We start from the raw sequence: 72,089 nt of genomic DNA, 5'->3' as shown, positions 1-72,089 counted from the left end.
CTTTGTGTGAATGCCACTTGTTTAGTGTCTAATTACCATATATGTGAATTATGCAATGCCATCTTGTTGCAAGACATTATATATGTGAATTATGCAATGTTATCTTGTTGCAAGGCATTATGTATGTGAATTATGCAATGCCATGCTGTTTAGGCAAGCTTCATATATGTGAATTATATCATGCCGTCCTTTTTTTGTATTTCTCATTGCTTTTGTCAACAATGTTTGTATATTCAACTGCTCTTCCTGTGCATCAGCCATTTGAATTGGTGATGGAGAAATCTAGAGTGAAAACAAGGTCTTCAAAGTAGACAATGCTACCTGCTGAAGCAGATATCTTGCTGGTTACAGATAGCTCTTCAGAGGAGGATTCAGAGGCAGATGACCAGTCCTATTATCCCCCTGAGGTGTATGCTCAAACTTGGCAGGGTTATATTACTCATATAATGCATATGTTGTATTGCAATGCTTAGTTTTTACATCATATACACAATATTGAATGCCATCTCCTTAGTTGACACATCATACATGCGATTGCCCTCTGCTCACTTCCTTAGTATATAAATCATATAATTGAATTATGTCATGCCATGATGTTTACATAGACAGCATGTATCTGAATTATGGCATGCCAACCCATTTTCTAAAGACATAATATAGTTATATCATCTCATCCTGTTTACATAGTCATCATATTTTAAATTATGTCATTCTATCCATGAATTATATCATGCCATCATGTTTCCATCGACGGCATGTTTGTGATTTATGGCATGCCAACCACTTTAATAGACACATCGTATAGTTATATCATGTCATCTTGTTTACATAGTTTGAAGTATGTCATTCTATCCTGTTTAGTTAGCCATCATACATGTGAAATTGTGTCATGCTATCCTGTTTAATTAGCCATCATATATGTGAAATTATGTCTTGCTATTCTGTTTGCTTAGACAACATAAATGTGAATTATTTCATGCCCTGTTTTCTCCCCTGCTATCCATTGCACCTGCCTATCTTACAATGTCTGTACATTCAATTACTTTTCTTGTTTATCAGCCATTTCAATTGGAGGGATTGATGGCAGTATCTGTGGGAGTAAAAACACGGTCTTCAGAAAAGATCGTGCTACCTGTCGATGCAGATAGAACCACGGTTGTACTTGCCCAAGAACCAGCCCCACCACACATAACCCACACTCATGCAGATTGTACCCCTACCCAGTTGGACAGAGAACCAGCTACACCCCTTCTAACCCCAACCCCAGCAGATAGACACCCAGTTCCCGTTGACACAGCACCGTCTCCACCACAGAGCACCCAAACACGAGCAGTTAGTAAGGCAACTGTAGTGCCCAAATCACGAGGACCACCACTCTGAACCCGAAGTCAACGCTTAAAGCAGAAGAAGAATTGTTCTCAGGTTAGGTTCCGTAGCTATGGTTCATACTACTTTGCTCTTGCATCACTGTATTTACTGATACCAACTAATTTCAAATTTGAAGGATGCAATTGAAACTCCAATGGCGCAACAGGTATGTTTTAAACCTGTTTCTTCAACGTGTTTGGCTGTTTGCTGTTGTAACTTGCTCTATGTTGATTTCAGTTTCAATTGAATAAACAGTTATGTTCTCATGCCATGCACATTACAAGCGTTGTTATTGTTGTGTAGTTTCCCACACTTATATTCTGTCTATGCTGCTTTGTCATAAATAGATATGATTCGAACTGTATCTATCTTGATTTGGCAACATAAACTAGAATGATATAGACCATACAGTGACCATACAACATAGATATATGTTTGTTTCATGCTCTTATTCTGTCCACCTTACTACTGAACTGGTTTACCAAAATGAGTTTCATATACTACATAGTAAACCTGAGATGTGTTTGTTTGTTTCTCTTTTAGAACGCGGATAAAATATTGGAGAAGAGTACCCTGTTATGCAATGGTAAAGGAAGTAATGCATATAAGGTTCAAGATAGTGAGACATCCCTGTTGGTCTCCAAGAAAGCTGATAAAAACTATATTGAAGACACTCAGACAACCCCAAAGTCTTGTCTTGATGTAGTGTTCGAGTTACTGGCTACCACTGCTGGCACCAGCTCTTCGAACTCGTTGCCTGAATCAGTTCGGCTTCTTGAGTCTCAACTTCAAGTTGAAAGACATCGATCAGATGTTATGCGACAGGAAGCCGAAGGACTGAGGAAGTCCCTGCCGAATTCAGATGCATACTTTCTGGTGCAACAGCAAGCGCTGGAGGACTTAAGCGCCAAACAAGAGAAAGTTAATAAGCTTGCTAAGCATCTTGCCAGCATTATGGGTACCCAGGATATTGTTTCTTGAGCTCTTCTGAAGTGGTTTCAGTTCTGGACTTGTTTTGCTGCGGCGTTTATATGCTGCTGTGTTCCCTATATTTGCACTGGTGGCGAACTTTGATGCCCAGTGGATGTAATCTGTGTAATAGCCGTGATAGCCTAGTGTAAGTTGCTTGCTTATTTATTTCCTTGTTGTCTTGTTTATTTGTTTGCTTGTAGTCAGTGCAGTTCTTTTTCTGCGGTTTGCTAGTGGCTGCAATAACCTATTTTTTAAAACTAGGCCACAATAACCATGGGCTAATATTTACTATAGTGACACTGGGCCTCCTACGGGCCGTAGAAACAGTGGGCCTTCTATGGGCCGTATAAACAGTGGGCCTTCTACGGGCCGTAGAAACAGTGGGCCTTCTACGGGCCGTAGAAACAATGGGCCTTCTACGGGCCGTAGAAGCAATGGGCCTTCTACGGGTCGTATCATCAATGGGCCTTATACGGGTTGTATGATCGATTGGCCAAACATGGGCCAAACAGACCACATTCTGGCCGTAAACGGGCTAGAGTTGGAATCGTCCGTTCATGGGCCGACCATAACGGGCCATCGTTAATAGGCCGTATTTGATGACGCTATGAAAACGGCCCAACGTATTAACGGACCACAAACGGGCCGACTGTAACGACGGGCTGAATTTGGCCCACAGGCAGAAAATGACAGTAACGGGCCGTAAGTAAACGAATGCTGGAAAATAGCCCAAGAATAAATGGGCTGTGAGAAGGCCGAAAGATAACATGGGCCGGAAACGGCCCAACGAAATAACGGGTCGTTAATGGGTATAAAGTGATACACTGTTCATTACGGGCCAGTTTCACCACGGGCCATTAATGAGTGTAAAGTAATACACTGTTCATTACGGGCCAGTTTTAGCACTGGCCGTTAATAGGCCAAGAGTTACATAGGGCCTCATATGGGCCGAAAGACGTCATGGGCCATACATGGGCCAGAAGTGAAGACGGGCTGGAATCATATTGGATGGCCCAGATGACGCTACTGGGCCTAATTCGAATAGGGCGTAACGGGCCTTGGGTTAGCGGGCTATAAATGGGCTATATGCGAACAGGCCGTTAACAGGCTTTCCATGGGCCGGCCTGCCAGCTTTTGACCAAGTCAAACGGGCCGGCCTTTTCACAGGAATGGGCCACTGTTGGGTCGTGCCACGTGTCGACGTATCATAGGCGCCTTCTGTCCAATGAGTGGATGACATCTGTCCCAGCGATGAGCCGACACGTGTTTCCTCCAGCCAATGATGATTTTACACGTGGAAAATCCCCATTGGTCGGGGCTGTTAACGGGTTATCGGATCCAAAACCCGACCCGATAGCTTAACGGCGTTCCGTTACGGTGGATGCCACGTGTCGGTCACCCTTGACGAAAGCACTTCTGTGACGCGCGATTTATCGTCATGGAAGTGGACACTTCCGTGATGATAATTTTGGTAATGTCATGAAACACTTCTACGACAGCACAGGTATGACTATCTTGATTCTGTCATAAATTTGTCATGGATGTACATGCATGACAAAAAACGCGACCTACTGTGACAAACACGTATCATCACGGAAGTGTATTTTTTTTGTAGTGCTATACTTGTGGGTTATCATCGGTCTACGAGGGTACGTGGACACACTCTCCCGTCTCGTTGCTACGCATCTCCTAGATAGATCTTGTGTGATCGTAGGAATTTTTTTGAAATACTGCGTTCCCCCAACATCTTGTAGACCTTCTAAGGGCCTTAGTTTCTGGCACATTCTGTGCCTCAACTTCTGGCACTTCTTCTAAAATTTGTTGTTGCACCTCCCTTTCATACTCAACAACGGGTTCAGTCGGCTCCTAACGGACGGGTTCCGGGTCTACTCCCGTAGTTGTCATGGGCGGAGTTTCAATTGGTAGTGAGAAAATGGCTCCTGAATCATCGGATTAGGTGCATGCACCCTCTTCTCCTCAAGATCAATTTTCCAAGCTACCAAGCTCCCCCTCATCATTTCGTCCTCTAAGAAGACCGCATGTCTTGTTTCTAAAAACTTTGTATATCTGTCTGGGCAGTAGAAACGAAAACCCTTTGATCTGTCTGGATAGCCAATGAAGTGGCAACTCACTGTTTCGGGATCTAACTTTGCAATGTTTGGATTAAACATTTTGGCCTCAGCAGGGCACCCCCACACCCTGAAGTGTTGTAGGGAGGGCACTCTTCCTGTCCATAGCTCGTATGATGTTTTGGGCACTGGCTTGCTTGGTACTCTATTGAAAATGTGAATGGCGGTTTTAAGTGCCTCCATCCATAATCCCAATGGCAAGGTGGAGTAACTCATCATGCTGCGCACCATATCCATAAGTGTACGGTTGCGCCTTTCAGCTACTCCATTTTTCTCAGGCTCGTCCGGCATTGAATACTGGGCTACTATGCCAGTCTCCTGCAAGAACTTTGCAGAAGGTCCAGGGACTTGGCCATATGGAGTGTGCCAACCGTAGTACTCTCCCCCACAGTCGGATCTTACTATCTTTACTCTTTTATCATGTTGATTTTCAACTTCAGCTTTGAATATCTTAAATTTATCCAACGCTTCAGATCTTTCTTTGATTGGATAAATGTATCCATAACGAGTCATATCCATCCACACTTTTCGCCGAAAAATGGTCCACAAATGTCAGTGTGGATGATTTCTAGTGTTCCTGTGCTATGGATTGCACCCTTTTGATTTGTTTTATATACTTTCCTTTAATGCAATCTATGCATTGTTCTAAGTCTCAGAATTCTAATGGAGGAAAAATTTCACTTTTGACTAATCTTTATATTCTCCCCTTGGAAATATGGCCCAAGCGATAGTGCCATAATTTTGATGAGTCGAATGTTCTCTTTCTTTTCTTTTGTTCTTTATTCGACGCGGAAACATGTTCATTCACATTGCATACAGAATAAACTGTTTTCACGAAGTGATAACAAATAAAGTTCATCGTGTAGTAAAGCATCACCCACATAAGCATTATTTAACTATATGGCACACTTGCCATGTCCAAAATAACATTCATAATTATCTTTGTCCAAACAAGAAACACTAATTAAGTTTCTATGACATGATGGAACAAATAAAACATCTCTAAGTAGAAGATTGAATCCATCAGCTAACTCCAAGGAGATGTCACCGACAGCTTCAACTTATGCCTCAACTCCGTTTGCCACTTCAATGCGTCTTTTGCTTCTTTGCGTAGTCCGCGTCGAGTGGAATCCCTGTAAAGAATTTGCAACATGAACAGTTGCTCCTGAGTCAATCCACCAAGTAGATTTCGAAAACTGTGTATACAGGGATTCATTTACAAAGGAAACTATATTGTTACCTCTTTTTGCCATGATTGACTTTACCCAATCAGGGCAGTATTTCTTGTAATGCCCGGTCTTCTTACAGTGGAGACATGTATCTTTGTCCACTGGGAAAGGCTTCTCTTGATGCTGATAGGGAGCTTTACCATGTGGCTTTGAGGGGGAACTTTTGCTGTTTCGATTGTAATTCTTTTTCTTGTGATCCTTCACATAGTTGAGTGAACCACCATGTGAGGCTTTGAGTCTGTCCTCTTCTTGGACACACATTGTTATTGTCTTTTCAATGTCCCATGTTCCAGGTGACATATTGTAGTTTACAACAAAGGTTTCAAACTCCTTTGGCAGTGAAGCCATGACCAGGTGGACCAGGAGCTTTGGTTTGATCTCCAGATCCGCATCCATGGGCTTGAGCTTTGCTGCCATATTGCTCATCCTAAGGATGTGCTCTCTTATTCCATGACTACCACCTGTGTAGTTTTCTGTCACCAGTTGCTTTAACACCTGGGTGGCATATATCTTTGAAGAGTCAGTGAACTGGCTCTTTATCTTTGTAAGCAACTCCCCTGCGGAAGTGCACTCTACAATGGAGCCCACAATGGCGCTCTCAATTGTATTCTTTATAAATGCCATGCACTTTTTGTTTGCATTGACCCACTTTTGGTTTTCTATGGAGTATAACATCTCCACAGGAGCATAATCCCCCCTATTTTTATCCCACGCAGCATCATCATCAGTGGCCTCTCTGACTGGCTCTGTAGGCCTGACCGGCTATGGAGTGTCCACAACCCAGTCCAGCTCAGCACAGACAAATGCCAGTTCTACTTTCTTCCTCCACTCAGTGTAGTTGTCACCTTTGAGTGTCGGAACATCTTTTAGGTAACTCATCGAGTGGAAGCCTCCTGAAATCACAATTTAAGTGAGATCAGTATAACAATCATATGCATTAATCTAACGTTGGTCAAATTAAACATACAATTGTCTATGCAATTAAATCTATATTGCCGTTGGGAAAAATATTAGAAATAAATGCACCTTTAATTTCAGTAATAAAACATGATCGTGTTATTAACAATGTTGGTCATAAAAATAACATAATCATATTCATTTTAATAATCACTTTAACATGCTCTTAAAATACTTAATTCTATCTAAACTTTTATTTTCTTTGTAAAAGAGCACTATTAATTATTTACGTAGCGGAAAAACATGAATAAAAAATTCATGAACTTTTTGTTTTTTACAGAAGCTTTTCTTTGACCGAATAAAAAATCATGAACATTTCTTTTCTGATTTGTTTTATTTTCATTTTCAGAAACTTTTTTTGATTACTTTTCTATTTTCTAAACAAATTTTCGTTGGATTAAATTTGAATAGAATAACTATATAAAATTTTGCCCAAAATCTGGACAAATAACAAAAAGAAAAAACTGCATGCAGCTACAGCCTCGGCCTAACGCGCGAGGCAAAACCGGCCCACGGCGTGGCCTGCGCGGCGTGTCGCGCGAGCCGCCTCGACTCGGCCTGTGCCCGCGCGCGGCCTCTGCCTGATGCCTGGGCCCGTCCCACCGCCGCCGGCCTCTTCCAGTTTCGGCCCAAGAGGCCCGCGCCGGATTAGGTATTCTATCGAGGTCGCTCATCGCGATCCGACGGTCCTGCGCCATTTTCGGCTGAACAAAACGCCCGGCCGGCTGCGCGATGGAACCCTAGCCTCATTCTTTCTTCGATTCCTTTCCTCTGTTCGTCTCCTCCCCGCCGACGACAGAGAAGCAACGCCCCGGCCGCCGGCGACGGCGGCGAAAACCACCTGGCCGCGCCACGCCGCGGTCTCTTTCTCCTCCCCCTCCTAGCGCGCCACCTTTGACACACAGAGAGAGACACAACTGCGTCCTGCTCTGCTCCCCTTCGACAACGGTGGCGCTGTTGCCTCCCCTTCGCTGATGACGCGTTTCCCTTAGCGGAAGCGCGCCGCCGTCGAACGGCATGGCTGCTGTGCTTTTTGCCCCTTCCGGGGTAAGTTCTTCTTCTCGATCGCCTCGGTTTGCTGATGCGCGACGGGATCGAGAGGAACGACGCGGCCATGACGGCGGCGCTCTTTGCCGGCGGGCCCAAGGCCCTACTCCGGTGATTCACTTTGCCCTGTCTAGGTTTCTTGGGAGGGGAAAAACTTTCTGTGATTTCTTTCTACCGAAAAGACTAAACCCAATCTGGCTGATACCATTGATAGACCTCGTGGATCGGGTAGGTCAGATCGATCCGGTAGTCCTACCTTCTCCTTGTGTTGAAGAGCTCGAGCCGGTGTCGGCCATGGTGAAGTAGCGGCCGGTGATGGCAAAGAGATGGCGGGGGTGGTGTGCTTCCCGTGAGCACCACGCTAACCCTAGATCGGTAGGGAGTGTCGGTGGGGTTTGTGGCAGCGATTAACCTCGTAACTCGTGCCCCGGCCCCCACCTCTGTTTATATAGCGCGGGTCACAGGGGCCCACCAACCATGGTTTGGTTGGGCGCCCCCGATCAGGGCGCGATGCAAGGGCCTGTTCGACCCATTGGGCTCAAACGGGACAGAGATCAACCTAGCACCTTGTTGCCAGTTGAATTGTTCTAAGCATGGGCGCTCATTATATACACGACGGTGCACCGGGCTGGGTGCGCACGGGCTCACGTACGCATGGTTGTTCGATAGCTAGGTTGGTTCGGAGCATATTGCAATGTCTTTGAACTTTGGAAATGTGCCTGCTTGTGTGAATGAGTCTTGACAACCTATACATCTGGGAAAGAAAAGAAAATGCCGATCTCTGTTGGTATTGCAGCTATGTTCTGGATTATCTAGAGAATGATCTGAAAAAGGGTTTTCCCTCGCTTTTTAATACAAAGCAACAACACTGGTACAACAAAGAATGGGTGCTGGGACGGAAGCATCACAGTCACGCCCGGAAAAAACGAAAAAAAAATTGCAAAAGAAACAAATGCCGACAACAGCGGATTAACAAAAACGAAGAAGCCCCGCGACCGCTGCGCCCATCGGAGATCTCCCACCAAGCTCCTAGACTCCGAAGCGCCGGTACCAGTCAACACCTCCAAGACGGGACACGATGATGACAACGCTACTGCCAAGAGTTTCCCCCGGTACGCGGCGAGGGGAAAGGAAGGGTAGCCCCCGACGCCCTCCAGGAAGGTCCGGCGGCACCCTCAGGCGCCACCGCGCCGGTGTTGGACAGGCCGACAAGGATTTCTCCCGATCCAAGCCATCACCCAGGGCACTCCGGAGCACTCCACCATACCGCCCACCACCCTGCGCAAGCACGATCTTGAAGCCATCCACACTGTCTCACTACGGCACCACAAGGTGATGCCTGCATAGTGAAGAAGAAAACTCGAGACTCGGGCAACAGTACCGTCGGCCTGCGGGAGGGCATGACCTCCACCGTCAACGACGGTACCCGACTGGATGCGCCAGCAGGAGCAAACCAGGCCCATGGGCCCATAGGCCAGGCTAGGCTCTGAAATGCCCGTGAAGCTCCTGCCAGTGCGCTGCTGAGAGCATGCCGTGCCGCCCCGATTGCCCCCGGGGGCAGAGGGAAGGGGTTGCGCGCCGCCCCGGCCGCCCCCCGGGGAGGCGGCGCTAGGGCGTGGAAGGGGGAGGGAGTAGGGGGGAAGTCAATTATTATCTAGAGAATGATGCTTTGCTTTAGACGCAAAATGATATTTAACTTCTTTTTTTGGGAAAGGCATAACCCTTCTGCTCTGAATTGTATATACATATCTGAAGTAGTATATTCTTGAAAAAAAAGAAGATCTGGTATATGTGTACGGTTTTTTTAACCCAATATCGGTATTCATATGTGATGTAGGAGTATATAAGAAAGATAAATACATGAACCAAAATATAGTCGTAGTTTTTTTTTTTCAAGGCAAAACAGAGTTTTATTCCAAAGTGATTGTTACAAATTGCTAATACAAATTCCGAAGCACAGTCTAGGACATGACGCAACCAACAAACGGGGCTACCCTAGAACGACCAGGATTAGCTAGATTGTCAACTGGTCATATTTTGGATCCAGGATAACTTAACAGGAACAAGCTCACATAATGCTAGAAGATGTTTGATTTCACCCATCATGTGTCTGTACGCAGAACGATCAAGTGACTGATTTGTCAAAGTAGCAATAGCAGTTGCATTATCAGATTGTACCATCACCGTAGCATATGAACGTTGGATATATATAGATAATCGGGCTTGCTAAAACTCATTCGACTGAGATTTAACCAAGTCTCAGTCTACTGCTTAGCCATTAGATTTTGCGTGGAGATTTGAGCTGGACTTAGCACCGTCCAACAGACCTTGCAACATTTTGTCTCATTGGTTGCAATATGTTTTCCTACCGGTTGCAGCATTCGTCTCGCTGGTTGTAGTATGTCATTTCACTGGACACAACATATGCCCTCGTTGATTGTAGCATGTCGTCCCACCGATTGCAACATCCACCGTTCATGGTTGCAGCATTTAGTCACAATGGTTGTAGCGTCTGTTGGCGTTGCTTGTAACACTGCTTGCAACATTTTTCATCGCTAATTGCAGCATCTAGCCGTGTTGATCGTAACACCACAGCTACACTGACGCCACTCGACTCTGAGTTCTAGCCACACCCATAGATAATCCCTCCATGATGGCAGTGAGCTCAACCTCCAATGCGTTGTTGCAATTAAAAAAGAATTTGTACGCAGCAAAGATAACTTTTTCATTTTGAGCCCTTTGGGACCACACCTGCACCGGCTTCACATGTTTTCTTCGAAAAGGAACAATCAATAGATAGAGCTACTCATTCATGAGGCGGAGGGGGGGGGGGGGGGGGAGGGGGGGGGGCAAGCTTGTTGATGCTGCACTAGTTCAAATGGCGCTCTAGGTGGGTGCGACCCAACAGGTTTTTTGCCCTTCATAATTTCATCAGTACCATGCTTGTCAATCTGGTCCAACAAAGACATGTAGCTGCACAAAAAATCCATGAAAACCATTTTGCTGTTTATGGCCGTTTTTTGTGTGTGTAGCGTATAAACTATTGTATCGAACGAGAATTTATGGATACATAACGAACATTCATGTGTACATGCAGATTAATTTTTGAAATTTTTGAGTGTCATTCTCAAATTATCCATCTAAATTTCGAGCTATGTTTTCTTTAGAATGATATGCAACTTTATTCAAACTCGGCAAACATTACATGTACAATGCTTCATATGATAGATCCAAGAAACTACGAGTAGGATGTTTTGGTGCCCAAACTCATCTGCACCCTGTTAGAAAACAATTCATAAAAAATTCAAAAAATTCCAAAACAAAATTTGTGAGGTAGACAACTTGATGCGTGAGGCCTGCTCCAAATTTCAAGTCACTTGGACGTCTGAGCAGCTCTCAGCAGAAAAGAAAAATCAGACCAAAACAGTACATGAACAGTAAACATTTTTACAGGCCCCTAATTTGTCTTTTTTTGCTAAGAGCTCGTTAGATGTCCAAATGATTTGAAAATTTGAGCGAACCTCACGCATCAAATTGTCTACCGCAAAAAAAAATTGGATTTTTTTTAGTATTTGTTTTGATCTTTTTCGTCAGCGGGGGTGCAGATGAGCTCGGGTGCAGAGATGGATTTTCCAAGAAACTACTACCTAGTAACCCCTACACAATCAAATCATAGTAGCGACACTGTCACTCGTACACCTGCACGAACTTGTCTACATTCATGGGTCTCAAAAACCCTCTTGAAGGATGGAAAGCCATGTGGGCGTTGAATGTAGTTGGGCTCGAGATGATCCATAGAGATGCATGTCCTCGAATCATAGGATCTTCCTCAGATTGTCAAAAACAACTCCAAAGTTTTGAAGTGTGTGTTACCAAGGTTGGTGGAGTGCTTGCACACCAGGACACCATCCGCCCACCTGCATTACGAGCCGTCCATTTTGGTGCATCAAATGAAAGTGGTAATTACATTTGTGTAGCCCCATCTTCCACTTAACAACCTCACTTGTGCATCATGGGTTTGATGTTGGAAGGTTATGGTTGACCAATGCTGAAAGCATATGCTTAGGATGAAAGCAAGATGGCGACAAAGGTGATTGCAAACCAAATAATAAGTTTGACCGAAAAACCACACAGTAAGCTGTTGATGGTTCCATAATTGTTAGGTAACGATGGATTAGACAACTAGCAGCAACCCATCAAAGGCAGGTGTCAGAGGTAAGGGGCCTTTTAGACCTAGTGGTTAGAGTGAACAAAGATGGAGGAGACCATGGCGCATCGAGGGGCCGCAAGAGCGAGGCAACGACGGGTATAGGGCAACACTACAAGGGGTTCAAGGCTTGGAGTATTTATGTTGCACCAGAGATAACATAATGAATATATGCATATGCATGCACAAGTGAAAAAAAGATTTTTCGAAATGTTTGTGGGGCCATGACCGCCTCACCAGATCCGCCCATGAAGCGAGGAGCGGAAAGAGGAGACCACAAGTGCAGTAATTATTTGTGATTACTGAAATTTACGAAAATTCTGAAGGACATAATTTTCTAGCCAGCTCTACCTTGCGCGCGCGCGGGGGGGAGGGGGGTGCCATCGTCGCCGTCAGATCCCTTCATATTTTTCTGGAAACTTTTTTTAGGGGTTTCTGGAAACTTTATTACAATGATTGTTTTTTTACGAGCTTCAAAACGGCCCGCCTGATTTCAGGCCAGTTTTGGACAACCAAACGGGCCAGTACAATGACAAGGCCCACAGAGGCCCAGTTACGCGTGGATCCTCTGCTTCTTCACAACCCGATCTGAAAAACCCTAGACCCAGGGGCTACCGCTCCCTGAAAACTCTGCGCGCCAAATGCTCGAACACCTTCCCGCCAAAGCCACGCCCGCACATTCACAATAGATCCACGCTCTCCGTGTCCGCGCCTGATTCAGAGAAAGAGCCCGCGAGAAAGAGATAGGAGAGAGAGAGAGAGAGAGAGAGGGAGAGGGAGAGCAAGAGAAGGAGGAAGAGGCGAAGCCATGGACGACGCGCCCGCCGACGCCGCCGGATCCGGCCGCCGCACGCGCACCCGGGGCACCGAGGCGGTGGCGCGCTCCGCGGCGCTGGAGCGCCTCCGCGCCATCCGCGGCGGCGGCGCCCGCTCCGCCGCCGCCGTCCAGGTGCGGATGGAGGACCCGATCTACGACACCGTCGCCGAGGAGGACTACGCCGCCCTCGTCGCCCGCCGCCGCGAGGACGCCGGCGCCTTCATCATCGACGACGACGGCCTCGGCTACGTCGACGACGGCCGCGAGGAGGACTGGACCCACCGCGCCCTCCCGTCCTCCTCCGACGAGGGATCTGGCGGCGAGGATGGCGCCCCCCGCAAGCGGAAGCAGCCGCGCCCTCCCCAGGCGAAGCGTCCGCCCCAGCAGTCCGCTGCGGCGGCGTCCCTCTCCGCCGCCGCCGCGATGATGGGCAAGCAGCGCCTCTCCTCCATGTTCACCTCCTCCGTGTTTAAGAAGCCGGGCAGCGACCGCACCAAGGGCTCGTCGCTGGCCGCGGACAGCATCGTGGACGACGTCATCGCCGAGTTCGCCCCCGACGAGAACGACCGCGAGGAGCGCCGTCGTCGCGTTGGCAGGGTCTCTGCCCCGACACCGACACCTGCTCCAGTTGCCCAAATTAAGGCAATTCAAGCAGCCGTACATGCTGAAATGGAGGTTAGATCGGATAATGGGTTCGAGCCTGATGTGGTTTCAGACCATGGAAACGATATGGAGGTGGAATTACAGCCAGAGGTGGAATTGAAGCCTGATGTGGAAATGCAACCCAAATTAGAAGCAGCTCCAGGTTCTAGTACTGAATTGGTTGATGAGAATAAGAGCTCGGAGGAACTGAAGCAGGAGGCTAATGGGGAGCTGAAGATAGAGAAGGTGCACCGTTTAAATGCTAAAATTAAGGCAGAGGGCACCAGGAATGGGGATATGTTGAGTGCAACAGCAGGTTGGATGAAGATATGTGGGGAGGGGGAGAATGCAGGAGGCGAGGGAGAGGTGTCTGTTAATGGTAACACTGATGTGGATGAAAGCTCGGAGTTTGAGCTGAAGGATGGAGCACTGCCGTTCTATGTGCTGGATGCATATGAGGAGCCCTTCGATATTAATTCAGGCACAGTCTATTTGTTTGGAAAGGTAAATATCATTTGTACTAGGTTTCTATTGAAGTATTGTGGTGAATAATCCCTATAAGAGACATGTTTAGTTGCCGGCATCTGTTAAAGTGCTTTGTTTTGTTCACACAATATTTCACCAGCACCAAACTAAGTGATTCTTTAGCTTAGTGGGATAGCTGATTTATATAAATTATGTGGTGCTTTATGTATTTTAGTATCTGAATGAATGGATGTATTCCATAGAGGCACTGATCATTACTTCCATAAAGTAGTCAATATTTTTTTGAAGCTCCATATATTTGCCATGGTCAAGTATGTCAGAAATAGGTATCAACTTTGTTGAATAGTTACATGTTCGATTGGATCATCAGCTATTACATGTTTGCAGCTCTAGGTTATACACCACACTTTTTTGACCACCTGCTTTTCTTTCTAGGTCGTAATAGGCAAGCGGTTCCATAGTTGTTGTGTTGTTGTAAAAAATATGCAAAGGTGCATATATGCAATCCCAAGCAGTTCGGTATTCCCAAGGGACACAATATCAAGGATAGAGAAGAACTCCACAAGTTCTGATGCTTCGCTATCACTTCGAGCAACTTTACATGTGAGAGATTGATTATTTTCATACTAAGCTTAATGCTCATTGCAACATATTAATCTTATATGCACACTACATATCTTTTTCCCAGGAGTTGTCATCTGGACTAAAGAGTGAAGTAGCTGAGAAGTTGTCTGACCTCAATGTTTCAAATTTTGTGATGACTCCAGTCAAGGTTTGTAGGTGGAACCATCCTGTAACTTCAACCCCTGTAATATCCTTGTCTATGCTAATTGTTCATATTTGGCATGCCTTAGAGGAACTATGCATTTGAGAGGACTGATGTACCAATCGGTGAGCAGTATGTCCTGAAAATCAATTACCCATACAAGGTATGTTTCTTGAACAATGGATCTTCTGTTTCATATTTTATTTTTTCCTTATATCATATGCATTTTCGTAGGATCCTGCGGTACCAGCCGACCTCAGAGGTGACCATTTCCATGCGTTACTTGGGACAAACAATAGGTATGAACCATAAAATGTGGGACCCATGCTGTACACAACAATTCCAGTGCGGTACTCCGTGCCAAATCCTTTCCTCACACACAGTAACCATTGTACCTTTTCAGTGCACTTGAACTGTTTCTCATCAAAAGGAAGATCAAGGGTCCTTCATGGCTATCGATTTCTAAATTTGTGGCATGTCCATCTACTCAGCGGGTATAGCCTTGACTTCATGCTGTCCTCTCATTCCAGCCTGTGTTTTATATCCAAGTTATTTGATACTCTTATGGCTCCTGCCTAAATTCTTTGTTGCATTATATTGGTGCTGATGGTTTTTGGCATTTCCACAGGTCAGCTGGTGTAAATTTGAAGTTACAGTCGACTCCCCAAAAGACATTTCTGTTTTGATGACAAGTAACACACTGGAAGTCCCCCCAGTTGTAGTTGCGGCTGTTAATCTTAAAACTATCATAAATGAGAAACACAACGTGCATGAGATTGTGTCAGCATCAGTCATATGTTGTCACCAAGTAAAAGTAAGCATGCTAATCTGGGGTCGAAGTATTTTATTCTAGTTTTTGTTTGTACATAATAAAGCAGTTTAGGTATCAGGTAAATGATTATCCTTTTCTTCTGGACAAGATTTTCTAGAAAAGCTGACATACTTTGGCATGATGTATCAAGCAATTGAACCTTCCATGTCTCTGAAAATATGAAGCAGTTCTTTTTTAGACAAACTGATGCACTTCGGGTTTATCTGAAACAATTATCGAGTTTACATATTTGCGAGATTATTTTATAAGCCAGAGACACTTTCTACCAAATAAATGTTGTTTGCCTTTTGGGGTCATTTCAGATTGATACTCCAATGCGTTCTGAAGATTGGCAGAAACGGGGAACTATCAGCCATTTTACTGTTATGCGCAAGCTTGAAGGCAGCATATTTCCTATAGGCCTCACCAAAGAAGCTTCTGATAGGAACCAGAAGGCTGGTAGCAACGTGCTGGCACTAGAGAGCAGGTGGGTACTGTTGTTGCGTATGCATTTTACATGTTACTTTGAACAAATCCAAGTTCTCATCTTTGCATTTATTAATCTTTTTTATTCCATTTTCAGTGAACGTGCTTTGTTAAATCGCTTGATGATTGAGCTTAGTAAACTTGATTGTGATGTACTTGTGGGGCACAACATTTCGGGATTCGACCTGGATGTCCTTCTGCACCGTGCTCAGGTTTTTATTATTATATTTCTGGTTAATTTTAGTACCTCTATGGAACCTGTACTAGTAGCTCCATGTTCTCCTTGAAGTAGATGGAAAGGGTTCTGTTGATGTTTTAATTTCAATGTTCTGGACGAAGTGGTCAGCAACACGTTAGAGAACTTACACTATGATTTTACTAATGTCTAATCATGTTTTAATTCAATCAAATAAGGAATATACCTCTGCCCTTTTTCTGCTAGACCTGCAAAGTACCAAGCAGCATGTGGTCCAAAATTGGCCGCCTTAGAAGATCAGTAATGCCCAGGCTTACCAAAGGAAACACACTATATGGTTCTGGGGCAAGTCCAGGAATTATGTCCTGTATTGCTGGCCGTCTCCTCTGTGATACCTACTTATGCTCTCGTGATCTTCTGCGGGAGGTACCCAGCATTTTAATTGTTTGGTGCAATCTTAAAGCCAAACTCAACAACTCTAACCTATATGTTTTACACAGGTGAGTTATTCTCTGACACAACTTGCAGAGACTCAATTGAAAAAAGACAGAAGAGAGGTTTCGCCACATGATATACCTCCAATGTTCCAATCAGCGGGAACACTTCTAAAGCTGGTGTGGTTTCTTTGAATTCAAAAATCATGTTTACTTCTTTCAAGAGAATGCCATGTCTTAAGAATTATGAACTGAAGCAAACTTTACCAATTTATCATCCTCATCTAGGTTGAGTATGGTGAGACTGATGCATGGCTTTCTTTGGAGCTCATGTTCCACTTGAGTGTTCTCCCGCTTACACGCCAACTGACAAATATTAGTGGTAATCTGTGGGGAAAAACTCTCCAGGTATACCATCATTATTTTTATGCAAAGTATACATCTGCAAAAATGCAGTCTCCTTTGGAAAAGAGACAGAAAACAATGTTATGTTGACATGATCTTTCACATGAAATGGACGCAGGGTGCTAGAGCTCAGAGGGTAGAATATCTACTGTTGCATTCATTCCATGCAAAAAAATTCATTATACCAGATAAGTTTGCTGCACGCAATAAGGAGCTGAACTCTGCAAAACGAAAGCTTAATGCTGATACCGAAGGTGGAAATGCTGCTGATGGTGCTGCTGATCCTTCCATTGATGATGAGGTGCATCATGGTGATCAAGGTAAAGCAAGAAAAGGCCCTTCATATGCTGGTGGCTTGGTTTTGGAGCCTAAAAAAGGTCTCTACGACAAGTATATTCTACTTCTGGACTTCAACAGTCTTTATCCTTCAATAATTCAGGTGAGTCGTTATTTTTCACAGATTCTGTAAGTTCTGGCTTATTCTCCATGAGTCGACTGTTAAGCGACACCCTTGATATATATTCACTGTTTCTTTTGTTCTCTTCGCTCAGGAATTCAATATCTGCTTCACCACTGTTGAGCGTTCTTCTGATGGCAATCTCCCTAACCTGCCAACTTCAAAGGCTAGTGGTGTTTTACCTGAGGTACTTACGTACATATATGCTTTATTCGGATATGGAGTTTTTCTTTACTTGGGGGAATGAGAAACACCCTTTTGCAAATTTTTGAGCCGCTAGCAGGGTAACAACATACTAACATGCCATAGGTGGGATACCCTATGGGTAGCACCCATATTGCTTTGGAACTTTGCCACCAAGAATATAACCAATAAAAAGTTTGCTTTCAGCTCATTTTTCTGAGTAACTTGTTATTAATATTCAGAGTTGTAGTTACAGAAATAAAATATGCTATTCCTGCTTGGCCACCACACCTGTTCATGCTTTTGGTTTGGACATTGGAATTTTGTAAACTTGTTCAGTGTGATTCTAGCTTACAATCTACTTGCTCCATTCCTAAATATATGACGTTTTGGTATTTGAAATTGAACTACCAAAACGTCACAGGACCAAGGGAGTACTATATTTCTTAACTATATCCAGTCTTTGTAACTAAGCTGGACCAAAATTGTACTCCCCCCAGCCACCAATTTTAAATGCTGTGAGAATTGACAAACCTTGGTTTTGGTATAGACCACTGAGACATATATTCTTCTGTTCATTTTGTTGTACAAGTAATACATGATCAACACCCAATATTTCTAATATATTAGTGCTCCAGCAAGTTCTGCAATCAAACTCATTGGCTTCTTTATGGATGCCAGTGATCAGCCGCTATACAGAAGGCTTACTTGGACTATACTTTAGACGTGATTCCTTGTTCTGTCTTTACTTTTCTTTGCACTTCAGTTATTGATTGAAATGCGGCTTATCGTCAGGGCATAATTTTGTTCTAACATGTGTTTGCAATCATGGCTAACAACACAGTTGCTGAAGAGCTTGGTGGAGAGGAGAAGAATGGTTAAATCATGGCTCAAAACCGCCTCTGGTCTCAAAAGGCAGCAGTTTGATATTCAACAGCAAGCTTTGAAGCTTACCGCAAACAGGTAAAGAATACTGTTGCAAACTAAATTCTTAAGTGTACTCTTCTTCCGGCATCCATAAAGAAGTCTAGTATAGTCGATGGGCTCTAAGTAGAGTCCAAGTAAGCCTTTTGTGTTTGTAATTCCTTTTGCATTTATCCAGTATGGTCGACCGGCTCTAACTTATCCTTTTAACCTTATGTCCCAGTATGTACGGTTGCTTGGGATTTTCTAATTCTAGGTTTTTTGCAAAGCCACTTGCCGAGCTTATTACCCTACAAGTGAGAACATACTTTCTCTCCTTCAGAAGTAGATTGACAAATATGTACAACTAAATTTGTTGTGACTGATATATGCTATGATGCCCCTGCAGGGTAGAGAGATCTTGCAAAACACTGTTGATCTGGTTCAGAATAATTTAAACTTGGAGGTATGTATATTACTAACTTATGTTTATAAATCAGTGGTAAATAACCTTTCTAAGATATCCAAAGAACCTTGTTTATAAGATGCTTGAACTCCAACTTTCTTTACGAATAAATTGGCCATATTGATATTTCTTTTCATTGTATTGGACAGGTTATTTATGGTGACACTGACTCCATAATGATATATACTGGACTGGATGACATCTCCAAGGCAAAAGCAATTGCTGGAAAGGTCATTCAGGAGGTAGTATTCTGATATTGAAGTCTCAGCCTTGGATATTAAACTATGATCTATGAGCAGCACAAAAACATCATCTTTCCACAATTGTTTATGCAGGTGAACAAGAAGTACCGTTGTCTGGAGATCGATCTTGATGGTGTATACAAAAGGATGTTGCTTCTCAAAAAGAAGAAATATGCTGCCATTAAAGTGGCACTAGATGGTAGTTTACGAGAGGTGTGTGTGTGCTTATTCCAACTTCATATTTATCTTGGAAAACTAGGCGAGGTATTCTAACATGCTTGATACAGAACATTGAGCGCAAGGGACTCGATATGGTCAGGCGTGATTGGAGTATGCTGTCAAAAGAAATTGGTGATTTTTGCCTGAATCAAATCTTGTCTGGAGGGTAAGTATTTTAGTCGTCATTAATTTTGCTTGAGATGTTCCCTTTCATCTCATCCATGTTAAAACTGTTTCTACAGGACATGTGATGATGTTATTGAGTCAATACATAACTCTCTCGTCCAGGTGAGTAGCCTACAATATATTCTTCATCTCTTAAGTTTTCCTTTTCCATATTTTCTGAGAGGCATTAATTTTGGTTGCTACCGCTCCACACTTCAGTTTTGATTGTACAGGCATTAGTACTATATTTGTTAGTGTAATACGATTGACTGAATATGAGTATTGTTGCAGGTCCAAGCACAGATGAAAAGTGGTCAAATAGAGCTTGAAAAATATATCATCACAAAGAGTCTAACGAAAGCGCCAGAAGATTATCCAGATGCTAAAAACCAGCCTCATGTCCAGGTAATATTTACCTGTTTCATTTCTTTTGGTCAGTTGTGAGATAAATGGGAAACTGATGAGCTGAGCTGAGTGCTGTTTTCCTTTGGTTGTGTTGGGTTTTTCAGGTTGCTTTAAGACTGAAGCAAAATGGTTTCTCTGGATGCTCTGCAGGTGATACTGTTCCATATATTATCTGCTCGCAACAGGTATTGCAATGATGCGTTTTTTTTGGTTATCTTTATTATTTGTTCCATATATTATTTTCTCGCAGCAGGTATCCCTAAGTACTATTTGTTAACCTCTGCTTTGATACAATGATAACTCATTAAGGGAACATAATTATTTGTTTGTTTGAAATGATTGTAATTTTAAAAAGGAAACCTTGCGGCAGAATGTTTTGGAAATATCTGTTTTTAGCTTCTTTTTTTGAAGTACTCTTACCAGACCTTAAAATTTACTTGACTATTAAGAGGCAAATCTAACTTTGTTTGACTATTCCAAACAGGATTCAGATAATACACATTCTGGGGGAATTGCTCAAAGAGCTAGACATCCGGATGAGTTAAAACGAGACCCTAACAAGTGGATGATTGACATCGAGTACTATTTGTCACAGCAGGTCCTCCCTTGCACATAAGAAAACATATAGTTCTTGTATGCCAGATTTGTCTGTACTGTATTTTTTATTCTAAATTGCTTTTACAGATTCATCCTGTCGTTTCTCGTCTGTGTGCTTCCATTGAGGGTACTAGCCCTGCCCGACTAGCTGAATGTCTTGGACTTGACTCATCGAAGGTGTGCATCCACTCTTAATTATTGGTTAGCTATCTAATTTGTATATTTTTCATATGTTCTTAACCCTTCTAAATCCTTGGAATTAGTTCCAATCAAGATCAATCGGGTCTAGCAACGAGGATACGTCTACCATGCTCTTATCTGTAATTGATGATGAAGACGAGAGGTAAACATATAATATACTTATTTCGCTTTGATTCCTGCTGTTCGTAACTTCCAACTAAAAATAACATGAGTAATACTTGCAGATATCGTGGCTGTGAGCCACTGCGTTTATCATGCCCAAGCTGTACCAATACCTTCGAGTGCCCCGCTGTGTCCAGTCTGATTGCTAGTTTATCAGATCCAAATGAAGGAAAAGATGCTACTGTGAATTTCTGGCGTCGGATGCGGTGCCCAAGATGTCCAGATGATACTGATGAGTGCAGAGTTTCTCCTGCTGTGCTTGCCAACCAGGTTAATACCACTTAATGTAATATATGATCTAGCATTCAGATTGCTGAACTGAAATTGATTTTTTCCATGCCAGATAAAAAGACAGGCTGATAATTTCATCAATCGGTATTACAAAGGTTTACTGATGGTAAGTATAGTTTCCACTTCTGATTGATATTTCACATTCTCTTGTCCTTGGGTGCCTGTCTACATGTAATGAACCTTTTCTTTTGACATTTCTTTCCAGTGCGATGACGAGGGTTGCAAATATTCAACTCACATTGTGAACCTTAGAGTGATGGGGGATTCTGAGAGAGGAACCATCTGCCCGAACTATCCACAATGCAACGGCCGTTTAGTAAGACAGGTTTGTTGATACGGGCTTAAGTTTATGAGTGCTTATTTGTTCTTTGATTTGATGGCTACTAATACCGATTCTGTGTGCTGACAGTACACAGAGGCAGATCTATACAGGCAATTGTCCTACTTTTGCTATGTACTTGATGCAACCCGGTGTCTTGATAAGGTTAGATATAATAACCCAATTGCTGGTTTTTTCTTTTCCCTTTGTTAGTGCCATAGTTGATGTAAAGATTTTTTGATGCAGTTGGACCAGAAGATGCGGCTTCCTTTCGAGAAAGAGTTTGCAGTATTAAACCAAACAATAAGCTCGGCATTTCTGGAGATTCAGAGAATCCGAGACAGATGTGCTTTTGGATGGGTTCAATTGACAGATCTAGCAGTGTCAATCTGATGAGCTAGTGTTCGCCGTAATCTCAAGCAGTGCTGATCTGAGCATGGGCCGTGGGATATTTTGTTGTTGAAACTAGATCTGTTGTTGAAGGTGAAAGGAACTGGAAACCAGATGGTGACCTTGGCCACTAGCCGCTGGGTTTCCTGGCCTGCAAAGGATAGAGTTGCCCACATCATGTTGCATTTAAATACAAATGTTCTAACCAGTCATTTCAGAGACCCTAGATTTTCATGTGTATATTGTACTACTGCTGTAAATATGTTGCATCCATCAATCCCATGGTTTTGTAGTGACATACTTTGAATACTAAATTTGTCATCAGTCAGTTTTTATCATCTTAAATTTATCACAATCCATATGCTTATTTACTGATTCTCATGTCTTTAAACAAGGTTTATTCTGTTTTAGTAACTAAAAGGAACACAAGGTTTTGTTTCAGTGTATCAGATACTCCCTTCGTCTCAAAATAAGTTTCTCAACTTTGTACTAGCTCTAGTACAAATTTGCACTAAGCTTGAGACACTTATTTTGGGACGGAGGGAGTAGATTACTAATGCTCTGATGGATGGAATCCTTTTTTTTTTGCGAGGCTGATGGATGGAATCCTTGACAAAGAGCATGTTGTTCCAGTGTTTGTTTTATTTTTATATATCTGCCAGATATCTCACTTGTAGTCCTTATCAAATGGAAGACTGTCTGAATCAGTTATTTGCATAATCTGCACACATACGGACATACATTAGGGTTCTTGTCCTGTGAACTCCAGGCTGTGGCAGTGTGAACCACAAGAACTAGCCTGGTATATGTCAGATGCTGCATAGTAAACCCTAACCCAGCTAAGTGTTGAAATCTTTCCAAACCAAGATGCTTTAGCAGCAAGAGGTTATCATCGAAAACTGACCTTTATTCTCATTTGAATTACTCATTATCATGTTATTTTTGGAAGTTTTAGGAGATTAGCCTATTGCCACCAGCTAGTGTTTTTTTTGCAGGCAAACTTGGGGAGCTTTATTGAACAAAGCTGCTGATCAGGAAACTGGGGTAGTGTCTAGTCAATTCTAACTTGCATCTAATGTGCAATGCTTCGCACAAAGGTGAGCCAGAAAATTAGCATTGCACATGTTGAAAGATGAAGTAAACTTAGGTATGAGCTCTCCTATTTCATCTAAAAAAGGTGCTATCACCGAATGTGACAACTGCCGAGAGTGCTAGAGATTAACTAACTACACGCAGTCGGACTCTCTAATCACATGATTGAATCCTTGAAGACTTGCAAGATAAACGCCATCATGAAAGGACAATTGTCTCCATAATCAAAGGATTAGACACTTCGAGGTATGACTTGCTCTAAGCAGCGATGAAGGTAGTGGCGGATGGAGTGATGCCGTGAGCTCCTCCCTTGCTAGACTCAGAGCAAATGGTTTCATTGGTTGTGGTTTTGACAATACCATCTTTAGGCGGCCGCCACCCATGACCTAATAGAATTTTAGCTTGATAGCGAGGCAATTCAAGTAGAGCGAGAGATTTCCTCGTCCTTATGATAGATATCACAGGATTGATCTCCTCACGGTCATGCATCCATCGATTCCATGAGTGCCAGATCGACCACATCACCTTGACAATCTTCGGTCGATCTGCATCAGTTATAAGTGGGTCACATAAAATGTCGCGTGTCCAAGTAGTAGGGTGAAGGCGCGACATGCGGAAATCCAACCATGACTGCGCTTCATCTGAGAATATGCGAGCATGGGAGCAATGAATGAGAGCGTGCATGAGGTCCTCCTCCATTGCATGACAAATGTTGCATCTACTTAGCTCCTTGATGTGTTTGTATTTCAGCGTATCTTCACCAGATAGAGTGCTCCTAACAACGCGCCACCAGAAAACTCAAACTTTTGTCACCACTTTCAATTGCCATAGGGTAGCCCACATCAGTTTATAGCCAACCCTTCATGTAGAGCCGATCGCTCTTTGTGAATCATAAGAGCATGATAGGAAGATTTCAAGAGTATACCCCTGATGTCCCAAAGGCCCAAGCCAATGAATCATCACCACCTCTGGTGCGCAACGGGATATTAAGGATGGCATTAACATCCGGTGGATAAAAACATCCCACATACAATTGTATGTATCGATGAGCTCGGTTACCAACTGCAACGTTGTGCCTCCCAGTTTTAGAAATGGCTTCATCGACAAGGTGCCTGGGATCCACTTGTCATCTAAAAAAGAGATGGCAGATCCATCTCCAACTTGTTTTATCAAGCCATTATTAAGAGCGTCCCTTCCGGCCACATCGTCCGCCAAGTAGCCGATGAGGATTTTGGTGCGCTAGCGTGCAGGAAATCAGTGTCCGAGAAGTATCTGGCCTTTAAAACTCTCGCACAAAAGGAATTTGGATTGCTCTTAAATCTCCATTCGTGCTTTCCCAAGAGTGCTAGATTAAACATATGCAAATATCGAAAGCCCATTCCACCTTTAACTTTTGGGGTAGGTAGCGAGCTCGAGGATATCCAGTGCACGGATCTTTTGTCCAAAGAACTGCTCCACCAATATTTTTGCCATACAAGAGGAAAAGCCTTTGCAGCCTTTTCTTGTGAGAAGGAAATATCTCATGCTATATGTAGGAATAGCCTGTATAACTTATTTGAGCAAAATATCCCTTCCCGCACATGCTACCTTCCTTTCAGGTCAATCCTGGATTTTGCTTCTGATTCTATTCCCTAGGTGATCGAAAGTACCATTTGTAATTCTCCCCACCCCTATGGGAGACCCAAGTATTTCTCGATGAAAGCCTCCACAACAATACTAGTGTATGTTTCGCTTGCAACCAGGTATTTTAGTGAGAGTTTGGACTGAAATAAACATCACTTTTCTCCTTATTAACCTGCTTCCCTGAGGATAAATAAGAATGACCTCGCTTAGCTGTTCTGCACTTTACACATTCTCCTTGATGAAAATTAAGCTGTCATTGATGGGGCAGCAGATAGTAAACAACATGCAAGTGCAAGAAAGTAAAGGGGTAGAGTTTAGAAGATTAAACGCAATGAAGACATGGTGATTTTTGGTGTGGTTTCGATAGGTGGTGGTTTTTTACAATGACGTTGATAGAGACTTCAACCCACGGAGGGCAGCGGCTGCACGAGCCCACGAAGGGCTCCATCCATGAAGGGTCCACGAAAGCAACCTTGTCTATGCCATCATGGCTTCCACCCACGAAGGACTAGCCCCACTCAGGGTAGATCTTTATGAAGTAGGCGATCTCCTTGCCCTTACAAACTCCTTGGTTCAACTCCACAAGATTTGGAGGCTCCCAAGTCACATCTAACAAATCTAGAAGACATCACTCTCCAAAAGGTAATAGGTGTTGTTGTTGATGATGAACTCCTTGATCTTGTGCTTCAAAAGATAGTCTCCTCAACACTCAATCACTCTCTCACAGATTTGGCATGGTAGTACGAGAAGGATTGGAGTGGAATCACCTTGATTTCAAGACAAGTGTGGGTGGTTCTCTGATAACCCACAAGTATAGGGGATCGCAACAGTTTTCGAGGCTAGAGTATTCAACGCAAATTTATTGATTCGACACACGTGGAGCCAAAGAATATTCTCAAGTATTAGCAGTTGAGTTGTCAATTCAACCACACCTGAAAGATTTAATATCTGCAGCAAAGTATTTAGTAGCAAAGTTGTATGGAAGTAACGATAACGGTGGCAAAAGTAACAGTGGCAGTTTTTGTAGCAATCGTATTAGTGGCAACGGAAAAGTAACTAAGCAAAGATCAATATGTGAAAAGCTCGTAGGCAATGGATCAATGATGATAATTATGTCGGATGCGATTCCTCATGTAACAGTTATAACATAGGGTGACACAGAACTAGCTCCAGTTCATCAATGTAATGTAGGCATGTATTCTGAATATAGTCATACGTGCTTATGGAAAAGAACTTGCATGACATCTTTTGTCCTACCCTCCCGTGGCAGCGGGGTCCTATTGGAAACTAAGGGATATTAAGGCCTCCTTTTAATAGAGTACCGGACCAAAGCATTAACACTTAGTGAATACATGAACTCCTCAAACTACGGTCATCACCGGGAGTGGTCCCGATTATTGTCACTTCGGGGTTGCCGGATCATAACATATAGTAGGTGACTATTGACTTGCAAGATAGGATCAAGAACTCACATATATTCATGAAAACATAATAGGTTCAGATCTGAAATCATGGCACTCGGGCCCTAGTGGCAAGCATTAAGCATAGCAAAGTCATAACAACATCAATCTTAGAACATAATGGATACTAGGGATCAAACCCTAACAAAACTAACTCGATTACATGGTAAATCTCATCCAACCCATCACCGTCCAGCAAGCCTACGATGAGATTACTCACGCACGACAGTGAGCATCATGAAATTGGTGATGGAGGATGGTTGACGATGACGACGGCGATGGATTCCCCTCTCCGGAGCCCCGAACGGACTCCAGATCAGCCCTCCCGAGGAAGATTAGGGCTTGGCGGCGGCTCCGTATCGTAAAACGCGATGAATCCTTCTCTTTGATTTTTTTCTCCCTGAAAGTGAATATATGGAGTGGGAGTTGAGGTCGGTGGAGTCTCAGGGGGGCCACGAGGCAGGGGGCGCGCCCCGAGGGGTCGGTGTGCCCTGCACCCTCGTGGACAGGGTGTGGGCCCCCTGATGCTAATTCTTTCGCCAGCATTTTTTATTATTTCCAAAACGTGTCTCAGTGGATTTTCAGGTCATTCTGAGAACTTCTATTTCTGCACAAAAATAACACCATGGCAATTCTGCTGAAAACAACGTCAGTTCGGGTTAGTTCCATTCAAATCATGCAAGTTAGAGTCCAAAACAAGGGCAAAAGTGTTTGTAAAAGTAGATATGTTGGAGACGTATCAACTCCCCCAAGCTTAAACCTTTGCTTGTCCTCAAGCAATTCAGTTGACAAACTGAAAGTGATAAAGAAAAACTTTTACAAACTCTGTTTGATCTTGTTGTTGCAAATATGTAAAGCCAGCATTCAAGTTTTTGGCAAAGATTATGAACTAACCATATTCACAATAACATTTAGGTCTCATGTTTACTCATATCAATGGCATAATCAGCTAGCGAGCAATAATAATAAATCTCGGATGACAACACTTTCTCAAAACAATCATAATATGATATAACAAGATGGTATCTCGCTAGCCCTTTCTGAGACCGCAAAACATAAATGCACAGAACCTCTGAAGATCAAGGACTGAACTAGACATTGTAATTCATGGTAAAAGAGATCCAGTCATAGTCATACTCAATGTAAATTAATAGTAATGCATGCAAATGACAGCGGTGCTCTCCAAACTGGAGCTTTTTAATAAGAGGATGATGACTCAACATAAAAGTAAATAGATAGGCCCTTCGCAGAGGAAAGCAGGGATTTGTAGAGGTGCCAGAGCTCGAGTTTTGAAATAGAGATAAATAATATTTTGAGTGGCATACTTTTATTGTCAACATAACAACCAAGAGATCTCGATATCTTCCATGCTACACACATTATAGGCGGTTTCCAAACAGAATAGTAAAGTTTATACTCCCCCACCACCAACAAGCATCAATCCATGGATTGCCCGAAACAACGGGTGCCTCCAACTAACAACAGTCCTGGGGGAGTTTTGTTTGCAATTATTTTGATTTGAGCATGGGACTAGGCATCCCGGTTACCGGCCATTTTCTCGTGAATGATGAGCGAAGTCCACTCATCGTGAGAATAACCCACCTAGCATGGAAGATATAGACATCCCTAGTTGATACATGAGCTATTCGAGCATACAAAACAGAATTTCATTTGAAGGTTTAGAGTTTGGCACATACAAATTTACTTGGAACGGCAGGTAGATACCGCATATAGGAAGGTATGATGGACTCATATGGAATAACTTTGGGGTTTATTGAAGTGGATGCACAAGCAGTATTCCCGCTTAGTACAAGTGAAGGCTAGAAAGAGACTGGGAAACGACCAACTAGAGAGCGACAACAATCATGAACATGCATTAAAATTAATAAACAATGAGCGCAAGCATGAGTAGGATATAAATCACCATGAACATAAATATCATGGAGGCTATGTTGATTTTGTTTCAACTACATGCGTGAACATGTGCCAAGTCAAGTCACTCGAATCATTCAAAGGAGGATACCTGTTGGGGAACGTAGTAATTTCAAAAAAATTCCTACGCACACGCAAGATCATGGTGATGCATAGCAACGAGAGGGGAGAGTGTGTCCACGTACCCTCGTAGACCGAAAGCGGAAGCGTTAGCACAACGCGGTTGATGTAGTCGTACGTCTTCATGATCCAACCGATCCAAGTACCGAACGCACGACACCTCCGAGTTCAGCACACGTTCAGCTCGATGACGTCCCGCGAGCTCCGATCCGGCAAAGCTTCGCCGGAGAGTTTCGTCAGCACAACGGCGTGATGACGGTGATGATGATGCTACCGACGCAGGGCTTCGCCTAAGCACCGCTACGATCTGATCAAGGTGGATTATGGTGGAGGGGGGCACCGCACACGGCTGGGAGAGATCAACATATCAACTTGTGTGTCTAGAGGTGCCCCCTGCCCCGTATATAAAGGAGCAAGGGGGAGGCCGGCCGGCCCCAGTAGGGCGCGCCAGGAGGAGGAGTCCTCCTCGTAGGAGTAGGACTCCCCTCTTTCCTACTCCTACTAGGAGGGGGAAAGGAAGGAGGAGAGGGAGAAGGAAAGGGGGGCGCCGCCCCCCCTCTCCTAGTCCAATTTTGACCAGAGGGGGAGGGGCGCGCGGCCTGCCCTAGGCCAGCCCTCTCTCTCCACTAAGGCCCATAAGGCCCACTATTTCTCCGGGGGGGGGGGGTCCGGTAACCCTCCGGCACTCCGGTTTTCTCCGAAACCACCCGGAACACTTCCGGTGTCCGAATATAGTCGTCCAATATATCAATCTTTACTTCTCGACCATTTCGAGACTCCTCGTCATGTCCGTGATCATATCCGGGACTCCGAACTACGTTCGGTACATCAAAACACAAAAACTCATAATACCGATCGTCATCGAACTTTAAGCGTGCGGACCCTACGGGTTCGAGAACTATGTAGACATGACCGAGACACGTCTCCGGCCAATAACCAATAGCGGAACCTGGATGCTCATATTGGCTCCCACATATTCTACAAAGATCTTTATCGGTCAAACCGCATAACAACATACGTTGTTCCCTTTGTCATCGGTATGTTACTTGCCCGAGATTCAATCGTCGGTATCTCAATACCTAGCTCAATCTCGTCACCGGCAAGTCTCTTTACTCGTTACGTAATGCATCATCCCTCAACTAACTCATTAGTCACATTGCTTGCAAGGCTTATGGTGATGTGCATTACCGAGAGGGCCCAGAGATACCTCTCCGACAATCGAGTGACAAATCCTAATCTTGATTTATGCCAACTCAACAAGTACCATCGGAGACACCTGTAGAGCACCTTTATAATCACCCAGTTACGTTGTGACGTTTGGTAGCACACAAAGTGTTCCTCCGGTAATCGGGAGTTGCATAATCTCATAGTCATAGGAACATGTATAAGTCATGAAGAAAGCAATAGCAGCAAACTAAACGATCATGTGCTAAGCTAACAGAATGGGTCAAGTCAATCACATCATTCTCCTAATGATGTGATCCCGTTAATCAAATGACAACTCATGTCTATGGTTTAGGAAACTCAACCATCTTTGATTAACGAGCTAGTCAAGTAGAGGCATACTAGTGACACTATGTTTGTCTATGTATTCACACATGTATTATGTTTCCCGGTTAATACAATTCTAGCATGAATAATAAACATTTATCATGATATAAGGAAATAAATAATAACTTTATTATTGCCTCTAGGGCATATTTCCTTCAGTCTCCCACTTGCACTAGAGTTAATAATCTAGATTACACAGTAATGATTCTAACACCCATGGAGTTTTGGTGCTGATCATGTTTTGCTCGTGGAAGAGGCTTAGTCAATGGGTCTGCAACATTCAGATCCGTATGTATCTTGCAAATCTCTATGTCTCCCACCGGGACTTGATCCCAAATGGAATTGAAGCATCTCTTGATGTGCTTGGCTCTCTTGTGAAATCTGGATTCCTTTGCCAAGGCAATTGCACCAGTATTGTCACAAAAGATTTTCATTGGTCCTACACTAGGTATGACACCTAGATCGGATATGAACTCCTTCATCCAGACTCCTTCATTTGCTGTTTCCGAAGCAGCTATGTACTCCGCTTCACAGGTACATCCCGCCAACTGACAGCTCCACCGTTCAATGTAAACACGTATCCGGTTTGCGATTTAGAATCGTCCGGATCAGTGTCAAAGCTTGCATCGACGTAACCATTTACGACTAGCTCTTTGTCACCTCCATAAACGAGAAACATATCCTTAGTCCTTTTCAGGTATTTCAGGATGTTCTTGACCGCTGTCCAGTGATCCACTCCTGGATTACTTTGGTACCTCCCTGCTAAGCTAATAGCAAGGCACACATCAGGTCTGGTACACAGCATTGCATACATGATAGAGCCTATGGCTGAAGCATAAGGAACATCTTTCATTTTCTCTCTATCTTCTGCAGTGGTCGGGCATTGAGTCTGACTCCATTTCACACCTTGTAACACAGGCAAGAACCCTTTCTTTGCTTGATCCATTTTGAACTTTTTCAAAACTTTGTCAAGGTATGTGCTTTGTGAAAGTTCTATCAAGCGTCTTGATCTATCTCTATAGATGTTGATGCCCAATATGTAAGCAGCTTCATCGAGGTCTTTCATTGAAAAAGTCTTATTTAAGTATTCTTTTATGCTATCCAGAAATTCTATATCATTTCCAATTAGCAATATGTCATCCACATATAATATCAGAAATGCTACAGAGCTCCCACTCACTCTCTTGTAAATACAGGCTTCTCCAAAAGTTTGTATAAATCCATATGCTTTGATCACACTATCAAAATGTTTATTCCAACTCCGAGAGGCTTGCACCAGTCCATAAATGGATCGCTGGAGCTTGGACACTTTGTTAGCTCCCTTTGGATCTACAAAACCTTCCGGTTGCATCATATACAACTCTTCTTCTAGAAATTCATTCAGTAATGCAGTTTTGACATCCATTTGCCAAATTTCATAATCATAAAATGCGGCAATTGCTAACATGATTCGGACAGACTTAAGCATCGCTACGGGTGAGAAAGTCTCATCGTAATCAACCCCTTGAACTTGTCGAAAACCTTTCGCAACAAGTCGAGCTTTGTAGACAGTAACATTACCGTCAGCGTCAGTCTTCTTCTTGAAGATCCATTTATTATCTATGGCTTGCCGATCATCGGGCAAGTCAACCAAAGTCCACACTTTGTTCTCATACATGGATCCCATCTCAGATTTCATGGCCTCAAGCCATTTTGCGGAATCTGGGCTCACCATCGCTTCTTCATAGTTTGTAAGTTCGCCTTGGTCAAGTAACATGACCTCCAGAATAGGATTACCATACCACTCTGGTGCGGATCTTACTCTGGTTGACCTACGAGGTTCGGTAGTAACTTGATCTGAAGTTACATGATCATCATCATTAGCTTCCTCACTAATTGGTGTAGGAGTCACAGGAACAGATTTCTCTGATGAACTACTTTCCAATAAGGGAGCAGGTACAATTACCTCATCAAGTTCTACTTTCCTCCCACTCACTTCTTTCGAGAGAAACTCCTTCTCTAGAAAGGATCCATTCTTAGCAACGAATGTCTTGCCTTCGGATCTGTGATAGTAGGTGTACCCAACAGTTTCCTTTGGGTATCCTATGAAGACACATTTCTCCGATTTGGGTTCGAGCTTATCAGGTTGAAGCTTTTTCACATAAGCATCGCAGCCCCAAACTTTAAGAAACGACAACTTTGGTTTCTTGCCAAACCACAGTTCATAAGGCGTCGTCTCAACGCATTTCGATGGTGCCCTATTTAACGTGAATGCAGCCGTCTCTAAAGCATAACCCCAAAACGATAGCGGTAAATCAGTAAGAGACATCATAGATCACACCATATCTAGTAAAGTACGATTACGATGTTCGGACACACCATTACGTTGTGGTGTTCCGGGTGGCGTGAGTTGCGAAACTATTCCGCATTGTTTCAAATGTAGACCAAACTCGTAACTCAAATATTCTCCTCCACGATCAAATCGTAGAAATTTTATTTTCTTGTTACGATGATTTTCCACTTCACTCTAAAATTCTTTGAACTTTTCAAATGTTTCAGACTTATGTTTCATTAAGTAGATATACCCATATCTTCTTAAATCATCTGTGAAGGTGAGAAAATAACGATACCCGCCGCGAGCCTCAATATTCATTGGACCACATACATGAGTATGTATGATTTCCAACAAATCTGTTGCTCGCTCCATTGTTCTGGAGAACGGCGTTTTAGTCATCTTGCTCATGAGGCATGGTTCGCAAGTACCAAGTGATTCATAATCAAGTGATTCCAAAAGTCCATCAGTATGGAGTTTCTTCATGTGCTTTACACCAATATGACCCAAACGGCAGTGCCACTAATAAGTTGCACTATCATTATCAACTCTGCATCTTTTGGCTTCAACATTATGAATATATGTATCACTACTATCGAGATTCATCACAAATAGACCACTCTTCAAGGGTGCATGACCATAAAAGATATTACTCATATAAATAGAACAACCATTATTCTCAGATTTAAATGAATAACCGTCTCGCATCAAACAAGGTCCAGATATAATGTTCATGCTTAACGTTGGCACCAAATAACAATTATTTAGGTCTAAAACTAATCCCGAAGGTAGATGTAGAGGTAGCGTGCCGACGGAAATCACATCGACTTTGGAACCATTTCCCACGCGCATCGTCACCTCGTCCTTAGCCAGTCTTCGCTTAATCCGTAGTCCCTGTTTCGAGTTGCAAATATTAGCAACAGAACCAGTATCAAATACCCAGGTGCTACTGCGAGCTCTAGTAAGGTACACATCAATAACATGTATATCACATATACCTTTGTTCACCTTGCCATCCTTCTTATCCGCCAAATACTTGGGGCAGTTCCGCTTCCAGTGACCAGTCTGTTCGTAGTAGAAGCACTCAGTCTCAGGCTTAGGTCCAGACTTGGGTTTCTTCTCTTGAGCAGCAACTTGCTTGCTATTCTTCTTGAAGTTCCCCTTCTTCTTCCCTTTTCCCTTTTTCTTGAAACTGGTGGTCTTGTTGACCATCAATACTTGATGCTCCTTCTTGATTTCTACCTCCGCAGCTTTTAGCATTGCGAAGAGCTCGGGAATTGCCTTATCCATCCCTTGCATATTATAGTTCATCACGAAGCTCTTGTAGCTTGGTGGCAGTGATTGAAGAATTCTCTCAATGACACTATCATCCAGAAGATTAACTCCCAGTTGAATCAAGTGATTGTTATACCCAGACATTTTGAGTATATGTTCACTGACAGAACTATTCTCCTCCATTTTGCAGCTGTAGAACTTATTGGAGACTTCATATCTCTCAATTCGGGCATTTGCTTGAAATATAAGCTTCAACTCCTTGAACATCTCATATGCTCCATGACGTTCAAAACGTCGTTGAAGCCCCGGTTCTAAGCCGTAAAGCATGGCACACTGAACTATCGAGTAGTCATCAGCTTTGCTCTGCAGGACGTTCTTAACGCCGTCAGTTGCATCTGCAGTAGGCCTGGCACCTAGCGGTGCTTTCAGGACGTAATTCTTCTGTGCAGCAATGAGGATAATCCTCAAGTTACGGACCCAGTCCGTGTAATTGCTACCATCATATTTCAACTTTGCTTTCTCAAGGAACGCATTAAAATTCAACGGAACAACAGCACGGGCCATCTATCTACAACAACATAGACAAGCAAAATACTATCAGGTACTAAGTTCATGACAAATTTAAGTTCAATTAATCATATTACGTAAGAACTCCCACTTAGATAGACATCCCTCTGATCATCTAAGTGATCACGTGATCCATATCAACTAAACCATAACCGATCATCACGTGGAATGGAGTAGTTTTCAATGGTGAACATCACTATGTTGATCATATCTACTATATGATTCACGCTCGACCTTTCGGTCTCAATGTTCCGAGGCCATATCTGCATATGCTAGGCTCGTCAAGTTTAACCCGAGTATTCTGCGTGTGTAAAACTGTCTTACACCCGTTGTAGATGAACGTTGAGCTTATCACACCCGATCATCACGTGGTGTCTCGGCACGGCGAACTTTGGCAACGGTGCATACTCAGGGAGAACACTTTTACCTTGAAATTTAGTGAGAGATCATCTTATAATGCTACCGTCAAACAAAGCAGAATAAGATGCATAAAGGATAAACATCACATGCAATCAATATAAGTGATATGATATGGCCATCATCATCTTGTGCCTTTGATCTCCATCTCCAAAGCACCATCATGATCACCATCGTCACTGGCGCGACACCTTGATCACCATCGTTGTCGTCTCGCCAACTATTGCTTCTACGACTATCGCTACCGCTTAGTGATAAAGTAAAGCAATTACAGGGCGATTGCATTGCATACAATAAAGCGATAACCATATGGCTCCTGCCAGTTGCCGATAACTCTGTTACAAAACATGATCATCTCATACAATAAATATAGCATCATGTCTTGACCATATCACATCACAACATGCCCTGCAAAAACAAGTTAGACGTCCTCTACTTTGTTGTTGCAAGTTTTACGTGGCTGCTACGGGCTGAGCAAGAACCGTTCTTACCTACGCATCAAAACCACAACGATAGTTCGTCAAGTTAGTGCTGTTTTAACCTTCTCAAGGACCGGGCGTAGCCACACTCGGTTCAACTAAAGTTGGAGAAACTGACACCCGCCAGCCACCTATGTGCAAAGCACGTCGGTAGAACCAGTCTCGCGTAAGCGTATGCGTAATGTCGGTCCGGTCCGCTTCATCCAACAATATCGCTGAACCAAAGTATGACATGCTGGTAAGCAGTATCACTTGTATCGCCCACAACTCACTTGTGTTCTACTCGTGCATATAACATCTACGCATAAACCTGGCCCGGATGCCACTGTTGGGGAACATAGTAATTTCAAAAAAATTCCTACGCACACGCAAGATCATGGTGATGCATAGCAACGAGAGGGGAGAGTGTGTCCACGTACCCTCGTAGACCGAAAGCGGAAGCGTTAGCACAACGCGGTTGATGTAGTCGTACGTCTTCACGATCCAACCGATCCAAGTACCGAACGCACGGCACCTCCGAGTTCAGCACACGTTCAGCTCGATGACGTCCCGCGAGCTCTGATCCAGCAAAGCTTCGCCGGAGAGTTTCGTCAGCATGATGGCGTGATGACGGTGATGATGATGCTACCGACGCAGGGCTTCGCCTAAGCACGGCTACGATATGATCGAGGTGGATTATGGTGGAGGGGGCACCGCACACGGCTGGGAGAGATCAACAGATCAACTTGTGTGTCTAGAGGTGCCCCCTGCCCCCGTATATAAAGGAGCAACGGGGGAGGCCGGCCGGCCCCTGTAGGGCGTGCCAGGAGGAGGAGTCCTCCTCCTAGTAGGAGTAGGACTCCCCTCTATCCTACTCCTACTAGGAGGGGGAAGGAAGGGGGAGAGGGAGAAGGAATGGGGGGCGCCGCCCCCCTCTCCTAGTCCAATTTGAACCAGAGGGGGAGGGGCGCGCGGCCAGCCCTAGGCCAACCCTCTCTCTCTCTCTCTCCACTAAGGCCCATAAGGCCCACTATTTCTCCGGGGGGGGGGGTTCCGGTAACCCTCCGGCACTCCGGTTTTCTCCGAAACAAGCCGGAACACTTCCGGTGTCCGAATATAGTCGTCCAATATATCAATCTTTACTTCTCGACCATTTCGAGACTCCTCGTCATGTCCGTGATCATATCCAGGACTCCGAACTACCTTCGGTACATCAAAACACAAAAACTCATAATACCGATCGTCACCGAACTTTAAGCGTGCGGACCCTACGGGTTCGAGAACTATGTAGACATGGCCGAGACACGTCTCCGGCCAATAACCAATAGCGGAACCTGGATGCTCATATTGGCTCCCACATATTCTACAAAGATCTTTATCGGTCAAACCGCATAACAACATACGTTGTTTCCTTTGTCATCGGTATGTTACTTGCCCGAGATTCGATCGTCGATATCTCAATACCTAGCTCAATCTCGTTACCGGCAAGTCTCTTTACTCGTTACGTAATGCATCATCCCTCAACTAACTCATTAGTCATATTGCTTGCAAGGCTTATTGTGATGTGCATTACCGAGAGGGCCCAGAGATACCTCTCCGACAATCGGAGTGACAAATCCTAATCTTGATTTATGCCAACTCAACAAGTACCATCGGAGACACCTGTAGAGCACCTTTATAATCACCCAGTTACGTTGTGACGTTTGGTAGCACACAAAGTGTTCCTCCGGTAATCGGGAGTTGCATAATCTCATAGTCAAAGGAACATGTATAAGTCATGAAGAAAGCAATAGCAGTAAACTAAATGATCATGTGCTAAGCTAACAAAATGGGTCAAGTCAATCACATCATTCTCCTAATGATGTGATCCAGTTAATCAAATGACAACTCATGTCTATGGTTTAGGAAACTCAACCATCTTTGATTAGCGAGCTAGTCAAGTAGAGGCATACTAGTGACACTATGTTTGTCTATGTATTCACACATGTATTATGTTTCCCGGTTAATACAATTCTAGCATGAATAATAAACATTTATCATGATATAAGGAAATAAATAATAACTTTATTATTGCCTCTAGGGCATATTTCCTTCAATACCACCCTATCATACCACATCACAACTATTTAATAGCATGTTGGCACGCAAGGTAAACCATTATAAACTCCTAGCAAATTAAGCATGGCATGAGCAACTATAATCTCTAATTGTCATTGCAAACATGTTTCATTCATAATAGGCTGAATCAGGAACGATGAACTAATCATATTTACAAAAAAAAGATAGGTCGAGTTCATACCAGCTTCTCTCATCTCATTCAGTCCATCATGTATCGTCATTGTTGCCTTTCACTTGCACGACCGAACGGTGTGGATAATAATAATAGTGCACGTGCATTGGACTAAGTTGGAATCTGCAAGCATTTAATACAAGGGAGAATACAAGGTAATATGGGCTCTTGGTTAAATCAACAATAATGCATATGAGAGCCACTCAACATTTTCATCATGGTCTTCTCCTCTCGAACCCCAAAGAAAAAAAATAAAACTATTTACACGGGAAAGCTCCCAACAAGCAAAAGAAGAACGAGAAATCTTTTTGGGTTTTCTTTTAATTACTACTACTACATGCATGGAAAGTAAACTAGCTAAAAGCTACAACTATTTTTTTTGTTTTTCTTAAGGTTTTTCAGACACAGAAGAAGAAGGCTTAGAAAAGAAAATAAGCTAGCATGGATAGTACAATGAAAAAGTATGAACATCGACAACTAGAATGAGTGTGTGAACATGAATGTAATGTCGGTGAGAAATACGTACTCCCCCAAGCTCAGGCTTTTGGCCTAAGTTGGTCTATGCCCACGGATCGAAGCTACTCTCTCCGGTGTACAGAGGAGTGTCCTCGGGGTGCCACTAGTTGGCGATCTCCTCCGGATCCCACTGATAAACAGACTGTCGATAAGGGTCAAGTGGTGGCTCATGCTCAGGCTCTGGAACTTGTGTCAGCCTCCAGTATGCATAAATGGACTCCGGCAAGATGAGGTACGTGCCTGAAAGTATGTTAAACAAAGAAGGTGCAGGCAAGGTAATAGTCAACAGTGAGTTTTATCAAATATCAAATTATACTTAAGCATCTTCTTCTTATTTTTAACGATAAAATCATGTGCTACCATACTCTTATAATCTAGAAAAACAGGGGGCATCAACTTTTCCTCTTTCTCATAATGCCTAATAGGTATCTCAAAGTGTTCAGCAAGGCGTGAAGCAAAGATGCCTCCGAAGATGGGGCCCTTTGTACGGTTCAGACTTAATCGTTTAGCAATAATAGCACCTAAGCTGAAAGTTGTATCACGAAACAAAGCATGGCGCAAAATGACAATATCAGGAGCACTAAGATTTCCACTGTTCCCGCGACCAATTAAGCATCTACTAACAAATATTGCAAAATAACGTAGAACAGGAAAATGTATACTAGTAATTCTCGCATCAGAAACTTTCCTCGTTTCCCCTACAACAATTCTATCAATAAATGCATCCACATCACTACGGTGTGGTTCCTCGATGCTGCCCACAAAGGGTATCTTGCAGACTCGACAAAAATCATGGAGTGACATCTCCTTAACCTCATCATATAAGTGAAACTCCACTGAAGGTGGTGATTTCTTAGCATGGAAATAAAAATTTGCATGAAAATATTAGTGAGTAGGAGATACTGTTCGCGCTGGTCGTGGAGGAAGTCGGTGAGGCCTGCATTCTCAGCCAAGTAATAAAAGTCATCATAAATTCCGCCGGCTCTCAAGAACTCATCACAAGGCCATTCGCACGGCCGAACCTCCGCAGTGCGAGGGAGATTATATTTGGGCGTTTTATTCTCTTCATTTTGCTTATCCTTCAAGCTTCGGCTCGAAGAACCTCTCAACAATCTCTTCAACATTTTCTCCCTTTGAAAATTTCTGAAATTTTTAGTGACTCAAAAAAATAAAAGTGAACCAAACTCAACAAGATTGATAGCAACTACTCACACAAGTGCCTAGAGGCTATATCATGCATTAATACTATTTTGGACCATATAAATTTGACATGCAAGCTTAAGAACAGGGTCACCTTAGCAGCAAAAATTTGCAATAATTAAAGCACTAGAACAAAAACTAATTGGACCATTGAAGGAGTCACATACCGAAGAACAATCCCCCAAAACAGTTTTGTGAATGAAGCTTTGAGCAAGGAGATCGAAAATGGCAGCAAGATGAGCTAGAACACGGGTTTGAGCTATGGGAGGATTTTTTTCTGGAGGAAGACGAAGTGAGTGGGTGCAGGAATAAGTGGAGGGGGTCCACGTGTGTGACGCCCCCGATTTGACCGTACACTAATCATGCACGCAAATGTGTACGATCACGATCAGGGACTCACGGGAAGATATCACAACACAACTCTACAACATAAATAAGTCATACAAGCATTATAATACAAGCCAGGGGCCTCGAGGGCTCGAATACAAGTGCTCGATCATAGACGAGTCAGCGGAAGCAACAATATCTGAGTACAGACATAAGTTAAACAAGTTCGCCTTAAGAAGGCTAGCTCAATAGTAGCAACGATCGAAAAGGCAAGGCCTCCTGCTTGGGACCTCCTAACTACTCCTGGTCGTCGTCAGCGGCCTGCACGTAGTAGTAGGCACCTCCAGTGTCGTAGGTGTCGTCGTCGACGGTGGCGTCTGGCTCCTGGACTCCAATATCTGGTTGCGACAATCAGATAGATAGGAAGGGGGAAAAGAGGGAGAGAAGCAACCGTGAGTACTCATCCAAAGTACTCGCAAGCAAGGAGCTACACTACATATGCATGGGTATATGTGTAAAGGGGCATATCAGTGGTCTGAACTGCAGAATGCCAGAATAAAAGGGGGATAGCTAGTCCTGTCGAAGACTACGCTTCTGGACATCTCCATCTTGCAGCATGTAGAAGAGAGTAGATTGAAGTCCTCCAAGTAGCATCGCATAGCATAATCCTACCCGGCAAATCCCCTCCTCGTCGCCCTGTTAGAGAGCGATCACCGGGTTGTATCTGGCACTTGGAAGGGTGTATTTTATTCAGTATCCGGTTCTAGTTGTCATAAGCTCAAGGTACAACTCCGGGTCGTCCTTTTACCGAGGGACACGACTATTCGAATAGATAAACTTCCCTGCAGGGGTGCACCACATAACCCAACACGCTCGATCCCAATTGGCCGGACACACTTTCCTGGGTCATGCCCGGCCTCGTAAGATCAACACGTCGCAGCCCCACCTAGGCTCAACAGAGAGGTCAGCACGCCGGTCTAAACCTATGCGCGCAGGGGTCTGGGCCCATCGCCCTAAGCACACCTGCACGTTGCGAACGCGGCCGCGAGCAGACCTAGCAACCCACACGATCACGGCGGTTACGTCAAAGCGGTCCAACACGGCGCGCGCCACTCAGTCGCTGACGTCAAAAGAGCTTCGGCTGATACCACGACGTCGGGATACCCATAACTACTCCCACGTAGATGGTTAGTGCGTATAGACCAAATGGCCAGACTCAGATCAAATACCAAGATCTCGTTAAGCGTGTTAAGTATTCGCGAACGCCGACCAGGGCCAGGCCCACCTCTCACCTAGGCGGTCTCAACCTGCCCTGTCGCTTCGCCACAAAGATCCACTTGCGGGTACTCCTACGAGCCGACCCGACTTTAGTCATCTCAGGTGTCATGTATATAATATATAAGTATATGCCCGTGTCCACCGCCCAGGTGATCACGGCCCGATAGTATAGCACAGCAGACGGACAAGAATGTAGGGCCACTGATGGAAAACTAGCATCCTATACTAAGCAGTAGGGTAGCAGGTAAGGGAAACAACTGTAGCAACAATGACAGGCTATGCAACAGAATAGGATTAACCGAAAGCAGTAACATGCTACACTACTCTAATGCAAGCAGTATAGAGGAGAGTAGGCGATATCTGGTGATCAAGGGGGGGCTTGCCTGGTTGCTCTGGCAAGTAGGAGGGGTCGTCGACTCCGTAGTCGAACTGGGCAGCAGCAGTGTCGGTCTCGTAGTCTACCGGAGAGAAGAGGGGGAAGAAACAGTAAATACAATGCAAACACAAGCATGACGATGCGTGACATGACAGTGAGCGGTGCTAGGGGTGTCCTAACGCGACAGTAGGTGGTACCGGTGAAGGGGGGGGGAACATCCGGGAAAGTATTCCCGATGTTTTGCGTTTTCGGACAGAAGGACCGGAGGGGGAAAGTTGCGAGTTCGATAGGTTAGGGAGGTGTGGTGGACGCACGGACTGCGTATCCGGATTCGTCTCGTCGTTCTGAGCAACTTTCATATAGAAAACATTTTCATCCGAGTTACGGTTTAAAAGATATGAATTTTCAAAGTTTATTTGAATTTCTGGAATTATTTAATTAACAGAAAAAGGGATATGACGTCAGCATGACGTATGAGTGACGTCAGCGGTCAACAGTCCGGGTTGACTGGTCAAACTGACAAGGGGGACCCACCTGTCATAGACAGTGGGTTAACAGAGGATTAAACTAATTAGTTTTTAGTTAATTAACTACTGGGCCCACCTGTCAGTGAGAGATTAATTAAACTAATTATTTTTATTTATAAAACATTTTCTTTTTCTTTTTCTTTTTTAATTTTTGCGGCGGGGCCCGCATGTCAGTGACTGGGCCTGCCCAGTCAGCAGTTGACTGGGTCAACCCAGTCAACTGGGGCCCGTGGGGGCCACTGGCAGTGACCCAGGGGGTGGCCCCAGGTGTGCCACGTCGGCGGCCGGCGCCGGCGCAACTCCGGCGACCAAAACCGCGGCGGTCCCTCGCCGGAGTTGGCCGGAATTGCGCTACGGGGCTCGGGGAGGAACGGGGCTAGGCCCATTCGAAAGAACTCGCAGCGCCGCATCCAGGGGTGGCCGGGGCTTCGCCGGACTCGGCCGGAATCGGCGGAGGTGGCGGCGCGCACGGGTGCCCGACGGAAACAGGGCTACGGCAGGCGGTCGAGCAAGCGGAGGGGCTGGGGAGCTTCTACGTGCGGTGGGGAGCGCTGTGAGCTTGAGCCCGTGACCATTTGGTCACCGGAGACCCGCCGGCGGCGAGCTCCGCGGCGCGGCGTTCGGGCGCGCGTGGGGGAAAAGCTAGGGAGCGTGGGCGAGCTAGCGGAGTGGGGGAGGAGGTAGAGGAGCTCACCGCGTGGCGCAAGAAAGGCCCGTGGGTGCTTAGGAGCAGCAGGTCGGCGCCGGGGAAGAAGGGGGTCGCCGGCGTCCGAGGTTGAAGGCGAGCTCGGGGAGGCCGTTGCGGTGGCTCCGAGCTTCGACGGAGAGGCGGAGGGGGTGTAGTCGAGGGCGGCGACGTCGTACGACACGGCGGGGTGGCGAGTGGGGCACGGTGGCCGCGAGAACGACGGGAACGGCGGCGAGCGCGTCGGGCGTGGGGAAGAGGGGAGCGGCGCGGATCCGGGGGAGAGGCGCAGAGGCCGAGGGAGTGAGCGGGGTGAGTGGGAGAGAGGCCCGAGGGAGTGGGGGCCGCTGGCGCCCTTATCCTCTCGCGGGGTTCACCGCCGGCGAGGTGGTGCGGCGGCAGCGCGCCCCTGTTCCGACCGGGTCGGGGGAACAGGGAAGGGGCGAGGGAGGAGGTGGGCTGGGCCGGGGGCGCGGGGGTGCGGCCCAGTTTGGGCCGGGGGGGTTCGGTGCAGATGGGCCACGGGTCCAGTGGGGGGGGAAGGCCTGCTCCCTTTTTTTTCCTTTTCTCTGACTGTTTCTGTTTTCTGTTTTCTTTTTATTTGTTTATTTCCTTTTCTGTTTTATTTCATTTAAAGTATTTAGGCATTTTATAAAAAGGAGTTTTCTCCACCATAATTGCCAGTGTATTATTTAGCACCCACAGAACATTTTTGTTTGAGTTTTTGAAAACTTTTATTTTTCACTTTAATTATATTTGAAGTTTGAACTAGGAGTTTGACAGGGGTGTGGTTCAAATGTGATCATGCCCTGTTTAGCAACATGATTAGCTTAATCACAGGGGGTTACTGTAGCATGATTCTCAGGGTGTTACAACGTGTGGCCCACGAGGCAGGGGGCGCCCCAGGGGGGTGGGCGCACCCTGTGCCCACGTGGCCAGATGGTGGGGCCCCCTGGTGTGTTCTCAGTGCCAGATATTCTTAAATATTCTACAAAAAATCATATTTCATTTTCGGGACGTTTGGAGAACTTTTTATTTTCGGGGTATTTTTTTACTGCAAGGATAATTCAGAAAACAGACAGAAAATACTATTTTTGCTTTATTTAATCTAAATAACAGAAAATAAAAGGAGGGTACAGAGAGTTGTGCTTTCTAACTTCATCCATCTCATGCTCATCAAAAGGAATCCACTAACAAGGTTGATCAAGTCTTGTTAACAAACTCTTTCCGAATCGCATGAAACCGGAGAATTTTTGAATAACACGTTTTTCCAATAGAATTGATACCGTGGACTTGAGGTTGTTTCCTCGGAAAGTGTACCGTATGCTCATTACCATTAACATGAAAAGTGACATTGCCTTTGTTGCAATCAATAACGGCCCCTGCGGTATTCAAAAAGGGTCTACCAAGGATAATCGACATACTATCGTCCTCGGGAATATCAAGAATAACAAAGTGCGTTAAAATAGTAACGTTCGCAACCACAACAGGCACATCCTCACAAATACCAATAGGTATAGCAGTTGATTTATCGGCCATTTGCAAAGATATTTCAGTAGGTGTCAACTTATTCAAATCAAGTCTACGATATAAAGAGAGAGGCATAACACTAACACCGGCTCCAAGATCACATAAAACAGTTTTAACATAGTTTCTTTTAATGAAGCATGGTATAGTTGGTACTCCTGGATCTCCTAGTTTCTTAGATATTCCACCTTTAAAAGTATAATTGGCAAGCATGGTGGAAATTTCAGCTTCCGGTATCTTTCTTTTGTTTGTAACAATATCTTTCATGTATTTAGCATAATGATTCATTTTAAGCATATCAGTCAAACGCATACGCAAAAAGATAGGTCTAATCATTTCAGCAAAGCGCTCAGAATCCTCATCATCCTTTTTATTGGATGGTTTAGGAGGAAAAGGCATGGGTTTCTGAACCCATGGTTCTCTTTCTTTACCATGCTTCCTAGCAACAAAGTCTCTCTTATCATAACGTTGATTCTTTGATTGTGGGTTATCAAGATCAACAACAGGTTCAATCTCTACATCATTGTCATTGCTAGGTTGAGCATCAACATGAACATCATCATTAACATTATCACTAGGTTCATGTTCATTACCAAATTGTGTTTCAACATCAGAAATAGAAATATCATTGGAATTCTCAGGTGTGTCAACAACAGGTTCACTAGAAGCATGCAAAGTCCTATCATTTTTCTTTTTCTTAGAAGGACTAGGTGCATCTACATTAGTTCTCTGAGAATCTTGCTCAACTCTCTTAGGGTGGCCCTCATGATACAAATGTTCCTAAGTCATTCTACCCCCTCTAGTCACAACTCTATTAGCATTATCATTTTTCTTATTATTTAATTCCTTGAGCAAATCATTTTCAGCTTTAAGCACTTGTTCTACCTGAGTGTGACCATAGAAGCATCTCTACTATTAAAGGAGAATCGAACGTCGTGATGGTTCGACCTCCCCTCGTACGTGTAAACTGTCTTCACACCTAAAAAATCGGACCGCCTTCCCACCCCTCCGGGCGAGAAAAAAAGAAAAAAGAAAAGAAGAAAAACAACCCACGTCCCCACGTCCCCGTATCCCACCTCCCACTCCCTTCCCCCAAATCCCTCGCTCTCGATTCCCTCCAGAGAGGAATCACCGCCGCCGACCTCCTTCCGCCTACAGCGACCTCAAGCGGCAACGCACTGCAACCAAGCTAGATTGGAGTGGTGGATCCGCGCCCTTGACATCTCATGGAGTCCATGAGGAGGGCGCGACGACGGCAACGACGAGCGATGGCGATGCAGGGAGGGCGTGACGACCAGGTGCGGCGCGTCGACGACAACGACAAGCGACGGCCGAGGTAACGCTAGCTCCACCACATCGGCCCCCATTGCTGGTCTCCAGTAGTCTCCGTCGCCCACCGCACCGCGAGCCTCACGCCAGCGGGCTGCGTGCTCCTCGCGTTCGAATCTGCTCTGGGCATAGTAAGAGAGGAGCTGAAGGGGTTTGCCGCATAGCCGGTTGACGCATGACGCTAAGCTTCGCTGCTGTTTGCCGTGTGAATTAATTTGTCTATTTTTAGTTGGGAATCGGAGCAGGTGTGGCAGAACGACATCGACCTCCTCAAGCCGTCGACGGGCCCAGAGAGAAGCTCAACTCATTCCTCATGGTACGTGCGCATCAGGCCACATAGGATGTGGGTGAAACATGCCTTTCCCTTCAATTGATTTTTCTCCCAGCCCCAGATTATGTGTTGTCTTTGTGTTCCTTCTCTGCATGATGTCAAGTGCCATGGCTGCTTCAACATGTAAGAGCATGGTCTTTTCTCTGCTTTAGTCACGTGTCCTAAAACATTCGATGCCTCAAATTACGAAACAAGAATAGTATTATTAATTTGTTATATGCAAAATGGTGGCATTACCCAAATAACTTTGTCCTATAAATGACATGTGATCAACATTATTCCTGCAAACTGAGAAGCAGCTCATCTGGCCCTCTATGTATGTGATTATGTTGATAGATAATGTTACAAAGTTAGTTTAGATTATCCTGAAGCGTGCCGCTCTCTGTCAGAAGTTAAGCATGATCATCATTCGTGAACTGGTAGTATGGTTGATTTGATTACTCCGTTAGTCTACTATGATACTATGTTCGTTTGCTCCACCACTGTGTTTTGATATAAGTGCACACAAGATTACATACAAGTAGATGAAAAGGCAAGATGTCAAACATTGATCAGTCGTCCTGTTGTAGCAAGGGTTCATTTGATACTCTATGTGGTGATGGAAATGCTTCTTTCTTTTCTTCAATCCTTTTCTTTTCCCATTAAATTTCCGTGAACTAATACATCTAACTGAACCGTTGACAAAAAAAGTCCCGAGTTTAATGTCTTTCTTTTTAAGTTTTTAGGTGCGAAACCTTGTCGAGGAAGGCCGTGGCGACTGGTGGTGCGAAGCCGATCCTCCGCAAGGGCTTCTCCATGCTGCTACGCTCTCCTGTCGGTCTCTTCTTGCCTTCGCTCAGGCAGGCGCCGGTGCGGCTGACCCGCCATTGATCAGCGACAGACAGCGTGGTGATGCAGGTGTGCGAGGAGTCTCCGGCCGCTACAGGCTACAGCCTCAGGTTTGGTCTTCTATTCTACTACCTTAATCCCATAATTTTCTACTTGGACCATTCCATTCTTGTTAGTTATCACGTGGGATCCTATCAGGCCTCATGTCTGGAGAGAGATTTTCTACCATGGGATTCGCATTTGTGAGCTTCAATTGGCATATTAGTAAGCCCATATATGTCAAAAAAGCAATGACCAATAATAGATTGTGTACACTGATTACTGATTGAATTTCCATTGTTTACATTATGATATCTTTTCTGCTTGGATTTTTGCAGGGGGCGAAGCAAACACTTATTGGGAGGTACTCAAAATTTGATCACTTTTTTGTAGAATCATGATGCTGATTAAATAATCCTTGAGTGATTTTGAATCTTTGCCAATAGTTCAACATCATTTTTTAACACAAGGTCTAAAAGGTGTCATTCAAAATCTGCAGATGATCAGTAGTGTTAAACCCACACCCTCTCTGCCATCTTCTACATGAACTGCTTTGTAAAAATTGGAAAGTTGTTGCTCGTGATGCTGATGTGCGGGCTACCAAATTGGGATATTTTCGATCATGGTCAAACTACGTTGTAAAAAGTGAATCGTATTAGTAATGTCTCCCAACTCTCAAATTGTTGCTTGTTATATTAATCTACAGACTACCAAATTGGAAAATTTTCAATCATGATATGATTCTGAGAATTGATGCATGATTGCAGATGGCTACCAAATCGTAAAATTTCAACATTCAAAAGATGTATTTTGTACTGGCAGCTTTGATGCATGATTGCAGCTGCATGTAGGTTTTGGTTTGTCCAAGAACCGTGTATGTATACCGATAATGATTACTCCCTCCGTCCCAAAATAAGTTCCTTTGATTTAGTATAGTTTTATACTATAAAACATTTAGTACAGTTTTATACTATAAAACTGTACTAAATCAACGACACTTATTTTGGGACTGGGGGAGTACTCTGTTTTCAAATGGCGCTTGCTGTGCGCATGACAACTGTGCGTGTATAGATTAGTATCATGTTGCCTGCACACTAAACTTATAATTCTTTTTCTGAATAATGTGTCATATTTTAATTCCTGTCAAAATGACCATTGCTATTTGCTTTCTAGACATCTTGTATGTGGCTTGTGGTGATAATAATTTTTATTTTTCTCAGGATTTGGTTATGCTCGTGAAGGGTACATTATGATTTACGAGCATTTAATCTTCTTTGATAATCAAAGTGCCGCATAGTCTTATGTGCATTCATCAGAGCAATTCCACAATTTTGTCCCCACTTATGCCTTTTTACACTTTTATATGTGTAGCTTTTAATTTTTTAAGACATTGATTCTTTTTTTAAGTCTTCATGTGTGCAGAATTACTTCTGCGGTGAGACTTCTGCGGTGAGCTGGAGTGTGACGTCTTCTCACGGGCTACTGTCATCAATCAAGGTGGTCATCGGTCGATATCAAGCTTGATGAGTACTTCCTGAAGGCTGATGTCTGCTCCCGTCGCGTCGCTGTTCGAGACCCCACCTACATGGGAATCTGCTATTTTTTTGATAGATTGGCAGTGAGATGCATGGATAGGAGAAAAGAGACCGGAAGAGCATGAGAGGTAGATGTTGAGAACCTAAATAATGCACACACATTTACATATTTCATGTGATGGTAGTATATCGTCGTAGTTTTCGTGTTGGTTGTCCTACTAAATGTTCCTGTCAGTCCTAACTCATCACATCACTTTCAATTTTCAGTCATGCTTGAATCTTTTATTTGATACTCTATAAATCAGAAAGCATGTCTAAAGATGAAGGTAATGTTGAAACTTGGAGGCGGTCAAATCATATGCTTTTTGGGCTTTAAGAGCTTAAACTAACTATTGCTTTTTGGGCTGTACGAGTTTGAACTAACTATCGCTAACATCCTCGCTTTGAATTTTCAGTTTTTTTCAAAAGTTTGTATTTTTCCATGGTCAGGATAGGGGGGGCATAGATCTTAGTTTCTTCTTTATATTCTCAAGGAGGTCAGGAGTTCCTCTTGAGAAGGAAGAGGACAACCTTTAACTCAACCTACCCCTTCAGAGAGAACTGCTTGAACTCAAGATACTCCTCCCAGTCATTTGATCGATACAGTAATAACCTTTTATGAGAGTGACATAAAAGTCAGATGTTTTACATTAAGCATGCCTCTCTTGTAGGTCTATTTTTCTTTGGGTTTGGGAATAGTATATGTTGTTTGAGAGGGATCTATTTTTTCGAGAAAATACGATTTTGTTCTTTGTTTCTCTACTTATCGGAGTTCATGTTTCTTTTCGGTTAGTTGTGAGAGATACTTCGTAAGTTTCCATTCAAAAAGGAGATCAAATAATATTTTGAATCAAGGACATAATAAATGAAACAGTTTTGCTAAAGCACATCTAGATGTGCCATAAGTATTGCACATCTAAGTCCTATGTCATTGATCTTATGTTGAGATGCGGTTCGATTTTTTTTCTTTTTTTTCTTTCCTCTTTATGCTTGATTCACTCATTTAGATGTGCAATAACTAGAGCACATCTAGATGTGCCCTAGACACACCCTAAATGAAAATACAAGATTTTGAATAGGGCTTGCCCACACGACACTTTGGAAAAAGGTGAAGGGAAAGGAAGGGTGAGAAGAATTAAATGATGCAAGGGGGGAGTTTTTAAAGACATACAACGATTGCCTAGGAACAAATAAGAGGGATATAATCAATTTTTCAAGGAATTGAAACCAGTCCTATCATATCCGACATGCATTTTTTAATTCAAAAATTTATTTGATCATAATGTATTTATTTTGACCCGTGGCAACGTACGGGCATTCAGCTAGTGTTTACTAATAAGTTTAAGTTCACCTTTAACTCTGGACATATAATCACTCAAGTGTTCAATTATATAAGCATTACGTTCAATTGTCTACCAACATAAGCATTGAAGTTTTCTTGTTTAACAATAAAATTATCAAACTCATCCAAGCATTGGCTAGCAGACTTATTAAGATGAATATCACTTTCATCAAATCTATAGAGAGAATTTAACTTTACTATCTGTGTCGGGTTATCAAGACCATCTATTTCTTCAATAGGTGGTAAATTCTTAACATCTTCAGCTTTAATACCCTTTTCTTTCATAGTTTTCTTTGCCTCTTGCATATATTCAGGACTGAGAAATAGAATACCCCTTTTCTTCGGAGTTGTCTTAGGAGTTGGTTCAAGAAGTGTCCAATCATTATCATTACTCAATATATTATTCAATAGCAATTCAGCTTGCTCAACAGTTCTTTCCCTGAAAACACAACCAGCACAACTATCCAGGTGGTCTCTGGAAGCATCGGTTAGTCCATTATAAAAGATATCAAGTATTTCATTTTTCTTGAGAGGATGATCAGGCAAAGCATTAAGTAATCGGAGAAGCCTCCCCCAAGCTTGTGGGAGACTCTCTTCTTCAATTTGCACAAAATTATATATTTCCCTTAAGGCAGCTTGTTTCTTATGAGCGGGGAAATATTTAGCAGAGAAGTAATAAATCATATCCTGGGGACTACGCACACAACCAGGAGCAAGAGAATTAAACCATGTTTTAGCATCACCCTTTAATGAGAACGAAAATAACTTAAGGATATAGTAGTAACGAATTTTTTCCTCATGAGTGAATAGGGTGGCTATATCATTTAATTTAGTAAGATGTGCCACAACAGTTTCAGATTCATAGCCATAAAAAGGATCAGATTGAACCAAAGTAATTAACTCAGGATCGACAGAGAAATCATAATCCTTATCAGAAATACAAATAGGTGAAGTAGCAAAAGCAGGGTCATATTTCATTCTAGCATTCAGAGATTTTTCTTTTAGCTTAGCTAACAGTTTCTTAAGATCATATCTATCTTTGCAAGCAAAAAGGTCTCTAGCAGTTTCTTCATCCATAACATAACCCTCAAGCACATCAGGCAATTCATATCTAGAGGGAGAATCTTCATCATCACTTTCATGAATATTATCTGTTTCAATAATTTCATTCTCTCTAACCCTAGCAAGTTGTTCATCAAGAAATTCACCTAATGGCACAGTATTATCAAGCATAGAAGTAGTTTCATCATAAGTATCATGCAAAGCAGAAGTGGCATCATCAATAACATGCGACATATCAGAATCAATAGCAGGAGTAGGTGTCACAAGTTTACTCATAACAGAAGATGAATCAAGTGCAGAGCTAGATGACAGATTTTTACCTCCCCTCGTAGTTGAGGGATAAATCCTGATTTTTTCATCTTTCAAGTTCCTCATAGTGATCAACAGATATAAATCCCAAGTGACTCAAAGAATAGAGCTATGCTCCCCGGCAACGGCGCCAGAAAATAGTCTTGATAACCCACAAGTATAGGAAATCGCAACAGTTTTCGAGGGTAGAGTATTCAGCCCAAACTTATTGATTCGACACAAGGGGAGCCAAAGAATATTCTCAAGTATTAGCAGTTGAGTTTTCAATTCAACCACACCGGAAAGATTTAATATCTGCAACAAAGTATTTAGTAGCAAAGTAGTATGGAAGTAACGGTAACGGTGGCAAAAGTAACAGTGACCGTTTTTGTAGCAACCGTAACAGTGGCAACGGAAAGTAACTAAGCAAAGATCAATATGTGAAAAGCTCGTAGGCAATGGATCAATGATGGATAATTATGTCGGATGCGATTCCTCATGCAACAGTTATAACATAGGTGACACAGGACTAGCTCCAGTTCATCAATGTAATGTAGGCATGTATTCTGAATATAGTCGTACGTGCTTATGGAAAAGAACTTGCATGACATATTTTGTCCTACCCTCCCGTGGCAGCGGGGTCCTATTGGAAACTAAGGGATATTAAGGCCTCCTTTTGATTGAGTACCGGACCAAAGCATTAACACTTAGTGAATACATGGACTCCTCAAACTACGGTCATCACCGGGAGTGGTCCCGATTATTGTCACTTCGGGGTTGCCAGATCATAACACATAGTAGGTGACTATTGACTTGCAAGATAGGATCAAGAACGCACATATATTCATGAAAACATAATAGATTCAGATCTGAAATCATGGCACTCGGGCCCTAGTGACAAGCATTAAGCATAGCAAAGTCATAGCAACATCAATCTTAGAACATAATGCATACTAGGGATCAAACCCTAACAAAACTAACTCGATTACATGGTAAATCTCATCCAACCCATCACCGTCCAGCAAGCCTACGATGAGATTACTCACGCACGGCGGTGAGCATCATGAAATTGGTGATAGAGGATGGTTGATGATGACGACGGCGATGGATTCCCCTCTCCGGAGCCCGGAACGGACTCCAGATCAGCCCTCCCGAGGAAGATTAGGGCTTGGCAGCTGCTCCGTATCGTAAAACGCGATGAATCCTTCTCTCTGATTTTTTTCTCCCCGAAAGTGAATATATGGAGTTGGAGTTGAGGTCGGTGGAGTCTCAGGGGGTCCACGAGGCAGGGGGCACGCCCAGGGGGGTGGGCGGGCCCTGCACCCTCGTGGACAGGGTGTGGGCCCCCTGATGCTGATTCTTTCGCTAGCATTTTTTATTATTTCCAAAACGTGTCTCAGTGGATTTTCAGGTCATTCTGAGAACTTTTATTTCTGCACAAAAATAACACCATGGCAATTCTGCTGAAAACAACGTCAGTCCGGGTTAGTTCCATTCAAATCATGCAAGTTAGAGTCCAAAACAATGGCAAAAGTGTTTGGAAAAGTAGATACGTTGGAGACGTATCATTCTCTCTCAAAAAATGGATATGGGAAGTGGTACTTTCATCCTGTTTGCTCTCTCTGGGAGTTGGTGGAATGGGTGGGGTATATATAGCTAGCACCAAAAATCTAACTGTTACACACCTTTACGCACAATACGATGGGACCGGGTGGAATCACTCGGTGAGACCGACTGGTGCAAAATGTTTGGAATTTAGGCTTTTCGATGAGACCGGATGAAACAATTCGGATAGACTAATGGGTGATGACCTAAGCACTTTCCACACTTTGGTGACACCAATCGAAACCACTTGGAAATTCCGAGGTGAAATCAATAGGTTACAGAAAGTTGGCAAGCGCACTTCGGTGAGACCGAACGTCATCTCGGTGAGACCGAGTTGCTAGGGTTTAGGCAGTGGATTTTTCAAGTGTATCTCAGTGAGTCTGGGTAGATGTGTATCGGTGGGACCGAGTTTGACTTTAGGATTTTGGACAGAGAAGAATATGAGGGTGTGGTTGAGGGTTTTTGAGCAATATCTCTAAGCACTTTGAGAAAATAGTCCATGCTCAAAACCTCATCCCCTTTTAATAGTATTGGCATTCCTATGGACTCAATGTGATCTTTGATCACTTAACAATAAATGTAGAGTCTTGAAGCTTTGCCACCATTGTTCCTTAGAGCCTGAAATGTACTTGAGGAAAATATTAGTCCAACAACATGTATGTTGACATGAATTACTAAAATCACCAAAGGAGCAAATGTGCTTTCACCTTCAAACCCATCACCCTCCATATGCAAGCCTTGATTATCATGTTGGTCATTCCGGACGGGGCACAAAGGTTGGGTCAATGGAGGTTGGCTCATTGTTGTGTCATACACATCTGGATTGACATATGGTGGATCTCGAACCGAGCTTCTAACATCACATGAAGATGCACACCGATTCAAATCAATGTGCAACTGAGCACCAACCTTCTTTGTGGCAAATAACTCGAATGCTTTATCTTGTGAGGCCAAGACACTCTCCTTATATGCTTCCCAATGGAAGTCGGAGACAAGAGGTATTGTCTTCCAACGAACGTGTTGTCCAAACCCAACATTATACCTTCCGATTAAGTCTACTTCATCGCTTTCTTCCATCTAATTCAACCTTCTCCGAAGCTCAACCACAACCTCCTCAAGGCTAGGACATGTGGAAAACACCATCACTTCTGTCTTCTTCTTTGGGTCACCATATTCGGCGTCTCCCTTCTCAAAAGAGGCAAGTCCACATGATGCACATTCACGATCCTCGCCATCTACAAACATACACACCAAAATGCATCAATGGAAATTGTAAAATTGGATGACCTAGGGTTTCTCCAAGTGGGCACAATGCGGACATTTCAACCAACAAAAAGAGGAGAAATGAGGGATAATACCTTGAGGGGTTGAAGGGGAGGATAATTCACCGATTTGAAGCTCTGTTCCGCGAAATTTAGTGGGCATTAGGGAGGGGGATGAGTGGGGCAGCCGGGGTGGAGAAAGGGGGGAAAAGAGAGGATGCTGCCCGTTTTGTTAGTTCAAGCGCATGGTGCCCTGGGCTGGGGCTTCGTGCTACTGAGCATGGCGTCCTGGCCCGGGGCGTCAGGCCCACGCTCTGCCAACGTGACAAACGAGCGCTGACTAGCATGACGCCTTTGGTTAGGGCGCCATGATGTCTAGCATTGTGCCCCGGGCGCCATGCGAAAGGGCATTTAAAAAAGGACAAAACTGCTCTTTTCCGAAAAAATTAACACAAAATGAACCCATTTAAAAAAAATCACTAGGCCCCCTTTGTTTGGGCTACAGATTCTTGAGAATCAGCTGTGGCTTGGATTGTGAGAATCAGCTGCAGCCACAGATTTTGAAAATTAGAAGCTGGCCGTTTGTTTGCTCGGCTTCAGAAAAATTAGAAGTGCTATGAAATGTCTGCAACACCCCTGGATCATAGCCACCATCTACTATCCAGCGCCAGCAGCAAGGGAGGTGTAACACCGTCGGGAACCTTGACCCGGTGAATCAACAGGGAGACGAGGGAGGAGGGGCGGCGGAGAATGGTTGATCTGGGAGGGGCGGCATGGATGGACCTACCGGTGGGGGTGGGGGCAGTGGAGATGGGACTCGGGTAGCTAGGTGGAGGTCTGATTGAGCCGCTTGGATCCATCTCCTTCGCCGCCGGAAGGAGATTGGGGGCGGCACGGGCGCAGACTGGGAACGGCGGCAAGGGTGGAGATTGGGGGTGGCGGCGCAGATGGGTGTAGGGGACGGTGGTGCGCCAGAGCTCGTGGCCTTAGGGAGGAGGGTAGGTGCACGGAATATGGGAGGGGCCAACGCTAGAGAAGCAAAGGCGCGCGGAATACAAGGGGCGGCGGCGCTACAGGAGATCCCCCGTCTTTGTTCTGTTGGCTGGGAAAGAACGAGGTGGAGAAGAACATGGCGTTGGGGAAACTGGTGTGGGCAGTGGCATTTCTAGCGTAATAACAGGAACAACTCGGTCTATTCTGGAACCAGGGTAAGTGACTGCTCGGGAATCTCGGGAATCAGCAAATTCGCTGCTTCCGGATTGCGCGTCGGCGTAGTTAAATTTCCAAAGCCGATTCTTGAAAGCTAAGATAGAAATCCGAGTGTTTGTTTGAGATTCTGATTTTGGATGTGCTAGAATCTGTGAATCTGTAGCTAAAGCCCAAACAAAGGCCACCTCATAGTGGGTTGAGGGAGCGGTCCTACATTTCATGGTAGTCTTTTCCTATAGGATCTGACGGCGAGGATGGCTCCCCCCGCAAGCGGAAGCAGCCGCGCCCTCCCCAGCTGAAGCGTCCGTCCCAGCAGTTTGCCGCGGCAGCGGCCCTCTCCGCCGCCGCCGCCGCCGCGATGATGGGCAAGCAGCGCCCCTCCTCCTTGTTTAAGAAGCCGGGCAGCAACCGCACCAAGGGCTCGTCGCTGGCCGCGGACAGCATCGTGGACGACGTCATCGCCGAGTTTGCCCCCGACGAGAACGACCGAGAGGAGCGCCGTCGTCGTGTTGGTAGGTTCTCCGCCCCGGCACCGCCGCCTGTTCCAGTTGCTCAAATTAAGGCAATCCAAGCAGCCGTAGATGCTGAAATGGAGGTTAGATCGGATCATGGGTTCGAGCCTGATGCGGTTTCAGACCATGTAAACGATACGGAGGTAGAATTGCAGCCAGAGGTGGAACTGAAGCCCGATGTGGAAATGCAACCCAAACTAGAAGCAGCTGCAGGATCTAGTGCTGATTTGATGGATGAGAATAAAAGCTCGGAGGAACTGAAGCAGGAGGCTAATGGGGAAGTGAAGGTAGAGAAGGTGCGCCGGTTAAACGCTAAGATTAAGGCAGAGGGCACCAGGAATGGTGATATGTTGAGTGCAACAGCCGGTTGGATGAAGATATGTGGGGATGGGGAGAATGCAGGAGTCGAGGGAGAGGTGGCTGTTCATGATATCGACGATGTGGATGAAAGCTCGGAGTTTGAGCTGAAGGATGGAGCCCTGCCATTCTATTTGCTGGATGCATATGAGGAGCCCTTTGGTATCAATTCAGGCACAGTCTATTTGTTTGGAAAGGTAAATATCATTACTACTAATTTTCTATTGAAATACTCTGGTAAATCATCCCTACAAGAGAAATGTTTAGTTGCTGACATCTGTTAAAGTACTTTGTTTTGTTCACATAATATTATACTGAATACCTTACAGTTCATGAGCACCAAACTAAGTGAAATTCTTTAGCTTAGTAGGATAGCTGATTTATATAAAGCTCAATATATTGCTATGGTCAAGTATGCCAGAAATAGGTATCAACTTTGTTGAATAGTTGCATGTTCTATTGGATTATCAGCTATTACATGTTTGCAGCTCTAGGTTATACACTACACTTTTTTGACCGCCTGCTTTTCTTTCTAGGTCGTAATAGGCAAGCGGTTCCATAGTTGTTGTGTCGTTGTAAAAAATATGCAAAGGTGCATATATGCAATCCCAAGCAGTTCAGTATTCCCAAGGGACACAATATCAAGGATAGAGAAGAACTCCACAAGTTCTGATGCTTCACCATCACTTCGAGCAACTTTACACGTGAGAGATTGATTATTTTCATATACTAAGCTAAATATGCTCATTGCAACATATTTATCTCATCTGCACACTACATATCCTTCTTCCAGGAGTTGTCATCCGGACTAAAGAGTGAAATAGCTGACAAGTTCTCTGACCTCAATGTTTCAAATTTTGTGATGACTCCAGTCAAGGTTTGTAGATGGAACCATCCTGTAACTTCAACCCCTGTAATATCCTTGTCTATGCTAATTATTTATATTTGGCATGCCTTAGAGGAACTATGCATTTGAGAGGACCGATGTACCAATCGGTGAGCAGTATGTCCTGAAAATAAATTACCCATACAAGGTATGTTTTTGAACAATACATCTTCTGTCTCTTATTTTCTTTTTTCCTTATATCCTATGCATTTTCGTAGAATCCTGCGGTACCAGCCGACCTTAGAGGTGAACATTTCCATGCGTTACTTGGGACAAACAATAGGTATGATCCATAAAACGTGTGACCCATGCTATACACAACAATTCCAGTGTTGTACTCTCCGTGCCAAATTCTTTCCTCACACACAGTAACCATTGTACCTTTCAGTGCACTTGAATTGTTTCTCATCAAAAGGAAGATCAAGGGTCCTTCATGGCTATCAATTTCTAAATTTTTGGCATGTCCATCTACTCAGCGGGTATATCCTTAACCTCATGCTGTCCTCTCATTCCGGGCTGTGTTTTATATCTAAGTTATGATACTCTTATAGCTCCTGCCTGATTCTTTGTTGCATTATATTGGTGGTGCTGATGGTTTTTGGCGTTTCCGCAGGTCAGCTGGTGTAAATTTGAAGTTACAGTCGACTCCCCAAAAGACATTTCTGTTTTGATGGCAAGTACCACACTGGAAGTTCCCCCAGTTGTAGTTGCTGCTGTTAATCTAAAAACTATCATAAATGAGAAACACAACGTGCATGAGATTGTGTCAGCATCAGTCATATGCTGTCACCAAGTAAAAGTAAGCATGCTGATCTGGGGTTGAAGTATTCTATTCTAGTATTTGTTTGTACATACTTAAGCAGTTTAGGTATCAGGTAAATGATTATCCTTTTCTTCTGGAACAAGATTTTCTAGAAAAGCTGACATACCTTGGCAATGATGTATCAAGCAAATGAACCTCCATGTCTCTGAATTCTTTTTTAGACAAACTGATGCATTTTGGGTTTATCTGAAACAACTATCGAGCCAACATATTTGCGAGATTATTTTATAAGCTAGAGAGACACTTTCTACCAAATAAATGTTGTTTGCCTTTTGGGGTTTCAGATTGATACTCCAATGCGTTCTGAAGACTGGCAGAAACGGGGAACGATGAGCCATTTTACTGTTATGCGCAAGCTTGAAGGCAGCATATTTCCTATAGGCCTCACCAAAGAAGCTTCTGATAGGAACCAGAAGGCTGGTAGCAACGTGCTGGCACTAGAGAGCAGGTGGGTACTGTTGTTGCTTATGCATTTACATCTTCCTTTGAACAAATCCGAGTTCTCATCTTTGCATTCATTAATCTTTTTTATTCCATTTTCAGTGAACGTGCTTTGTTAAATCGCTTGATGATTGAGCTTAGTAAACTTGATTGTGATGTACTTGTGGGGCACAACATTTCGGGATTCGACCTGGATGTCCTTCTGCACCGTGCTCAGGTTTTTATAATTATATATCTGATTAATCTTGGTACCTCATGTTTTAATTACAAAGTATGCATTATGTCCTAATTCAATCAAATAAGAAACATGTCTATGCCGTTTTTCTGCTAGACCTGCAAAGTACCAAGCAGCATGTGGTCCAAAATTGGCCGCCTTAGAAGATCAGTAATGCCCAGGCTTACCAAAGGAAACACACTATATGGTTCTGGGGCAAGTCCAGGAATTATGTCCTGCATTGCTGGCCGTCTCCTCTGTGACACCTACTTATGCTCTCGTGATCTTCTGCGGGAGGTAACCAGCATTTTAATTGCTTGGTGCAACCTTAAAGCCAAATTCAACAATTCTAACCTTTTTTTACACAGGTGAATTATTCTCTGACACAACTTGCAGAGACGCAATTGAAAAAAGACAGAAGAGAGGTTTCACCACATGATATACCTCCAATGTTCCAATCATCGGAAACGCTTCTAAAGCTGGTGTGGTTTCTTTAAATTCAAAAATCATGCTTACTTCTTTCAAGAGAATGCCATGTCTTAAGAATTATGAACTGAAGCAATCTTTACCAATTTATCATCCTCATCTAGGTTGAGTACGGTGAGACTGAGGCATGTCTTTCTTTGGAGCTCATGTTCCACTTGAGTGTTCTCCCGCTTACACGCCAACTGACAAATATTAGTGGTAATCTGTGGGGAAAAACTCTCCAGGTAAAGTATCATTATTTTTATGCAAAGTATACATCTGCAACAATGCAGTCTTCTTTGAAAAAAGGACAAAAAACAATGTTGTGTTGACATGATTTCTCACATGAAATGGACGCAGGGTGCTAGAGCTCAGAGGGTAGAATATCTACTGTTGCATTCATTCCATTCAAAAAAATTCATTGTACCAGATAAGTTTGCTGCACGCAGCAAGGAGCTGAACTCTGCAAAACGAAAACTTAATGCTGATACCGAAGGTGGAAACGTTGCTGATCCTACCATTGATGATGAGGTGCATAATGGTGATCAAGGCAAAGCAAGAAAAGGCTCTTCATATGCTGGTGGTTTGGTTTTGGAGCCTAAAAAAGGTCTATACGACAAGTATATTATACTTCTGGACTTCAACAGTCTTTATCCTTCAATAATTCAGGTGAGTCATTATTTTTCACAGATTCGGTAAGTTCTGGCTTATTCTCCATGAGTCAACTGTTAAGCGATGCCCTTGATATATATATTCACTGTTTCTTTTATTCGCTTCTCCACTCAGGAATACAATCTGCTTCACCACTGTTGAGCGTTCTTCTGATGGCAATCTCCCTAACCTTCCAACTTCAAAGGCTACTGGTGTTTTGCCTGAGGTACTTACATACATATGTGCTTTATTCGGATATGGGAATGGGACAAACACTGTTTTGCAAAAAATTGAACCGCTAGCTGGTAACAACATACTCCCTCCAAGAATGCTACAGGTGGGATACCCTATGGGTAACCGTAACACCCATATTGCTTTGGAACTTTGCCACCAAGAATATAACCAATATTTCTTTTGCTTTCAGCTCATTTCTGAGAAACTTGTAATTAATAATCAGAGTTGCGATTACAGAAATAAAATATGCTATTCCTGCTTGGCCACCACACCTGTTCATGCTTTTGGTAAGGACATTGGAATTTCGTAAACTTGTTTACTGTGATTGTGATCCAAGCTTACAAGCTACAGTACTATATACTTAACTGTATCCGATCTTTGTAACTAAGCTGGAGAAAAAATTTATTCCCCCCTTACCAAGTTTAAATGCTATGAGAATTGACAAACCTTGGTTCTGGAATAGACTACTGAGACATATTCTTCTGGTCATTTTAGTGTACAAGTAATACAATAACACACAATATTCCTTGTCCTGTCTTTACTTTTCTTTGTGCTTCAGTTATACTCCCTCTGTTCCTAAATATAAGTCTTTGAAGAGAATCCACTATGAACCACATACGGATGTATGTAGATGCATTTTAGAGTATAGATTCACTCATTTTGCTCCGTATGTAGTCCATAGTGAAATCTTTACAAAGACTTATATTTAGGAACGGAGGGAGTAGATGAAAAGTAGCTTCTCGTCAGGGCATAATTCTGTTCTAACATGTGTTTGCAATCATCGCTAATGAAACAGCTGTTGAAGAGTTTGGTGGAGAGGAGAAGAATGGTTAAGTCATGGCTCAAAACCGCCTCTGGTCTCAAAAGGCAGCAGTTTGATATTCAACAGCAAGCTTTGAAGCTTACCGCAAACAGGTAAAAAAAAAACTTGTCACAAGCATTAGTAATTCCTTGCATTCGTCCAGTATGGTCGATGGGCTCTAACTTATCTTTCATGCTCCAGTATGTACGGTTGCTTGGGCTTTTCTAGTTCTAGGTTTTTTGCAAAGCCACTTGCTGAGCTTATTACCCTGCAAGTGGGAACATACTTTCTCTCCTTGATAAGTAATTTACAAACATGTACAACTATCTTTGTTGTGACTGATATACATCATGATGACCCTGCAGGGTAGAGAGATCTTACAAAACACTGTTGATCTGGTTCAAAATAATTTAAACTTGGAGGTATGCATATTGCTGACCTTTCTAAGATATCCAAAGGACCTTCTTTATAACAAGATTCACCAACTTTCTTTATGAAGAAATTGGCCATATTGATATTTCTTTTCATTTCACTGGACAGGTTATTTATGGTGACACGGACTCCATAATGATATATACTGGACTGGATGGCATCTCCAAGGCAAAGGCAATTGCTGGAAAGGTCATTCAGGAGGTAGGACTTTGATATTAAAATCGCAGAGTTGGATAATAAACTATAATCTATGAGCAACACAAACATCATCTTGCCGCAACTGCTTTATGCAGGTGAACAAGAAGTACCGTTGTCTGGAGATTGATCTTGATGGTGTATACAAAAGAATGTTGCTTCTCAAAAAGAAGAAATATGCTGCCATTAAAGTGGCACTAGATGGTAGTTTATTAGAGGTGTGTGCTTTCCAACTTTATATTGATCTAGCAAAACTAGGAGATCTATTCTAACATGCTTGATACAGAACATTGAGCGCAAGGGACTTGATATGGTCAGGCGTGATTGGAGTTTGCTGTCAAAAGAAATTGGTGATTTTTGCCTGAATCAAATTTTGTCTGGAGGGTAAGTGTTTTAGTTGCCATTAATTTTGCTCGTGACATTCTCTTTTATCTCATCCATGTTAAAACTGTTTCTACAGGACATGTGATGATGTTGTTGAGTCAATACATAATTCTCTCGTCCAGGTGAGTAGCCTACAACATATTCTCATCTTTTAAGTTTTCCTTTTCCATATTTTCTGAGAGGGGCATTAACTTTGGTTGCTACTGCTCCGCACTAAAGTTTTGCATCGGTGCTATATTTGTTAGTGTAATAATATATGATTGACTGAATATGAGTATTGTTGCAGGTCCAAGCACAGATGAAAAAGTGGTGAAATAGAGCTTGAAAAATATATCATCACAAAGAGTCTAACGAAAGCGCCAGAAGATTATCCAGATGCTAAAAACCAGCCTCATGTCCAGGTAAGATTTACCTGTTTTATTTCTTTTCGTCATGGTTTATGAGATTAATGGGAAACTGATGAGCTGAGCTAAGTGTTGTCTTCCTTTGATTGTGTTGGAGTTTTCAGATTGCTTTAAGACTGAAGCAAAATGGTTTCTCTGGATGCTCTGTAGGTGATACAGTTCCTTATATTATTTGCTCACAACAGGTATTGCATTTTCTTTCTTGCATCCCTAAGTACTATTTGGTGCTGGGTTCTCTTACTGTGCTGTTATTGTTAACCTCTGCTTTAAACGCAATGATAACTCAACAAGGGAATATCTGTTTGTCTGAAATTATCTTAATTTTAAAAATGTAATCCTGCCGCAAGAATGTTTTGGGGATATCTGTTTTTAGCTTTGTTTGAAATATTCTAATCTGACCTTAAAATTTACGTGACTATTAAGAGGCAATTCTAACTTTCTTTGACTATTCCAAACAGGATTCGGATAATACACATTCTGGGGGAGTTGCTCAAAGAGCTAGGCATCCGGATGAGTTAACACGAGACCCCAACAAGTGGATGATTGACATCGAGTATTATTTGTCACAGCAGGTCCTCCTTTGCATGTAGAAAACATATAGTTCTTGTATGCTACATTTGTCTGTACTGTATTTTTTATTATAAATTGCTTTTACAGATTCATCCTGTGGTTTCTCGCCTGTGTGCTTCAATTGAGGGTACTAGCCCAGCCCGACTGGCTGAATGTCTTGGACTTGATTCCTCCAAGGTGTGCATCCGCTCTTGATTCATGGTTAACTATCTAACTGAATTTTTGGTATCATGCGTTTTTGATCCTTCTAAATCCTTGGAATCAGTTCCAATCAAGATCGACCGGGTCTAGCAACAAAGATATGTCTAGCATGCTCTTATCTGTAACTGACGATGAAGAAGAGAGGTAAACATATAATATGCCTATTTCGCTTTGATTCGTGCAGTCGGGAACTTCCAACTAAACATATCATGAGTAATACTTGCAGATATCGTGGCTGTGAGCCGATATGCCTATCATGCCCAAGCTGTACCAGTACCTTCGAGTGTCCCCCTGTATCCAGTCTGATTTCCAGTTTATCAGATACAAATGAAGGAAAAGATGCTACTGTGAATTTCTGGCGCCGGATTCGATGCCCAAGATGTCCAAATGATACTGATGAGTGCAGAGTTTCTCCTGCTGTGCTTGCCAACCAGGTTAATACCACTTCATGTAATATGATCTAGCATTCAGATTGCTGAACTGAAATTGATTTTTTTCCATGCCAGATAAAAAGACAGGCTGATAATTTCATCAATCAGTATTATAAAGGTTTACTGATGTTAAGTATAGTTTCCACTTCCAATTGGCATTTCAAATTCTTTTGAACCTGGGTCCCTGTCTACATGTAAGAACCTTTTGTTTCGGCCTATTTCTTTCCAGTGTGATGACGAGGGTTGCAAATATTCGACTCACATTGTGAACCTTAGAGTGATGGGGGATTCTGAGAGAGGAACCATCTGCCCGAACTATCCACAATGCAACGGCCGTTTAGCAAGACAGGTTTGTTGATACGGGCTTAAGTTTACAATGTGCTTATTTGTTCTTTGATGGCGACTGATACCGATTCTTTGCACTGACAGTACACAGAGGCAGATCTATACAGGCAATTGTCCTACTTTTGCTATGTACTTGATGCAACCCGGTGTCTTGATAAGGTTAGACTAACCCAATTGCTATTTTTTCTTTTCGTTTGTGAATGCCATAGTTGATGTACAGATTTTTGGATGCAGTTGGACCATAAGATGCGGCTTCCTTTCGAGAAAGAGTTTGCAGTATTAAACCAAACCATAAGCTCGGCATTTCTGGAGATTCAGAAAATCCGAGACAGATGTGCTTTTGGATGGGTTCAGTTGACAGATCTAGCAGTGTCAATCTGATAAGCTACTGTTTGCTGTAATCTCAAGCATTGCTGACCTGTGCAAGAAGCTCCTCATGGGCCGTGGGATATTGTGTTGTTGAAACTATATTTGTTGTTGAAGGTGAAAGGAACTGGGAACCAAATGATGACCTTGGCCACTAGCCGCTGACCGGTTTCCTGGCTTGCAAAGGATGGAGTTGCCCACATCATGTTGCATTTAAATACAAATGTTCTAACCAGTTGTTTCAGAGACCCTCCTTGGTGCCATCCCTAGATTTTCAAAATGTATATTGTACTACTATTGTAAATATGTTGCATCCAATCTCATGGTTTTGTAGCGACATACTTTGAATACTAAATTTATCATCATTCCAGTTCTTCCATATTATCTGAAATTTATCACAATCCAGTTGCTCACTTACTGATTCTCATATCTGTAACTTTTTTTTTGACAGTCATATGCAACAAGGTTTATTTTGTATCAGAAACTAAAAGAAAACAAGGTATTGGTGTATCAGATAGATTACTAGTGCTCTGATAGATGTAATCCTTGATAAAGAGCATGTTGTTCCAGTTCTGCTGGATTTTTCAGGTGTTCGTCTTGTTCTTTTATATATCTGCCAGATATCTCGCTTGTAGTCCTTATCAAATGAAAGACTGACTGAATCAGCTATTTGCATAATCTCACAGACATACAGTCATACATTAGGGTTAGTCCTGTGAACTGCAGTCTGTGGCAGTGCGAACCACATGAACTAGCTTGGAATATGCCAGATACTAAACACTAACTCTAGCCAAGTGCTGAAATCTTTCCAAACCAAGATGCTTTAGCAGCTCGGTGATTACATAGATTCTGAGAGCTCGGTGATTACAGAATCTGGGAACTGTTAGGTTTAATTAAACCGGATGCTACATAGTAGACTCAACCCTAGCTATTTTTGGAAGTTCTAGGTGATTAACCTACTGCCACCAGCTAAGTTAATTATGCGCTGCACCAGAATGTGGGTTGGTTTGATCAACTGCCATTTGAAGGGAAGTATACGTTGTGGCATGTGAGTGGGTGGAGAGAGCGGTCCTGTCTTCACTTTCATTGGAGTCTTTCCTTCTTCCATAACGCAGCCACGGCCAGGAAAAAGAGAAATAATATAAAGAAACTTTTAGATGATTCTGGGATTTGGAGAGAAGGTAAGGAGTTGAAGAATCACATCACTGATTATTTCTCAAAGCTCTTCAAGTCGGAAGTCCAGCATCCGAATCAAGAGGTTTTGTTCCTAGTTTGTAGGAGAGTGACGACTGAAATGAACAATGCTCTTCTTGCTCTTTAGAGCATCTCCAGCCGTTCGGCCCCCCAGGGCGCCTAAAAAGAGCGGCTTGGGGGCGAACCGGCGCTAGCTCGGCCCCTGGGGGCGACCTAACTCCCAGTCACGCCCCCAGGCGCCGTCCCCAGGATGCGGAAAATTCGAACTTGGTCGTTCCCGCTCACAAAAGATGCCACAAGTCCGGCGATCACAAGTCACAGTTCGGCGATCGGATGTAGTCTGGCGTACAAAAAATAAAGCGCCACAAGTTCGCGTGCGCAACGCATCACTCGGCGGGGTCGGCCTCAGGCGTCGGTGGAGTCGGCGTGCGCGGGCTCGGCGGTGTCGGAGCTGCTTCGGTGCTGGGCGGTGTCGGCGCGGCTCGGTGCTGCTGGGAGTCGTGGAGGCGTCATCACTCGGGCTTGGTGTCGGCGTGGGCGTGGGCGCGGGAGTTGGCGTCGCCGTCGTCGGCAGCTGGTTAAGGATGAGGCTGCGCTCCGCCATGTACCACGCCTTGAGCTTCTCGTCGGTGCTCTGGAGCATATCCGCCCCGCCCATCAGAAAAGCCAGGTCGGTGTTCCTCTTCTTCGCGGCGACGTTGGTCCGGAGCAGGTCGAGCTTGATGGCGCTGTTCGTCATCAACGATGTCACGACCGGTTTTTCAATAAAATAATTATTGAGAAACCAATCCCTGTTACGGACCAGCGAGGAAGAATTCCTTCTCACTGATAGACAATATATTGGTCACAGAAGAAAAATACCAGGAGTACTAAATATAATACAAGGTTGAGCAGAGACTGCCCAACAATTTATTACATGCACGCCGATAAAAACAATACGGCGGATAGGGTGGCAAACTACTAACTCACGATAAAAACGGTGGTGGAAATATCATCGCGAAGCGAGTGACATGATTCCGGAATACTACAACTCTTCGAGCGTCGGAGTGAGGCTCGAGAAGACTTATTGCGGGTGGCGGAAGCGTAAACGATACAAGTGACCAATATCCGGGATCGCGCAGGACTGACTGGGACTCCTCTAGGCGTCGGACGCGCTATCAAACTCTTCATCCAAGAGATCGCCTTCATCAACATCTGGCCAAATCAACAAGCCAGGTGAGTACTATGAAAGTACTCGCAAGACAGTTCGGACATAAAGTATAACAAATGCAAACATGAAGCACATGAATAAGTTAACCAGAGCGATCAGACATAGAGATAATAAATACTGGGTGCCAAGCGAGGGTCTGAATGACGCCTCGAGCGGAAACTGCAGAATAGTAATGCGGGTGCCAAACAAGTGTCTGAAAGACTCCTCGAGCGGAAAATGCGGAATAATAATACAGGTGCCAAACGAGTGTCTGAAAGACTCCTCGAGAGGAAAATGCGGAATAAAAATACAGGTGCCAAATGAGTGTCTGAAAGACTCCTCGAGAGGAAAATGCGGAATAAAAATACAGGTGCCAAACGAGTGTCTGAAAGACTCCTCGAGCGGAAAATGCAGAATAATAATGCCACAGTCGGGCGTCGGGGCGACACCACATAAAGGGCTTATAACAGAAAGTAAAGACAGTGCATGCCGCAGTCGGATGTCTGAGCGACATCACATAAAGGGCTTATATCGAAAGTGAGAAACGAGTACACGCCACAGTCGGACGTCTGCGCGACGTCACATAAAGGGCTTATGTCACAACTCATTAATACAATAGCTCGGAGACATAAATTATCACAAGCATGAGACACAAAAATAAAGTTAGTCCATCAACTGGAATAACAATAAATCTGAGATTTTACCGCTTGAGCTTGTTCACCGGGGGCAAGATTTTCACACGGATAGATTTGGATGTAAAGTCTACATTACTGATCATGGATACGATGATTTGGAAAGAATTGACTCTGCAGAGTTTGTACTTAACCACAGCCAACGGATTTCAGTAGTCACGGGGACTAGTTCCGTCTACGGTGTTCTGGAAGGAACACGTCTAACCAGTACACACCCAATTTAACCATCCGAAGCCAGGGATCACCCTCGACAACATTCAGGAAAAACCCTGAGTCGGGGAGGCTACAACCTCGCGTAGCATGGGATCAAATTTCTATACGCGCGCTATAAGGGGGTGCCCCCCCTCTCGGTCCCAACCGGAAACACCCATGCCCCCTGACCGAATGACTGGCTTTAATCCTGGGCCAAGGTACCATCATCCCGGCCTCTCTGTTTGGTGTGTACACGGAAAGAGGTTACCAACTTACTAAACCGTATCCTGGCAATGAGACATGTGGTAGCACGGAAAGGGGAAGGGACGATAACACGGCTCCAACCATGTTAACGTCGGAAAAGTCGGATGACACAAGGCTGGCATGCTACAACAGTACCACCTTGCTGCCCTTCATGTCACCACATGACTAGGCCACCTCTCATCAGAGGTCATCGCAATTTTGGAACATGCGGGAAAAGATCGATAACGTGGCTCCAACCACGTTAACGTCGAAGAGAGTCGGATGACGCAAGGCTGGCATGCTACAACAGTACCACCTTGCTGCCCTTCATGTCACTACATGATTAGGCCACCTCTCATCAGAGGTCATCGCAACTTCGGAACAACCGGGTCGTTGCCTTACAAGCAACGAGGTAGTTATCGACACTCACATGCCACGCACAAACTTTCACATGAACATGCAAAACATCTGCCATATCAAATGTTCAAACATGCTTGCCTGGTTCGGAGAAGTCGGAGTCTAGCTCGGCGAAGTTCGCGGCTCCGTCCCCTCTCCCGGAACCTACGGCAATCACGAAACGGGGTACTAACGTGAAAACCAACACATGCACAGAAACTTTGCCAAATATTTTTCAAATAAATCCCATAAAAAACTAGACAAAATTTGGAGATTGACAGAAAAAGAATCACTCAAAAATACCTTTTCATTAAAAAGTTATAAAGGTTTCTGTCCAGGGACCTTTCTGTAATGAAACAGAAAAGTTCTAGGGTTTTAACTGAGAAAACAGAAAACGCTTCGGCTGGGAATGCGCAAGCGCAAGGAGAAAACGTATTTTGCCCGAAGGCGCCAACAGAAAACGGTTCGGGGAAATAAAACAGAGGCTGACACGCGGGGCCCGCATGTCAGGTTTGAAAGCTCGCCGGCGCCCGAAGACGGCGATGGACGCCGGCGTCGAACCACGGCGAGTTAGGAGAAACGGAGGGTACCAAGAGCTTCAGTGTCTTCTTCCGCGTCGGTGGGTGGTGGACTCGTCCAACGGGGAGCACCACGTCGACGGCGACACTATCTCCGGCGGACGGTGGTTCGGGTGAGGTTGGGGAACTCCGGTGGAGGGCTGCAAAGTACGAATTGAGGCGCGGGTCAGAACGGGTGATGCAAGGAGAAGCTACTGGCAAGAGAATGGGGGCTGTGGAGCACACACGGGGGCGAATCGGGCTGGATCCCGTGGCGGATCGCGGCGGCCGGAGTCGAGGAAGGAGACCCCCTCGCGGCTCTTCCAGTGGCTGGGCGTGCTCTAGGGGAAGTGTAGGGCTGGTGGGTGCTCGAGTTGAAGCTCGGGACCTCTATTTATAGGCAGATCGACGGGGTGGCCGTGAACGGAGAATCTCCGGCGAGCGATTACGGCGGAGCAGTGGGTTGGCAGAGGGTTTGAGCGGTCGGGCAGCATCAGTGGATGTTACGGGACTCGTTTTGCAGCTAAACGGAGCTGACCCTGGCGTAATGGCGTCTGCCCATGGTGAGGTGACCGCACGGGCTCAACGGCGGCAGAGAGCGCGCTCCGCGCCCTGGGGTTCACGACGAGAGCGGCAGCGCATTCGGGGGAGTGGACGGCCACGCGGCGGGCTCCGGTGGTTTGGGCGGCGCTGGGTGGAGTCGGCGGCGCCGTGTCTCCCGCTGGCGTCCGCAAAGCCGCCGCCGGCGTCGGTCACGGGGCGGCGCACCTTCTGCTGCTCGTCGCCGACGCCCGCAAGATGCCAGGCACTCGTGCGGTGCAGGAACGAGAGGGCGAGGACGAGGAGCAAGGCGACGCGAGGGTACTGGCGAGATCGACGCCCGTTTCTGAAGAAAACGACAGCAGCCACTTGACTGAACTCTGAACTTACTGAATCTTGACAGTGACCAAGCATTGCAGGTGTTCGACAGTAGGTTTTGGTAAAGAGATAAATTTTTCTGGAGCTGTAACTTGGTGAGACGATCACTCAAAGCACCCAGGGGCTGCCTGAATTTACTTGGAATTTTTGGAGAAGGTTTTGAATGAATTTCACCAAATTTGGCAAATCTGGTCCAAACTTGCAGCTGATGTAGTTTGAATTTTTTTGAACTGGAGACCAGTGGATCTTCATGGTTCTAGGTTGAGGGTTCAAAGGACTAGGAGGGGAAAGAAGTTTGGTGGTAAAAGTCCAAACAGAAAATGGAGTTCCTTTGTAAATCTCCAAGAGGTAGAATAGAAGGCAGAAAATATTTGAATAGAATTTGAATGGAAAATAAATACACGGGGAGGTTCAACTTGCTGGATTTGATGTAAATCATGATCCAGAGGTGAGGGAGTGTTTAGGAGAGAGGATTTGCACTTATGCCATGGCAAGAAGGAATAGTTGGAAGTGGCAAAGTACTTTCCAAAAGCCATAGTGCAAATTCAAGAAAAGGTTTTCAAAAGTTATTCTCTCAAATGAAAAACATTTTGTCTTGAGCCCAAATGAAGAGCAAGAACTCCCCAGGTCAAAGGCAGATCTTGGGTGAATTCAAATAAAATTTTTGCCATAAAGAAAAATATTTGAGAGTGAGAGTTCTCTTGAAGAAATTTTTTAAATCACTCCCTTCAAGTCAAATAAAAATCTTTTTGAAAAATTCAATAGAAACTTGGGTGTCACAAACGACGACCACCACGCCGCGGTTTTCTGTTCACGCAGGACGACTGGGCCTGTGCGTCAGCGAGGCAATGCTCGATGGACTCCTGCACTCGCGCGGTAGCGGCGTCGGCGTGTTTCCCCTTCTTGGCCCCTTTATTGCCGTCCGGCCGCCCCTCTGACGCGCCCGGCGTCGGCGCGCCCGGCTTGTATGTCTCCTTGGCCTTGTCGAGGGTGCGCCGGACTTCCGCCCACTTCTCGCTACATGTCAATGCGCTTGTAAACGTGGAGGTACTTGAACTCGGCGTCGTTGTTGCCCTGCCGATACAAGGCGAACATGCGCAGCAACTGCGCGGAGGAACAAACAGTTGGCGGGCGCACACGGCGAAGAGAGGCGGGAGACCGGCGTGTCATACCTGATCCTCAACGCTGGCGCCGCTCTCCGGGCGAGCCGCGACCTCCTCGACGATCCCATGCCATTTGTTGCACGCCCCCTGGATACACCCCCAATGGTTCGCCATCGCCTTCGCCCCGCGCTGCATGTAGGCGCCTTTAAAGTAGGGGTCGACGAGATTGCGTTCGTCGAACTCGGCCTTGATGCGCTCCCAATACGTCTCGATGCTCTGGTTCGTGCCGGTGGTCGGGTCGAGGCAGATGATTTTCCATGCTTCGGCGAGGGATTCCTCCTCCTTGGACGCCCACTTGATGCGCGGTTCGCCGGACCTGGCCGCCCGCTTCTTCTTCTTACGCCTCCTCGCCGGAACAGTCGCCTGCTCCTCCTCCTCCTCTTTGTCCTCCTCCTCCTGCTCCTCCTCGCCGTAGACATAACCGAGCTCGCCGTCCATGCCGTCGCTGAGATCCACCGTGTCGTCCGGGGTGACGAACCCGGGAGACGCGGTGGCCGCGGTCGAGCCGGTCGCGATGATGTTCTCCATGTCAGCCTCGGTCTCGTCGGCGTCGCCGAGGTGCGAGAAGGGAAGCGCGCCACGACGGAAAGGTGGCGTCGGGGAGGACGCGTAGGCGTGCAGCGAGTAGTTGTATGGAGGGTACTGCACGCCGGCGAAGGCAGGCGAGGGCGTGCGCTGGGCCGGGTCTCATGGGGGAAGGTGACGTTGGGGTTGAACCCACCGTGCGCGTCCCCGTCGGCGTAGCCCGGCGAGGGCGATCCCCATGGCTGCGGCGACGGAGAGCCGACGCCTTGCTGGCCCCAGGGCGCGTACTGGGCATGGCTGCCGGGTGGATTCATCATCCTCGCGCGAGCCGCCTCGGCCTCGGCTTGGTCCGCCGAAGCCGCAGCCGCACGCGCCGCGTTGTCACGGGCCTTCTTGGCGATCGCCCTGTTCCGCCGGTCGGCGGTGACAGCCTCCCGTCGCTGAACTTCCACCCTCCAGTCGGCGTTTGACATGCCCGGTGGCTTGGACGGCGGTGCCCTCGACTTCCTCTGCTTCGGCTGGGCGACGGAGGCGGTCGCGGTTGCCGCGGCGCGGGGGACGACGTACTTCTTCGGTGGCATGGCGGCGGGCTGGGAGGCGAGCGGGAGGGAGATTGGCGGGAGGAAGGGAGAGAATGGGAGGGAAGTGGGGGGAAAAGCGGGAAGAAACGGTGGGAAGAGGCGCTCGACTCGCCGACAGGGCGGACCCACGCGCCCTTTTCGCTTGTGCCGGCGCCACAGGCGCCCCCCAGGGCGTCGGGTTCGGCCTGGGTCCGTCGGCACCAGTTTCGGCCCGAGCCGGCGAAAAACGGGCTTCTGGGGGCGCGACTGGGCCGTTTTTTCGGCGCCGGCGCGGCAAAATCTCCTGGGGAGGGCCTGTTGGGGGCTGTTCGAGATTAGGGACTTAAAAGCTCCAGGGCTAGATTGACTCCATGCTATCTTCTATAAAAGATTTTGGCCTATGTTAGGGGACGATCTAGTTGAGGAGGTCCTACAAGCCATCAATACGTGTACTATACCAGCTGGTTGGAACGATACTGCAATCGTGATGATTCCAAAGGTTAACACACTGGAAAAGGTAACCCAATTTAGGCCGATCAGCTTATGCAATGTGGTATATAAAATAATTGCAAAGATGGCAGCCCTTCGTTTGAAGGTTCTCCTCCCAGATATTATAAGCCCGACTCAGAGTGCTTTTGTGCCGGGCAGATTGATAACGGATAATATATTAGTAGCTTATGAGTGTTTTCACACAATCAAGAATAAAAGAGAAGGTAGAGAGGGCTTGTGTGCTATTAAACTTGATATGCACAAAGCTTATGACAGAGTTGAGTGGCCTTTTTTGAAGGAGATTATGCTGAGACTGGGCTTCCGTCAAGATTGGGTGAAATTTATTATGCAATGCGTCTCAACTATCGAATACAGAGTAAGGATTAATGCGGAGGAAAGTGGGAGTTTTAAGCCTACACGGGGTTTGAGGCAGGGTGACCCATTGTCACCATACCTTTTCTTGTGTGCACAGAGGGATTGAATGCTCTACTTACACGGGCGGAGGAAAATGGAAATATTTTAGGAGTAAAAGTTTGTAGAGATGCCCCGCCCATCACAAACCTTCTCTTTGCGGATGATTCTTTGATTCTCATGAAAGCCAGCCAACACAATGCGGAAGCTCTGAAAACAGTGTTAGATTTATACTGTCAGGCATCGGGACAATTGGTAAACGTTGAAAAATCCAGTATTTTCTTTAGCCCGAACACGAAGGTGGAGATTAGAGAACAATTGTGTACAACGTTGAATATAATGACGGAGGCCCTCAGTGATAAATATTTGGACTTGCCAGCAAATGTGGGTGTAGATAAAACAGACTGTTTCCAATTTCTGATTGAACGAATTGTCAAGAAAATTAGTGGTTGAAAGGAAAAATTATTGTCTGCCGGGGGAAAGGAGATCCTGCT

At 44.5% G+C, this 72,089-nt stretch overlaps 1 protein-coding gene, 1 long non-coding RNA gene and 1 pseudogene across 5 annotated transcripts; all 3 read left to right on the top strand.

Moving 5' to 3' along the window:
- Window positions 1–12,546: 12,546 nt before the first annotated feature.
- On the top strand, window positions 12,547–22,323 carry LOC109753884 (DNA polymerase alpha catalytic subunit). Its single transcript, XM_020312806.4, has 31 exons — window positions 12,547–13,872; window positions 14,290–14,457; window positions 14,543–14,626; window positions 14,709–14,783; window positions 14,855–14,919; window positions 15,024–15,114; window positions 15,249–15,434; window positions 15,755–15,918; window positions 16,015–16,129; window positions 16,360–16,539; window positions 16,614–16,727; window positions 16,836–16,955; window positions 17,071–17,391; window positions 17,504–17,596; window positions 18,437–18,555; window positions 18,740–18,812; window positions 18,905–18,961; window positions 19,111–19,203; window positions 19,297–19,416; window positions 19,491–19,588; window positions 19,665–19,710; window positions 19,879–19,992; window positions 20,097–20,177; window positions 20,477–20,590; window positions 20,677–20,766; window positions 20,853–20,932; window positions 21,015–21,222; window positions 21,296–21,349; window positions 21,449–21,568; window positions 21,653–21,727; window positions 21,809–22,323. The coding sequence occupies exons 1-31, from the start codon at window positions 12,718–12,720 to the stop codon at window positions 21,953–21,955; spliced, it is 4,620 nt and encodes a 1,539-aa protein (XP_020168395.1). The 5' UTR covers window positions 12,547–12,717; the 3' UTR covers window positions 21,956–22,323.
- A 21,331-nt stretch (window positions 22,324–43,654) lies between these two features.
- Window positions 43,655–47,865, top strand: LOC141042474 (uncharacterized). 4 transcript variants are annotated; one of them, XR_012205436.1, is made up of 6 exons: window positions 43,657–44,820; window positions 45,043–45,129; window positions 45,870–46,082; window positions 46,171–46,236; window positions 46,350–46,375; window positions 47,232–47,865. It is a non-coding gene; the product is annotated as an uncharacterized lncRNA (long non-coding RNA). The 4 variants fall into 4 exon arrangements; XR_012205435.1 differs by having other exon boundaries at window positions 43,655–44,820; window positions 46,171–46,375; XR_012205437.1 differs by lacking the exon at window positions 46,171–46,236 and having other exon boundaries at window positions 43,662–44,820.
- A 6,725-nt stretch (window positions 47,866–54,590) lies between these two features.
- On the top strand, window positions 54,591–63,467 carry LOC109753886 (DNA polymerase alpha catalytic subunit-like; annotated as a pseudogene).
- Window positions 63,468–72,089: the final 8,622 nt, after the last annotated feature.

Source organism: Aegilops tauschii, chromosome 3 (assembly GCF_002575655.3).
Source record: "Aegilops tauschii subsp. strangulata cultivar AL8/78 chromosome 3, Aet v6.0, whole genome shotgun sequence".
Taxonomy (NCBI): domain Eukaryota; kingdom Viridiplantae; phylum Streptophyta; class Magnoliopsida; order Poales; family Poaceae; genus Aegilops; species Aegilops tauschii.
Note: the sequence above shows the minus strand (reverse complement) of the source record. Positions and strands in the feature narration are given on the sequence as shown.

Bases quoted from the DNA above. Each gene is read 5' to 3' on its own strand.
- LOC109753884 (XM_020312806.4), top strand. From the start codon at position 12,718: ATGGACGACGCGCCCGCCGACGCCGCCGGATCCGGCCGCCGCACGCGC. The intron at 18,962-19,110 runs GTATGTATATTA...TGTATTGGACAG, and splicing joins AGAATAATTTAAACTTGGAG to GTTATTTATGGTGACACTGA. The intron at 20,933-21,014 runs GTAAACATATAA...TAATACTTGCAG, and splicing joins ATTGATGATGAAGACGAGAG to ATATCGTGGCTGTGAGCCAC.